This window comes from Python bivittatus, unplaced genomic scaffold (genome assembly GCF_059951505.1).
Source record: "Python bivittatus isolate LINGU-HERP-01145 unplaced genomic scaffold, Pbiv_v1 ctg000980_np1212, whole genome shotgun sequence".
In the NCBI taxonomy this organism is placed as follows: Eukaryota; Metazoa; Chordata; class Lepidosauria; order Squamata; family Pythonidae; genus Python; species Python bivittatus.
The window spans coordinates 32930989-33003077 of NW_028277125.1; the positions used below are offsets into that span (position 1 = coordinate 32930989).

Here is a 72089-nt window from a genome sequence, read left to right on the forward strand (position 1 = left end):
CACCCAAGATGGGAAGGAGGGAGGTGGCTGGCTACAGACAAAGAGTTGAAGTCTTTGGCAAAGGTTCATCTCCCAGCAGAGGAAACGCAGACAATGACCAGCTGAGCAGATCCAAGGAAAAGAGGTGAACAGCTCTGAGCACACTGATTCATAAATCCAGCACATTCCTTCCCTTACACTCTCTTGATAATCTGGAGAAGTAGGAGGAGATGGAGTGAAGGAGGAGAAGGTTGAGCATTTAGAAGAAGAGTTAGAGGGGAATAGCCTCTGGGAGAGAAACTTAAGAAGAAACCTAACACTGGGTGGAAGCCAGGATCTTGTTGTAAATACCTACTGTAAATAGTTTTGCTGAATATAGTAAAGAAGAAGCATAAAAGCCTCCACTGTCTTGGTTTCTCTCTGTTAATTGCCATCCTTGTAACCTAAATACACATCCAGTTCTAAAAGAACCCAATCACACCATTGTGGGATGTTTGGTCATATGTGGGGTTATCCTTGAAAAATTTGGAAACTGCATTTGGTGTAGAATGGGACAGCCGGGCTACTAATGGGTGCAAGATACAGAGTTCATATGATGCCTATGCTGTCAATTGCCTATTAGGCATAGTTTTGGTGTTAATCTTGATTAGCTGAGTGACTGCCTCTCCTACCTGAACCTGCCAGATTACTTAAATCAACAGGAGGGGCCCTATTAAATATACCTCTGCTGCTAGAAGCTCAGCTCTCTGATTTACAGGATAGGGCGTCCCCCCCACTTTGTGGGGTTCAAAGGCTATGGAATGTTCTCCTATTAGCCCCCCCCCCCCCAGTATTTATGAAAATGGCAAAAATGCTTCTTTTACTGTGGTTCTATCAATTGATTTTAATTGTACTGATTTTAATTGTATTGATTTTAATTGTATTGATTTTGTTCTCATGTTTTATGATTTCTTTTCTTTTCATTATAAATTGCCTTGGGCACGGAATACATTTAACAATATAAAAAAATAAATATATAATGCTCTTTAATCATTGTATTTCAATTCTGGTAGTTGATATTAACTTTTAAATACAACAGGTGATCTGAAACTATTTGCACTTTTATCTGATTTTGCATTGTGCCTTCATCTCTCCCAATTATGCACAACTAGGGCAAGTTACAAGCATTTGTAACTATATAAAACTGGTAAGGGAAAAGGAAAAGTCTTTCTCAAGTTGAACTTGATCATCTCAGTTATCTTGGCAATAATACAGAGCTTGTCATTGCCTTCTTTTATGGAGGGTTTTTTTTTTTTTTTTTTTGACATCTCAGTCTAGCCTTCAGCCTTAGGAGGTTGACGTACTAACCAGGTCCAACACTGTTCAGTTTTTTCAATATCAGCCAAGGCTGGCTAGATTCTGATATGTGCTATGGCATAAAAAACTGGTTTCCCTAAATATTTCATTTGCTTTATATTTGAATTAACTGTTTCGATATCCACAGAGACGCCAGCCCTTCAAGGTAAGCCAGGTGAAGAAACAGCTAAAAATCCAGTAAAAACACATAAAAATCCAGATGTCTTCTGCATGTCTGACAAAAGTGGTGTCTGAAAATACCTCATTAATCCCTAAATGTTTGTATGTGAACTGATCTTACATCAAGGTTTCCATTCTACATAGGATGTGCAGTATAAATACTGAGCTAATATATAACTTGCCACCTTTAAAATAGTCACAATATGAAAAAATTAGAAATATCGGATCCTGATTTGTGACTCATAAGGTTATTAAGCACACAAAGAGAGATTTAAAACATGATACCATAAAACATTCCTTGCAAAATGTTATCATACATATTTGATTTATAATATTATTAAAAAGTAGAGAAACAGCTGTAATATGCTATTACCCTGTAAATAAAAGGTTTCATCCACTGACTTCACCAAAAGGAATAAGAAATTATGCCAATTTCTTCTCAGGTTCACCTTTTTCCAGTAAGAGTTCAGAAAGTTGCATCTCACTAAGATACTTTACCATAAATAATAAGCTGAAATAATGTATACTTGAAATAATTCTACATTTTTTTCTCTGTTTACTGCTTTAATTTATATCCTCCTTCCACTGTTTCCTTTATGTCTGTTATTGCACTGTATGCCATTTTAGATAGGGATCTACCAAGCCTATTATTTGTAGAGTCTTGTGCACATAGTTATACCTTCCCTTGCACAACTCTTCCTACATTCTTCTCCCCTATCCCTGCCAACAAAAGTTGTGTGTACACATTGGCCTGCACAAGTGGCTTGGCCTTGCTTCAGTGAATGCTTCACATCAGAGGTGATGCAATTCTCCCCATTGAGGCACTTTGCACTGCAGTTCCAGTAGCTGAAAAGGCTTCTGAACAACAGTTTCCTGAAAGTCTCAGAGGTACGTGCATCTGCCTGGAAGTATCAGAAGAGGAAGGAACAGGAGTTCCAAAAAGACTTTTACACACGTAGCTCCCTAAAAGGATTAGAAGAGGCTTCTGCTTTTGCAGAGAAATTCAATAGCATGATCTTGATATAAATCAACATATATTTTTACATTTATTTAATTCAAGAGATGTTGATACACACACACACACAATTTAATAAAGAATTTGATTTGGTTTGTTTTCATTTGCCCAGCATGAGCAGCCATTAAATAACTTGCATTTGGAAAAGAGAGGTTGAACCTTAGCAAGTTATGTGTTGGACAGTAATCTTTCCCATTGCTCAAGTGGTTTGCTTCCAACTACCTAAAGCAGTTGCAAGAAGTGACTGTATATAGAAGTGGGATTAACTCTCCATGTGAAGATTAATGACCATCTGACTTATAGCAAAGTGCAAATGTACCTGGAAGTAATTCTCTACTTGTCAGGAAATGTGACAGCTCAAATTAGGAACCACTGGATTTATGTATGGCAGTTTAGTATCTCAAAGTGAACTCTCTACAGAAATCTGAAATAGCATTTTTTACTTCTATGAATTATAAAAGAGGCACAATAAAACAGTATTTCATTTCTCACTGAGACTCCTGCATCAAAAGAATGTGGACTTGGCCAAAGAACCTCAAAAATACATTTTTTTCTCTCTCAAAAAGTGAAATTTTAATCCAGCCCCATCATATCATTCTAAGACCAAGTTTATTGTAGTCATAGATTGGAATTGCCATATATCAGGAAAGCACATAGACATACTAAAATAGTTTCAGGACTATATTAAAATGGCTGGTAGATCAAATTATCATTCAGAAAACACATCAACATGTGATCTTCCATATTTTTTGGGGGAAAACCTATCTTACACCTTAGAAATCAGGGAGTTAAAGTACATCTTCCTGAGTATAGCTGATAAATGATAAGACCACGAATTATTAGAAATCAGCCTCTTACCCCATGAAAACATTTATTTAATACTTTTAAAGGTTTCCACTGAAATGCTAGATCACACACACACAAATGTGTGTGTGTGTACACAATAACAGTGTGTGTACATTAAAATATTTTGAGGGTTGACACTATAGCATTACTATGTACAAATAATTGTACTTAATTTTTTTGTTTCCTATGAGCTTCCCTATAAATTGGTGTTGATAAACTATAATTTTCATATTTGTTAATTGTGTACTATAAGCTACAGAGAGAGTAAAAACTAAATAATTTACTAGTCAAAACGATTTAATTATAATTGGTGGGTTGAAGTCCACCAGCAAAACAGAAAATGTATATATGCTCTGATTATTTGGTTGTTTTCATTCATGGATTAACGCTACTGTAACATCTCCAGAATGTAACACTTCCAGGTTTTCTGTCAGCACTGAAACTTGCAGGGAAAAGCAGTAGTTGCCCCAATTTTTTTTTTAAATTCCACTGAGGTACATTTGAAATAAATAGCAAGAAGAAATAGATTTACATCCATTTTTTTCAAAGGCATACATTCACATAATTTAATTTGAATATATTAAGATTTATAAAGCAAATGCAATCATGTTTATTTCCCTGCACCACACGAGTTTTTTATTATCCCATTTCCTAGAAATGACTGGATGTTAACAACTTGCAGAAGACAAAAAATCATTTGTGTGTCAGGATACTCTTCAGTACCTATTTTCTGAAATGTAGTTCTTGATTGAAACATTTTGTTGATTCTTATAATGTAATTGAAACATGGTACGCTATTTCCAACAACAGAAGCTGCTCACATAACATATCTCACCTTAAATTCATATACAGATTCGGCAACTCTAGACCCTGTAAGAAGCAAATCCATATGAGGACCTGCATGTTAAAAGATGCTTTCATTATCATAGCTACTGATGAAAGGTCTTGTGAAGAATGCAAGAATCACTGTGAGAAGGTAAGTGATAACTCATCCTGGGAGTGGAAAGAGCATGAGAAAGAAACTCAAAATAAACCCTCCTTGATTCTGTTTGGTATAAGAGGGGGAGAAGGAAACTCTGACAGGCTTTCAAGATTCCACCCTGTAACAAAAATTAGAGATCCAGTAGTCCTTGTGGTGTCTGTTCCCTGATCTGGCCTACCTCAAAGAGTTGACAGGTATTTTCCAGCATAAAAAGCCTCACCTTGAGTCTCATTTAAATCACATTGAAAAACTAGCAAAGGCCTATTGCATCCTTGTGAGTTGATTAAAAAAATATGTTGATAGATACCTAATGGAGCACTAGAGTTTTGCTAGTGGCTATGTTTTATTTAATTAGTTCTAATCATCTTTATTCTTAACTGATCTGTATATTATACAGGTACAAAAATATCCCTATCCATAAGGTCAGATAGTAATGATCTATACCTACATAACCTAAACATTCTAATCACTAATAATAAAATCAAGTTGACTTATGCCAGGTTCCTGAAATTTATCTATAAGCTGATACATTCAAATGAAAAAAAAAAAATGTTCTATTTTGCTTCCCCCCCCCCCCCCGTTTTCTCAGTTCTTTATGGAAAGTGCAGAAATCCAACCCTTCTAGATTAGTAACATCATCACAAATGTCATCACGTGTTCAGAGAAATATGATTGATTCTTCCCAAATGCAATCTCTTCTCAAAAGCAAGATGACCATTATAACACTAAAGAGATTTGACGCTCTTAAATACATTCACATTTTTAAACTGTTGATGATGTTGTATTTTAATAATCACTTTTTTAATCTTTTATAATGATTGTTATTTTATTTAATTGTATGCCGCCCAGAGTTGCCTTGTGTGAGATGGGGAGCTATATAAATGTGATATAGTATGTATGTATGTATATATATAATATATGTATGTATATCAGCATAGAGAAAGGACATCTTCTGCCATTCCTCAGGGACTTGTGAGTTTGGACCTGAGTGTTTTCCTTTATGTTGTTGTAGATCATGCTTATATAGAAATATTGTAAAAGCTGAAGCTGTAAGGGCTGATGCTGGTGGAGGAGGCACAGGTGGAGAAGACTCTAATCACAGAAAGTCAACCTCAGTATTCAGGGAGGAATCAGCCACCTCAGGCTGACTCTACCAGCATTCATCTGGAGCAGGTGAAGAATGAATCAGCTGATGGAGATCCAATCCAAAATGGCCCCACAGCTCAAGAACTCCAAACAGCTGATCAGAGATGGTCTGCTGAGCTCCTTGAGAAACAAAAGCATCAACACCATAATTCAGACACATCTATGGCAAGCCAATATTGGAGCAACCATCAGTGGCCAGTTTCTTCATTGGAAACAACTGCACCAAACCTCAGCTTCATGTTCTCACATTCCTGAATCTTGTTTGAACTTTGGCTCTTTGATGCTGGACCAGCTAATTAAGCTCTATGATGCCTGACTCTGTGGACTATCCTGGATTACACTTTCTTGTGCTCTAACTTAGCGTTGGACTCAGTTGTAAACACTGAGTGTGCATACATTTGCACTTGCCAATTCACTACCTATAACCACTGATTAATAAGTTCTAACAAATCAGTTCAGCATATGTGCTCGGCCTGAAACAGGACAGCAGAAACCCATGGTTCCCAGGCTAGAAAGTGCTGCTGTGCAAACATGTTGCATATACCTTCCAACCCATAAAGCCAATAGGCAATTATCTAGTCATTCAGAAGGGCCTAGAGTTTATACTGTACAGCATTAATACTGTAGATGATGTCTCTGCCTTCATTGTACTTCAGTGGGTAATCAGTTTAGTCTTCAATCTTGTCTGCAAGAAAGATTAGCCATACTCTGTATGAAAGTGTTTCACCAAATCTAGCTGAGAGCTGATGTCTGGAGACCTGTGATTTACAATCAGGCAGAGTGTGAAGCTTGACAAGTACAGCTGAGAATTATTGTGAGTGAAGTTGTTATAAGACCAAAGAGTGCAACCCACAACCCTCAGAAGCCTTGACTGTAGCCCTCTAGGTGCCAAGAGTTGCACCTAGAGGGCAATAAAGAGAACTTTATTCAATACATGGGGAATATTTCATTAATTGATATTTCATTAAACTGTATTTAATTCAACCTTAATTGAATTTAAATGAAATGAAACCCAATATAGTTTGTTATTTAATCAAATGTTGAGGCCAGCTAACTCCTTGATGATTCTGGGTAACTTACAAATAAAAATAATACACAGAAGAAAGAACAGAACTGACCAGAAGAACAGAACACCAAGTATAAACCAACCATAATGTGTCCCAGATGCACCCATTTTTGTAGAGTGATTCCTGATACACCAGTCAAACAGCAAGTGTGGCCCTTAGCTCAAAAAATACTGTGCATCTAATAGATGAATAAGGTCAGTTCCACATGACTGCTGCTTTCATCTGTCAGGCTTCCTGATCTGAAATCAGAAGATATTTCCCAGGCACTTGACAAAGCAAGATTAAATTAAAGATTAAATAAGAATCTGTATCAATGGAGGCAAAAAGCACTGAAGATGTTACCTAGCCAGGTAATGAAACATTTGCAAGAAAAGAACCAAGCTCAGAGAACCCCAAGGACTCCAAAGAATCTGTATTGCATACTACTATAAACAAACCACTATAAACAGTTGTTTGCCCTTTGACAACATGAGTGTGAAGTCCCCATCTTATCCACTGCAAGCATTTGTTTTTCCCACCTTTCCTATAGCTTAACAGATTTTTTGACTTGTATTTTTCAACCTTGGAGCTGGCTAACTGTTGATTATTGATGTAAGTGACATCTCTTGACCCTGAGAAACTCTGGATTTCAATGTAGTTCCTACATAATCCTCCTCACCATAATAATTTATGCTGTGCTGTTGCATGGCTCCCAATACCTGCCACACCTTCTCCCTTCCAGGCTTATAGCCTATAGCCAGCCAATGAGAAGAGGGGAACAAATGTTACTGGGTTCCCCCCCCCCTTTTTAGATTTTCCACAAAATACCTTGATCAGTTGCAGCAAAGAATATCCAGTGTCCCCAAGCTATCAGCTTTTCTCTCTAGCTACGAGAGAATTGATCTCTTGATCTTCTAGGATATCAAGAGAGAACAATATTCCCATAACCTGAACTATTTAAAAAGGCATTACTCTGAAACACTCTATCTCCCATCTTTCTCCTACAGGGTGTTTTTACCTGGCAATAAGTGATACTGGATGGAAAGGGAAAAAATGGCAGGGGATCAAACAACTGCTCTCTTGATACTGTTCTGCAAAAAAACTGTAAATATGGCCATGCTTCTCAACCTCATTGCTGAGATGTGGTAAAGCTCAGTTATAGGGCAGTACAATTTATGTCAACATACTTTTCTGATGACTTAAGGATGGGAGAAAAGGACATTAAAATGGAAGGCTGGATGAGGCCTACAATGGCTCAGTTTAGCTTTATTAAACTATTTGTGTTTCTTTAGAACTTTTTGGAAGGACCATCTAGGACACAGGAAAATGAAAGAAAAATGTCAGCTATATGTTAATGGTTGGATTATGGAGATCCCTATTATCTGAGATGCTGGCTTGCAGGATGTTTTTAAAGTTGGAATAAGAAAAGTATGTATGATCAGTGTGCTTCCTCTAATTTAGAGGAAATACACTTCATAAGAAACAGAGTATCACATGATATTTATATTATACTGCACAGAATTTTACTTTGTTCAGCATTTAAAGCATTCAAAACCCATTTAGAGATGTTTGAGGCACGTCCAATTTATACAATTAAATGTTTAAAATCCTGTAATTGGTTGCTGCTTGTGCTCATAAGGAGAAACAGAACTAACTTAGTATCTAAATCAGAGCTGAATGCTCTATTTAGAGCGTACAAAGGGTGATTTTTATTTGAAATTATTAAGTATTGCCTTTTTAAAAGGATTAAGAAAAACTACATGTGACACTCTGTTACAGTTACAATTCCTCATTTAAAAAAAAAAAAATACAGAAAAGCGTCTCAGAGAGATTCAAACTGGACTAGAAGAAAATGGGACGGAATACCTAAATCTGATATCTTCCAACCTTTTCTCCCATTTTCAGTGTCTGAATATTTCCCAATGACTTTCACAAGTGTAAAAATCAACTTCTTCCATGTTTTGATCCCTTATGTTTCTTCCCCAACCGGGAACCCTTCAGACATGCAGTTGGATTGGGAATTATAGAATATTTCAGATTTGGCCATCCTGTTGCTCCAAGCTGCAAATATCTCCAGTAGCCCATCTTTCCTTCCTCTCTCTGAACACTTTGGAGCCCACTCTGACCACAGAACAATTTTGTTCTATTTTGAAATGGGAGGCCCATGACATTTTTGTGTACATTCTAAAATAGGTTTAACATAGTTTAGACAAGGAAAGCCTTTCAAATTCCCATCCCCACAACCCAAGAACACCCAGAAAAGCTGGGCCCCAACCACTTTGCATCTTTGCTACATCCAACATAGTCCTTGTCTCGCTTCCAAACATATGCCCACAAAAGTCTGCCTATCTCTTCTATCATCCAATACATCTGGATAGCATCAGGTTGGAGAAAACTGTCAAAACACAACAGTGAATTTTATTATATTTGGATTTCCTTTGTTGATGCCCATTTGGGTATTGAGGAGTTGAGCGACTATAGAAATGTGAATGCTAAATGAATGAATGAATGAATGAATGTGCTGTTGCTTCATTTGTATAAGTCCCATTGCTTCTTACATTTAAAGCAAAGACAGGTTCCTGACTATTTGCTCTGTGATGTTCTTACAGCTTAAAACTTGAGAGGATTTTACTCCACCTGCCCTGGTGTAACTAATTCTTTATTAATTTTAGAAGCCATAGATGCTTAACCTTACTTTATAATAAAAATGGCCTTTTAAAAGAGGACATGGGTCAGAGGTACAGCACAGATTTCCCATGAAGAAAGGTGCAATTCATACAAGTCTAACTGAAAAGAGACAGAGAGAAAAATGAGATAATAGGTAGCAAAAGATTCTTCTCTGGGACTCTCGTGTAATCTAATTATTAGTTTCCCAAATGTTTGTGGGTTTCAGTACATAAGGCATGGGGTTATATATCGCACCTTATTTCCTAACCTGTGTGTGCAAGCCAAAATTGTAGTCTAGAATCGTAGAGTTTGAAGGGGCCAATTCCTTTCTCAGTGCAGAAATCCAAAATAAGCCTGATAGATAGCTATCCAGCATCTTCTTGAATGTGTCCACCATTCTTCAGGCACTTGGTTCCCCTCAAACTGGTTTCAGCCAGCTGCTTCCTCTGCCCAGATGAACATCCCAGAAGACAACCATGGCAAACTCTTTCCACATCATGCAAAATGTTTGCATACGTGTGTCCATTTTGGATACTTGGAGATGCTGAGCTCAGCTAAAAGGCAGATTTTACTAATAAGGAATTAGACTTTTTTTTTCCTGCCCAGAAGAGTATTAAGCAGAAAATAAGAGAGCTGCATAATAGTCACTAAAAGTCTCTAAAAGTTCCTGACCTCCTCTATCCCCGGACAGTGAGGCAGCAGAGTGATTGTACAGCAAATCTTTATTTGGAAGCATTCTCCCACACATTTCATTGATGTGCTCCTTGTCTCATCCCAGTTTCTTTAAAAAAGATCTGATTACAACTGAGGCAGTGGAATTCTTCTGCAGGGCTTTAAAAAGTCTTGAATGATATTTGATTCCTAATTCACAACAACAAAAGAGCTAGTCTGTCTTTCTCTTCTGGGCTATTTGTTTTCTTTCTGGGCTTTTGTTTGGTTCTGATTGGCTTGCAAATAGGATTTAGGTCTCTCTGTCTGTTAATGGTTGATATCAATAGGCTTCTAGGAACTCTCTTCCACTTTTGAGATTTACCCTGGGCTACAAATTTCAAAAGCCATCTGTTTTCCTTAAACTTGTCTACTTTCTAGCTACTTCTGACTAACATGATTTGAAGCTGGCTTGTTGTATAGTTGGCCTTGACACTTGGTAGACAGCTTTTGACAACATGTCAAGCAGGTGTGGTGGGTTGCTCACTAGGAAAATTATTCTGTTGTGCAATGGTAGCTGAGCAATCTGCTGTAGGCAGCTGGGTTCTATCTGTTGTCCTTTGTCTTCCTGTCCAATAATATGAGCTGGACTCCCACTGCTGCAGATGTTAACCCTGCGCCTCTCTAAAAAGGAGAAATGTGCTTAAAATTGAAACTGCAGGCATGTTGCAACTCCTAGTCTAGAGCAGCAGTTCTCAACCAGGGCCATATGGCCTTCTAGGGGCCCTAAGATATTTCAAGGGAGCCACAGGTGAAAACAAGTAATGGAGGGGCATGGCATGTGCCAAGATGGCCACAGAAAAGCAAAGTGCATTCCACTGCAAATGATATCTTACTGGTGCAAGAAAACACACTAGTTGCAGTCCCTTGTTCATATCCAATAATGGGACCTGGACAGGGGGCCACAGGAGGAAAACAAGGTCCCAGGGAAGCAGGTCACTGGGCAAGGGGGCAGGTGCCACAGGTGGACACTATGGCGCATGGGGGGTGGGCAAGTATTACAGCTGGGTGTGTGGGCAGATGGGTGCTGCAGGCAGGTGCTACAGAATGCAGGCAGATGGGTGGGCAAAGAAGTTGTGGGAACAGGCTTGCGACCTCCTGCTGGCTTCCCCATTAACTTTGCTTGTGGGAAGCTGGCAGGGAAGGTTGCAAATGTCCATCACACGACCGCAGGATACTGCAATGGCCACAACTTCATGGACCGGTTTTAAGTCCCGCTCGTTCAGCGCTGTCATAACTTTGGTCACTGAACAAGCAGTCGAAACCCAAGGATTATCTGTAGTTGGTGCATTGCATGATGATTATGTTTTTATCCCAGGTACTCAGCTGATGGCTACATTGTTTTTGTTCAGTCTCAAGGTATTCATCTACTATCCATGACTGTCCTTTGCCCTTCGTTACAAATGGCTCTGGTGACTAGTGACTGTGGGACACAAATGGCGCTGTGTTCTGTGTATCGGATTTGAGGTAGTGTATACTTGGATGCCTTCCCAAGTGTTGAAGAATTGTTCCATGTGAGGTCAGTTATTTAGTACTGAATCAGAGTTTGCTTTATTGCAACCAATCACAAAATAAGAGGCTAACAAGGAGTTATTTGTGTGCTGTGTCATTTAGTGTCACAGTAGCCTCCCAAGGGTCCCAGAACGGGTAATATCTCACTGAAAGGAGTGTGTGTTCCCCACACAATGTTGTGAGATACAGCCATTGAACTGCATCTCCAGCAATCCCAAAAGACCATTACTGAGAAGCACAGCAAGTGGTCTGCGCTGGTCACACACACCTCAGTGGATGTCTAAGGGAGGCTGAGTGACAGTTAGTGAATTATAATGGAGAATCTTCATTCACAGGTGGCCAGGGATGATTTTGCTAAGTACAGTCCCAGGCTCAATTGGTCAGGAAAGGTGCACTCTTCCGAGACTTCATAACATGGAATACAGAGATGATGCTCAGGCCCCAAATGTTCGAGGTCTTGCAATTCCGCAGCTTCCACTTAGTGAAATTCACACTGGAACAGCCTGAGCAGCAATCAGCCGGCTGCCTACCTCCCGCCAGAGCCATCTCTGATTTAAAGGAAGGGGCGGGACTGGCAAGAGGACTGTCTTACAACGCCCTCTCTTGCAGGGAAGACATAGTGCTGTGCTGCCTCCCACTTTTTGGAAGTTGAAGCTGCCAGAGAAAATATGCCTCAAGTGCCAAGCCAGGGAGGTGTTACTACATGTGTGTCCAGCATTTGTGAAATAATATCTAAGGGGAAAATACATGTATTTGGGGGAGTGTTACCGTGCTTGGTCTGCAATGCGCACAATGGTAGATCATCCATTACTACGTCTCCCATAACTGGTGTTAGGCAACAATCCACAAATGGCAATCCGGGCACTTGGAGGCCACCCAGCTGGAAGAGAGTTGCACCGCTGCTCAAGGTCGGTAGCAGAAACGTCCTGATAAAGCAGTGTTGTCCAAACTTGGCCACTTTAAGATGAGGGGAGTTGAAGTCCCCTCATCTTAAAGTGGCCAAGTTTGGACAACACTGTGATAAAGCATGCAAACAGAGCAGCAGTGCGTAGCAGCCCCTTCTTAAGTAAAGCATCCGAGAAGTCGGTCTCCGCTTCTGGTGACCGCCTGGGCACATCGACTTATGTTGGTAACCGCAGAGATGTGCTTTGCCACTGCCGTCTTTCAGGGTTTTCTTCCCTGGTGGTAGTTCTGAAGTTCCCCATGATCGCCCATCCGAAGAATAACCAGGTTCGGCTGTATTTAGTAGTCGACTGGAATTGGGCGGCCAATAAATTTAAATAAATAAAAACAAATGAAACAAAATATTTAGCTTTTGCTGAGACCAACTGCAGCAAGCTCCTCCTTTGAAGCCTCTGCCACTCCGCGTAAAGCTTAATCCCACTCAACGCGAGCGGGCCCTTCCCCTCCCCGAACCGGCCTCTGCCGCTCTCCTCAGTGACAATTAGTTCCTTGCCCAATAGATGGCGCTCACAGGGACTCGCCCGCCGCTATTGCACCATTAAGCAATCACAGAGGAAGGAAGTGCCCGACACCATCTCCCGTCCTCCCGACCGCTGGGGAGAAGAATGAGAAAGAATGAGCTGGAAAGATACCGCCATCCATTTATTTGCTGGAGGGTAGGCAGAATTGAGACAGGTTTGGGCCCTCGCGTGGGGCGTCAGAGGGGAAACGTGCGGGCACCTAAGCGGTCTGGCCGGGCTATGATGCTGGAGAGAAAGGTGGGAGGCTTCGCCTGGTTCGCGCAGCCGGCCTGGGTTAAAGGGGGCGATATGGAAAACTCCTGCTGAAGCTGTAGGCCGGCCGGCCTGGGTGGGAGAGATTTCTCCGGGTCTTGCAGAAAGAGCTTGGGTGGAAGCAGGCCTCCTGCTGCAGTCCCATAGAAATGGCTCCCAAGATTAAGAAGCATCTGCTGCTGCCCGGGGTGGTTGGTGTGGGGCCCGGGCGTGGAGGTGGCCCAGATGAGCACAGGAGGTCTAAGCCCGTTGACTCAGGTGTAAAATGAAGCTGGAGTGGGGAAAGGGGGTCGGTTGCGGGTTGGACGGTAGGATTTAAGGCCTGAAAATACGGTGTAAGGCAGTGTTGTCCAAACTTGGCCACTTTGGCTGGCTGGGGAATTCTGGGAGTTGAAGTCCACTCATCTTAAAGTGGCCAAGTTTGGACAACACTGGTGTAAGGAATCATCTTTTTGCTCTGACAAAAGGAATGGAATGGCTCTGTGCAAGCTTTTGGGGAGCAGGGGAGAGGAGTGCTTTTTCCTTCTGTCCCTGGACTTTCACTGCTTTCCTTTAATTGGAAGGCAGGGATCTCTTTTTTGAACTTGCATGTGGGTCGATACTGATTCTGGTTTTTTATTAAGAAATGTTTTATATGTATATTGCAACTATGTTCTTTAAACCGTAATTAAAAATAGGGCTTCTTATATAATGGTATTCAGGTGAGTAATTTTTCAGTTGGGCTAAAGGAATTGTGTGTGATTTCAGATGGAAAATGCAAAATCCAAGTTTCATGCAGAAAAGGTTTGATACTATACCCTGGACATTCTAGGGAAATTCCATCTATGTCATATGCCTGCTTATTCAGGAACAAATCCAAATTGAATATGCATAGCACGGCACAACAATTTTGGGTGATGTTGGCCCATGAATTGTTGAACAAACCAGTATGTATATGTTCCCTTGAGTTCCTGATTGAAAGGCAGCATATAAGTCAAACAAGTAGTTGTGTGGGTGTACATGGATTGATTCAGACAACAACATTGTCTGAGTCAATCCATGTTGTCGCTTAACGAGATGCAGGAATCATTCCTTAAGACTGCAGACAGATTTAATAGTAGCAGGTGGGAGAAGGTAGATTCTTATGAAATCTGATTCTTAATCAAGACAAACTTACAATAAGAAATCATGTGCTTAGACAAGCTTTACATCAAAACAGCATAGTGTCACTTTTTCTCTTTTATTAACTGACTACCTATGCATGTTCCACACTTTTGTACTTCTCTTGTGATATTGCATGCAAGTATGTAAGGGGCATATTTGGTTACTCCTCCTCTGGATGCCTATATAGTGCTGCATTCATCTGGGTTCAGTTAATCCAGATGTTGCCAGACTATAGTTTACCAGTTATACTGTGCTTCTGAGAATAGCCTTTTGTTCACTTACATTAGAGGATCATGGGTTGCTAAGGCTTAAAGCAGTAAACAACCAAAATCTTAATATATGTGTGAAAGGATCAAAATCAAGATAATTTAAGCACTGAATTTTGCAACTTTATGTTTTCAAGACTGTTAAGATCAAATTATCTAAAGTGATCTGATATGAATTTAGGTGCTCTTATGTTTTAATTACACATGTCCAGGTACTGTGATAAGAGTTTGAGATATTTTTACTCATTCAGTGTGAAAAATAATGATCCCAACCTTTTAGGAATAGCAGATAAACAATCTATGCATAAATAAGTCCATGAGTCACGTGTTTGTGAGATGGGCAGTTATATAAATGTGCGAAATAAGTAAATAAAAATATGTTTAAGGGTTACAGATCTTTACAAGTATGTTGCTACAAATATAATACAAACATGCCTCAGCAGTCTTTTATAATAAATTTGGAGTTGGAAAAAAATGTAATCTTGTTGCAGAATAACTGAACCTGTATTTGTTACTTTTAAAACCAAGTTGATATTTTTTTTTCTCTATATTAGAGAAATACACTTCAAATAACCAAGAAAAGGAGAGTGAAGTCACAAAAGTGTGAATGTGAGAGGTAGTTGTTGCTATAGGGAAGAGAAAGCTTTTCAAGTGTTTTCAGTTGCAGCCTTATCTCGGTGTGTTAGGAATGCAAAGGTCTGTTGATTCATGGAGGGTATTGATTCATAGATAGTGTTTTAACACCATCCCATTTGTATCCTATAATGAGATAGTATTTTTCTTAAAAAAAAAAAAGCTAACAAATGCAGTCCATTTAAATTATTTCCAAAGTAGCACAAACTTTGAAAGGGAAGGAATTAATATCAATGCAGTTCAGTAAATGGTCAAGACATAACTGGGAAAGATGCAGAAAATAGCAAACAGTATCATCAAATCTGACATGTAGTTTTTATAAGGCAAGGCTAAACTTTTTAGGCGTTACAGTACTGTGTTAGATTTCAACTTCTATAATGTCCAACAGTATTGATTGGGTAGTTGTCATCCAGCACACCTGAAAGTGCTGAGTTGGAGAAGGCTGCTTATGCAGAAGTAGGATCCCACTGAGTTTAGTCTGTTAGCTCCCAACAGCTCACAAAAATTGGCTGTTAGCAGAATAGGCCCTCGGGTCAGATCCATTAAGTCTCTTGTGTTTCTTAGTGCTTATGCAACTAGTTCTAAAGAATGTTTAATCCTCTTGATAGTTTGGACATGGGATGGGGATGACAGAATTCTCCCAAAGGCAATGGCCATGCAGTTGTTGTTGTTTTTTTAATAGACTTATACAAGCTGAAGTTCAAAAGGGATGGAGGGAGGAGTGTGGAAAGGAGGTATTTGTAAAGCCAATTATCATCTATCTCTTCTTGTATTCTCCCAAAGTTGTGGAATTGATTGGAGTAGAACAAGGACTAGAATAATTGCAAACATATAGAGGAGAGATATTGATTCCCTTTTATGCACTGACCTCTTCAAAGGACTGAGGAAACACAGGTCTAAGTCCCCATTCAGCCACACCATTGGGTGTTATTTGAGCCAGTCACTACCTGTGTTTGAACAATCTACAGTGTTCAACTGTAACTTACCAACCATTTTTGCCTAACGAACCCAGAAAATTAGGTTAACTAAATAAACCTTGGTTCTGTTCACTATGGGAAAGCATGTTGTGCAAAACTCAGCTTCTGCCTACCATACTCCACAGCTGTTTGTTTTTTTTTTGAGGAAATAAAATTGAGGAGAGACCGTTATACGAGTCTCACTCTCCGGAGGAGAGTCCAATAGCTTGCATGTCCTTTTTCCTTCTGAAAGGAGCAGGCGGAGGTAGCCGCGTCTGTGAGTCCCCACCCACGAGAGGCAAAGGTTGAGGAAAGAAAGTCCCTTGATACTCCTCCGCTCTCTGCAGCAGGTGCACCTCTAATGCATGTTTACTCGGAAGTGAAGCCCAGCGTCTTCAGAGGCGTTGTTCCCAAGGAAGGAAGGAAGGAGAAGCGCGAAAGAATTCCCTTTCCAGGCCGGCTGGATGGGGCAGCGTCTCCCATGGTAATCCTGCCCCCGCCACCCTGGCGTAATTGACTTTTTTTTTTTTATGCTCGTGCCTCGCTTCGGGACGTGGTCACGTGGACCAAGCCTGCACTACTTCAGCCGGTGACGTCACGGTCGCTCGTGAGCCAATGGCCGCGTCTGTTTATATGGGGCTTCGTTTTCCCTTGGAAGCCAAAGGCCGGGAGGCTGCGCTTTTGCTCGGTGGCTGCGCTGCTGCCTCTCCCGCAGGGACTGGGGTTTCTGTAGATCCGTCTCTGGGGAAGCGAAGTTAGGGCTTCTTGCATTGGGCTCATCGCGGTTCAGATTACCAAGAAAGAGAACGGAGTGGGAGAAGCCTCCCATTCGGTCTTCGTTACATCTTAAACTGGGATAAGAATGAGAGGATGAAACAGAGAGATATTTGTGTGCATCTCTTCGCTGGAGGGTAAGTGGAATACGATTGATGGCCCTGCTTCTTTGTGATACCTTCCCTTCCTTTCTGCCTTAAAATTTATTGACTATTTGTGCTCCATATACAAAACTCCTGTGTAATATGTGGCTCTGGAAATTTATTTGGTGGAACGTGCAGCGGGGCATATGCTTAAGATGGGTAGAAATTTTTCTCAAGAAAATAGAAGGGAAGTCGTGGGAATGATTTGAATTGGGACTAAAAGAGAATTTTTCTGACTACCTGAACCATTTTTAAGTGATTGTGCACTGATACACATTAGGTAATATATGTTTCTACTAATATTTCACTGGGAGATTTTTAATTAAATGGTATGATACATCCATTACATTCATGTTTTGTGCTGCAAGTTAAAACTTCAAGATCATAACCTTTGCACAGATTGAATTGGCTGGTTTTCTTCCTATCATACTCTTTACTTTTCCTTATCTGTATCAATTATTGTTGAGGGCCAGGAGTATTTTATTCTAACTTGCAAACAGATGTATACCTAGGAAGTCCTTTGAATCTGTAAAATTCCTTACTTTTGATAACGTGTTAATTGAAATATATAGATGATCAGATACTAATCCTCTGCAGTCTGGCAGGTGAATTTTCTTTCTGTAGTATCTTCAAGCTAATTGGGAGATAAGTGTATGAATATGTAAAAGTAAGCCAATTGGTTTTGAAGTTTTGGGGTAGTACTGAGCATTACAAAGAAGATCTCAAATAATGACATTGTTGCATGTCTAGCAAGAAGTAGGTCCCACTGAATGTAGTGGGGCTTGCTTCTATGGAAGTGCTACAGATCCAGTGATGATCTCCTCCTCATGAAATTATTGCTCCCTGAGACAAGGAGAGATTTTCCCATCCTTCTGAAGCTTTCTGTATGAGGTCTGTGTTGCATGACATACTTATTCATATTTACTCAACCCGATTTTCTGAATCCTGGTTTATTTAATTAACTCAATTTTCCAGGTTTGAAGAACAAACTAATCTATAAACTTACCTCATGCCTGGGTTAACATAACACAACTAATGTGGCTGGCTAGTTTACTATTCACTATATTGTTGAAAACACAGTCAAAATCTGCTCTGAAATGTTGAGTTGTCCAGAATATATTTTAGTTGGTCATGGGAAACTCCAAGGGAGAAGAAGTGGTTTCCTCATACAAATGGGCTTCCATTTGTGCGGAATTGAATTCTATGCCAAATCCATAAATATAAGTTTTCTCTGAAAGAATTTTGTGAAGCCTTATATTGTAATGAAATTGCCAGATTTATATAGGACTTGCAGACAAAAAAATAAAATAAAATTCCAGATAACTGGGGAGAGTTAGGTTTCTCTGCTGCCATTTAGTAAATCATATGGATTTTTGAAGCCCTGTTTGGTAGTATTACCAGCAAAGTGTTAGAGCATAAATTGCCTCAAGAGATTATTTTACTGCAACAGATTAATGTAGCTGTGTCTTTTGAAATTAAATCCTTAAGTAACTATTGAGGTAAAGAACAGAGTTTGGAAGCAAACAGTGCAAAAAATAATGCTTCATCTGAATCAGAAAAGGGGTATAAATAGGATAATTGAGTATAAATAATTGTTCTCTGACATAGTTGTTGCTGGCTTGGGAACCTTTCTAGACTGTGGTTTAGAATACATGTAGTTTTTCTGTTGAGAGGATGATATTGCTGCAAAGCCTTGAAGCAGAACATTTCTGTGAGCCTCCCTCCCCCAAAATTGGTCATTTGAAATGGGCTGCTTGTTTCTAAATTATCAAAATCCAAATATTTTATACAGCCTTCTGAATTTCAAGCTTTATTTCAACTTGTTCTTACTCAAATGTGAAATCACAACCCTACATCTTAAAGTTTATTCCTTCTGTTCCTCTCACCCAGGTGTACCAATTAGTTTTTCATTTCTGAGTGGTCCCTGATTTTTGTATTTGCATATTTTGGGGATGGCCTACACAGGCAGTCAACAATTATTTTAGGAATGTGATTGTTCGTTCTGGGTATCTGACTTGGGGGCCACGGAGGGGCAAGTGATGAAGCATGCATTGCAACATGACAATGCAGACTTGTCCCTTATGTACTTGTGCAGAGTATCATGATACAAATATAAAACCGAGCTTGTGTCATGATTTCACGACACTCATTTTGACGTCATTGTGAGGACTCCCCTGGTTTCACTGTTTTCCCCAGGATCCCTGTCCCTTTTAATTCAGTAGAGTTTTCCTTGCAGACAAAGACATACATTGGATAACCATGTATCCAAACTCAGTCATATGATTTCTGAAGCTAGTAATTTTCCTTTTTCTTCTGGGAAGTTTCCTATAGTAGGATATTTTTTGTCTGCTTCCAAGTCTCACAAACTTGGTCAAAGTTCATATTGTGCAGAAGGTATGTTGGAGTAGTAGCTGAGGGCTTCTGCCTAATCCCTCAGTCAGCAAAACTGGAAAGTATGTGTGTGATCACATGCAGAGCAGGGTGAAAGTAGTTTGAGGTTATCAATCCCAAGTATTTTTATTACCTGGCAGCCAGCGAAAGCTCTTTGGCTTTCTTCTGCTCTGTCTTTTTTGTTTTGGTTATAGAATATAGAAGGTAAAATATTCCACTTTTAGTGCTTTACAAAACTATGTATGTGTTAAAGTAGCTTGCTCAAAAGAGAGGAAGGAGCTAAAAGCAGTAGAATATGTGGCAATGGCAAAATTAACAGTATATATTCACAACAGAAGTTTAACCAAATAAAGCAAGAATAGTTCCCATATACATTTACAGTTTGGCTTCTAAGGGGGCCAAAATGTTTATAAATATTGTAAATTAGCAGAAACTGAAAAGGGGGACGTTAGAAAACTTCCTCTCTTACCTCTCTTTTTTCTCTTTTTTCTCTTTTTTCTCTTTCATTCTTTTTTATTTTTATTTTTAGTTGTCAAATTTGCTTTATCTTATTATTTGTGCATGTAAAAAAAAAAAGTAACATTACAGTGGAGACCTTAATACTAAGTAATCAGCTTAAGATAGAAACCCTTATTGTACAACAAATAGTTTGATGAAATTTGGAGCGGTTTTTTAATGTTATATTCAGTTCTGGATGCAAAGCTAAATAATCTCGTGCCTATTAACATTGACATGTTAAATCATAATTAATACTGATATACTGCCTTCTTTTTTCTATCTTTAATGGTCCACGTTATTTAGCCATTAGAGTGCTAAGAATCTTTAGTTAATACTGTACTGTACAAATGCCATTGTGTCAAAGTAATATAATGTATTATGTATGTTATATTATTTCAGTACAATGGCATTTGTACAGTACAATACTGACTAAAGATTCTTAGCATTCTAATGTTTAAAAGCCTATTAAAAATAAATTAAACCAGTAAAGTGAAAAGCATTTTTCCAGCATTTTTCATTTATGGCAAACTTGTCAAAGGCAAATCCTTCTATAATTCAACTTATTATCTAAAACCAATGTACTTGGAAAACAGACAAATTTGATTTCAAATACAACCTACAACTATAGATTAAAAAATAAAAGTATGCATTATACCAGAACATTATGTTTGTTTTGAAAGTTTGCGCTACTGAACCTTTTGGCTGAATGGGAATTTGAAAATGGGTGTCTCCAGTCCTAATTGTAACCTTGGTGAATTTTGCTATGCTCTCTGTGCCAGGATTGCAAGCTTGGATTTGAAATATGTACACTTATTAAAGTTATTTCAGAAAATAAGAATAGTAATATTCATATTTTTGTTTATTTACAATTTATAATCTTGTTTTTCTGCTTTAAAAATATTCAGAGTATCTAACAAAATCATAAAAAATAGAGCTTAAAGTATAAATATAAATGCAGTTGTCCTCCATTTTCCTGGACTTAACTTTTATATACATGATACTAGTACCAATGCTTACCAGTCTGTTGAGAAAAAGAAAGGAAAAAATTGTTTCAAATGTAGAAGTACATCAGAAGCAAGGCCTGAGTAATTCCTTTTTAAGAAAAGGTGTATATCACTCAATATTTTTCATTCAGATCTTTATTTGCCAGTTTTGGAAACTGATTGTGAAATTAGGCTTCTTTAAATTTACTGGTAGTAAATCTTGCTATCAATCTTTAAAGGTTCTGATACACAAAATCTACATATAATTGTAGATGTCTGAGTAGTTGTAGAATATTGATAAAAGATAATTTATTATTTATTCCCCCCTCCCGGTAATATTTGCTCAATTAGAAGTAGTGATACTTTGCTGGTGGAAATAATTGTTTGCAAATGCAGCAAAAAAGCACAAATCCTTTGTGTAATGAACGATTATATATATTTAGGATATCGTTGTTGTTTAACAAGTCATTTTTTTTTTGTTAAAAAAAAGTCACACTTGTAATAAACACATGAAGTTATATATTGAAATCACCAGTTTCCATTGATGACAGAATGAAGTTAAATGAATTCCTGTTTCTTTTTCTGTGTTTCTAATAATAGCTTAGTAAATAAAGATTTTTTTTAAAAAAAACATGAAGTCTCACATTTAAAAACCCACATTTGTCAATTTTTGTACCTGGCAGCTTGACTAAAATAACATTCCTTGTTTTCCTCAAGAACTCTATTGATATACTATCCAGACACTTTGGTTTTGTTTTGTTTTTTTGTGCAAACCTAAACTGAACTTTATTTAGAGTTTATTTAGAAGGAACATATGAACCTTGAATGGCCAATTCAGTTCTATATTGGACTTTACAGTTGTATGTATAATGGACATTTTGTTTGAATACACAGGTAGTCCCTGGGTTAAGAATGCCCGGTTTACAGACAATCCATAGTTAAGAACAGAGCCTGTTGTAGCAAAGTTTGAGTTAAATACACAGTTATTCAAGTTAAATACACAATGGTTTGAGTTAATTACATAATACTACTTACACAGTATTATAAAACAGTACTGTTCCGGCTTACGTACAAATTTGACTTAAGGACAGACCTTGGGAATGGAACTGATTCTTAAACTGGGGACTACCTGTATACAAACATATATTCAGAGAAAATCTAATTCCTTACTCTGATACCAAATAAAAGGGCATTCTGTTATGCTGATCTACCTTCTCAGAGGTTTATATTATCACAGTATAGGAAGCTATATTAGATCAGTCTTTTATCCATCTGGATCAGTATTGACTATTCTGGCAGTGCTCATGATAGTTGGAAATGTACTGAGAGATATTTTACTTCTGCTTAAAAACTTTAGGAAAACACTGAAGGAGCAATAGAGGGATTCTTCTAAGTCACTGAAATTATGATTGTTGTTTTTATTCCCCTGCTTACTGTGCTTGGCTTTTTCATACTAGAGTTATGATCAAAACCCAGTTCTTCTAGAATGATGTTAACAAATCCCAGTGTTGCCTTTCTACTTAATCTACTTTTTTTGCAGAAGAAAAACTCATAGAAAATATAGTACCAGAATAATTGAAGCTGGTAATATTTTATAACTGACAAGGGGTCTACAATTTTCTGAGGTTGACAAATGTCATGGTTCTACTAGGAACATTTTGCCAGACTAGAAGCCAGAGGATTCCCTTAGCTCTTCTTTAAGGGAAGAAGAATAGGGAAATCATAGGCTTTGGCTAAAGTAAGCCAGATTTCTTGCAAAAAGAATCACAGAGGTAGTCATGATTGCTGCTTAGTGGAGATAATTGAAGTGCCCCATGTATCAGTAGTGGAATTGGACTGATAAAGGAATTCTGATTTAGAGAATTCTTGATGTATTGATCATGTGGTTGCCAACAATTTCCATCCTCCTTTCTAGAGTTGAATCTGGGGAAATGATGGAAATTGCTGTCCAATAGCTAAAATGATCCCTGTTTACTTTTAGAAATTCAAAGTAAAAAGAGGGTATAGTGATGTGCCAGAGGGGAGGCAGAACACTAGTTCTGGCAAATGACAATAGTTAATAGTAGATAGTATATCTGTAATTATTCTTTCAGCAGGTGTTTCAATACCAGAGGTCTGAGTTACTTTAAGCTTTTTGAAAAATTGAGCAACATGAAATCTGAGGTGCAGAATTGAAAGATTCAATTCAATTCTAATGTTTCTTCCTATTCTAGAAAGTATTCAAGAAGCTAAAATGCAAGTACATATATGCCATTTTAAAACAACGTTGCTGAAATATTGGATGATCTAGTCTATTTTTTTTTAATTTGTAACTGGATAAAATATGTTTAGGAGTATCATACTCTTCTTTCCCCATCTAATGTGCTCCCATATTAGGGAGCAGCCTGCCTCCAGAAATCTGAATAGCGTCCCCACGAAGACAAAACTGTTTTAGAGATTTTGATGAATGAGAAGTTGGTATGGAATACCAGGTTGTGTTAAGGATGATGGAGCTGTTTGTATGGTTTTATGTAGTTCTGTAAATCTGAGTTTTGGAAGTTGGTGGTATAGAAATGATGTAAATAAGTAATATTTTTTTATAACTATAGCATCTAAACCTATCATTTCCCGTAGCTGAGGCTGGGGCAACATGATAAGTTTCAACTTCAGCTAGATCTCCTAATGAATATTACTAGTTTTTTTAGCCACTTTGTGAAAATTATAAGACCATCAAGAAGGATAGGTATAAATATTGATTTTTTTTTTTTTATGAAAGGAGTGAATTTCTCAATGACCTCATCTCATTTTTCTTCTTTGCAGATGTGGAGGCACTGTAGCTGCAATCCTGACATGTCCACTAGAAGTTTTGAAAACACGATTGCAGTCTTCATCTATTACGCTCTATATTTCTGAAGTTCAGTTGAATACTGTGAATGGAGCAGGAGTTAATCGAGTTTCCCCACGGGCTTTCCATTGTTTTAAGTGAGCACCTATTTCTTCCCACTTCCACATATATGGCTTTCTCTTAAATAAAGAGTACCCCTTTGCTCTGTGGTAGAGAGCAAGGTTAGGTGACCCTGTTTTTTAGGTGTTTTGGACTTCTCCCATCAGTTCAAGCCATTTAGGAAAATGGCTAAAGTTTATGGACATGGAATCTAACTTTGAATAGCATCAGAATACATATTCCTATTCCAGAAATTCATTTTATGTATCTTAAAAGAACAAATTCTAAAAGGTGAAATTAAAATGAAATATGTTCTCAGAATGCAGTTCAGCTATCCAGATTATCCTTTTTTTATCTTGATACTTATTCCTTTAGTTTGCAAAGTAAAGTTTCACATGTTTTTGGTATTGCGGTTAATATTGACTTGCTGAAATCTTGTAGAGAATGAATTATTCCGTCATAAGAACAAATTACTTCTGTTTTATTTATTTACATGGCATACATCAAAGCCAGGAGCTAAAGACCTTGAGAAACAAGCTAGTATTATCCTTTATTTAGGACATGTCATCCAACTGAAAACTAGAATGTGTGTTGCCAGCCAAAAACCATCCATCTTGATCTTGTTGAATGAATACTAAAAGGAAAGTTCCCTGATTACTATGTTATGATATCTTTATGGATCAATCAGAACTTGCCACCTTAGCTTCCATGATGTTGCTATTTTGAATATTAACAGTGGCATGTGGTAGATATCCTGGCTTTTGTGGATGTCAGCAATTAGTTTAAGAACTAGAAACAATCTATGATACTTCTAAAAAGCTTCTGTTTGTCCTTCCTTAATTACATGTTTGATTTTGTTGCTGAAACATGTATAATTATTTTGTCTTGTCATAAACTCATTAGGTTCTATAAACATTTTTAGCTGCAGCCAACATGTCCCTTCTAAATCTACAACGTGGATTTGCAATAGTTCTGTGGAGGTGTTCAGAAATCAGTATCTCTGATCTTGGAGTCCTGATCTTTCCACACTGAGCAGGGAAATTTAAAAGGGATTTATTATAGTTGGTGGAGTGTGAGTAAATATAGTTGAGGGTTTCTTCTGTTTGTATTCAAGTACACATAATACAAAGGCTCCTTCAGATATTTTCCTACAATTTTAAAAGGCCAAAGACTTAATGAGTGTGAATTTTGGGAAGTGGGATTGGGTTTGTATGTGTATCTATGTTCCCAGTCAGTCATTACCTCAACAGACTGAGACTTTTAATAAAACCAATATTGATTTACCATTTGATTCTATGAAGAGAACAGTCTATAAATCATTTCCAACCTTTTGTAACTAGCAAAGATAATAAACTTCAGCTAAGCTAGGAATTAAATGTTGTATTATGTAACGTTTTGAAGTTTCCCAGAATTCCTCAAACTGCAGTTTAAAAAACCTTTCCAAAATTTACTGATGAATTCTAATATTTAATTGGACAGAAATACATGAGAAGGATATATGCATCAACTATAGTTAAATTAAGATCAGAAAATTAATATTCTTGTTGGTCTTGCTTGTCTTGTGTACTAATATACCTGATGGCTAAGATTGCACAATCATACCTTAACCCTCTGAATAATTAAAGGTATGTTATCATTCAGGAATGCAGTTGCACAACATATTTCAGAGGTCTGAATTTTGATCAAGTGGATTAAAAACATTGTGGAAAACAAGCCTGCTCATAAGCAATTCTAATAAGAGGAAACCCTTCAAATTTTGACTATACAGTTAGAGAAGAAATTGGGAGCACCTTTTTCTTCCAATATTGTCACCAATAATTAATAGTGACATTTTAAACTACTATAATGTGTTGCATAATACAGTTGGGCTGTCCAGTTTAAATAGTTCCAAATGAGAGTTTTTTTGTTTTTTTACACTGTTTGCAGTTTGCTCAATCTTCATGTCATCAACCTGTATTTCTATTTGTACAAGAAATACTCTAAAGACATTCTGACAATACTGAACACTATTGATATGTACATTGCAGTGTGTAGCATGTTGATTAGATAATGTTAATTCTGGGACTTGTTAGCTCTGAAAATAGCCCTGAACTAGCTCTGAAAATATCCAAGTAACACAGCATTTTAACAGTTGAAACTAAATGGCACTTCAATGTTACATGGGACTGTCTGTATCACCAGTAATAAGGCTGGACAAATATTAAAAGATGTTATTTACAAAGCCCACTGGTACAAGCAGAGTGCCTATCCTTGAAGCATTTAGTCAACTGTGTCTTCTGCACAGCTAAGTGAAGCTAGTTCAGGGGATTTCCTAGCTTGCCTTCTCAGGTGTGAACATGAACAATTTCATGGGCAAAGCTCAGAAGAAGTGTTCTCTTACATACATGCGTGCATGCAAAGACCCTGGGAAAGCCTCCCAGGCTGCTGATAGTGCCAGTTGTCCTATAGAAACTTTTTTTCTGATGCAGGCTACAAATCTTGTTGTGATAAGCATAGAATATTTTTTCTGTGGCATTTTCTGAAAACCTGGACCACTGATTGTTCACATGTGTGCCTGTCTGTCTATGGTTAATAGATAGAACAGCATGTCAGAACAGAGACAAAATTCAAACTGGAGAATACATGTTCTAGTTACTACTGTGGTATTCCAGATTCAGACTTGCAGATGTTTCATCTGACTGGGTCTTGGACAAACTTAGAACACGGAGTCCCTGCTCTAAGGCTCAGCCAGCTGACCTTGAAGGAAAATGTATTGAAATAGTGATTCTCTTCAGTAGTCCTTTCTGATATGACTTAACTGATATTCTCAGGCCTTTCATCTCGCTGGAATTGGCACGTAGCTACTAATTCTTAATTTCTGGCAGATGCTTAGTTCTTTGCTTTTAGGACCTGGCCATAGGGTTGTTCTTGACTTGTAGTCACAGTTTCTGTTGAGGACTCAAGAGAGTTAGTGTATTTTAGATTAACTATGGCTCCCTGAAATCTTTCCCTTGATATTCTCTTCAGTAAATATTCTGTTCTTCTAGAGAGAGACACCCCCCCCCAATTTCTGTATGCCATAAAAACAATGTTACAGAAAGATGAGGGTAACAAATACAGTTGCCAAAGCTTCTACTTGGAGCACTGCCACACTGAAGTGGTATTTAATTATGCTCCATACAGGAACCACATTTGTATAACAGGTGTTCTGCAGACTGTTGGCTGCTCACTGGAATCTCTCCATATAACCTTAAATATACTTTATTATATCATATATGTGCTTCTTTCACAGGATGATCTTACAAAACGAAGGTCCTCGGTCACTTTTCAGAGGACTAGGTCCTAACTTGGTAGGCGTGGCTCCATCTAGGTAAACTGAAAAAAAAATATTTGGATTATTTTATCTGATAATAGAAACTTTTAATGCTTTTCATTCTTTTGAAGTTACTGGGCATTTTGTTCTTTTTTGGGAAGCTACTTCTGTATTCTTACTAGCATGAGTCAGTGACAATTATAACTGCATAGACTTCGTTCTGTTTTATATGGAACATTCAAGATAAGTATGCTAATACTCTCTTTTTAATCTATATAGTCATCTATATTTATATGAATCCTGACAAAAATGCCAACTATATTAAGGAAACTTGCATTCATACCCTCAGGTAAAACACGGTATAATTGGAAGCCGTATTATAAACAAATCTCCTAATACCTGCTACTATATTATTTTTTTCCAGTTTTAGAATTGAAATTTTCCATAAACAAATGTTATTCATCCTTGCAAAGATATTACTGAGATACATACATAAATCTCTACATATACAGATAATTTTAATTCTACAATGCTTAATAAAATAATAGGCACATCCATTTTATTTAGGACAGTTTGACTGAAACTAATATTGTATCATGTAATCAGAATGATACCAGGTCTCTGTAATTCACATTATACAAAGTAAGTTCACAGTTGTAGAGTAGTAGTCAATATAGAACTTTGTGTAGATAGTAGGTTTGTTATCCTTCTGTAGAAGTTAATGAATATGTGGGATGAACTATGAAAAAGAAACAGTTTGCAATGGCAGAGGTGGAAACATGCCAAGGAACAACTATTCTGTAGATGAGTCATATGGCTGTATGCCCAGTTTTAGATGCACAGTAAGGCATGCTAAAATGGATTATCCTCTGAGTTAATTTCAGTCATTGTTTGTAGGAAATAAAAGACTTCAGTCATCCAGGCAGGTCCAATTTGCAACCTATCCATTTGTCCTTTGAGAAGCCTTTAGACACCAAGAGTTGACATCTGCACTGGAGACAAATAATATTATTTTAGTCTCATTATGGATATAGCCATGCTTAAGGTTCTCGTAATCCTATGAAGGACTGCTTACTTTTGTACTATCGTAAACTGCCGTCACATTAATAGAAATTATGCACACTTGACAGATTTAAATTCACCACATCCTGTGTGTGTGTGTGTATGCACGTGTGTGTGTTTAATGTAGATTTTAATAGAGGATTAATATTGCAATTTTGGTTATTGTCTGTAAGTAAGGCAGATTCCATCAACTTAAATTTCTTAATAAGTTTTATATATAATTTATATAATCCATTATATATTGCATTGGAAAACAAGTAGGAAAAATAAAGTACAAGCCATTATATGAGCTAGAGTGCACATATCCCCCCCACACACAAACAAAATTTGAATATAATATAGAAATCAGAAGGTTGGAGAGAAGTGGATATTAGTCTGAAAAGTGCATTATCTAGTTTTTATGTTTCTCTCATCTACCAGTAAAAATGTGATTGTGGACTTTCCCCCAATTTTTGTACTATGCTTGTCCATTTGCTTATGTATTTTTGGGCTTATGAATGAATTGTGATCCTTTTTTTTAGTCATCAGCCTTGGACAAATACTTTTGTGTTTCATTTAAACAATTGCTAAGTAGCTTTTACAGCACTTCCCTATTTGACTAGGATATAATGAGGCCTGTTTTATAACATATATAGCATACACTGCTGATTTCAAATTCCCTGTTGCTAACTACCTCACGTAAAACAACCACTTATCACATCTTTGTGAAAGGCCACATGTTTGCAAAGCTAATGGCATTAACTTAATGTTCTGTTGTGGGAACTCATTTATTCAGATCATAACCCCTGTTGATTGCATTTCTCAAACTACCAGTAAAAAGATGTTGCGGCAGAATGATCATTTGGTTTATTCTTAATTATTAAATTTGTTTTAAATGTCTATAAATTAAAAGAATAGCATTAAGTAGATTCAGTGTTGTTATAGTAATATACCACATTACTGGACATACTGGAATATTAATCCATAGTTTTAATATTTCAGTAGTATAACCAAATACTTCCTCTTTTAAATATTGAAAGCTTAGAGCAGCATTTCTCAAACTTAAATAAATATTCAGGAAATGCAAGGACCATCCAGTTAAATGCCTCTTATGTTTTTGTCTTCATGGAAATTCATATTCTCAGGCCAGTAAGATAATAATTATGGTTGCATACACATATGCTTTCTCATACCATTGATTTTTAAAGGCCTTTTAACTAAATTTTGCATCAGAACATTTAATCCCAAAACTACATATTTTATGTATCACATGAATTATTTTAGGTATCACATGCCATATAATAATAAACCTTAGCCCAATTTGTTAAATAAGAATGCTATTCAATAGAAAACTCTGAACACTAAGAGTCTAGGAATATCTACCCAATGACATCCCATGTTTTGTTGCTTAAATCTCTTATTTACTTTTTCTTTTTGGATTGCTTTATTAGACATAGCTCCACTCAGCTGAACATATGTGAACCTCCAAAATGATAACTGCAGCGGACACCTCTCAGTTTCTTGAATTTGAGTACTCATTATGCTATTTATGTTATCACTTGCCTGCTTTAATGAACCAGTTTTCTGCCACTGACCTACTCTCACAAAACAGCTGACTGTCGGAGCACTTGGGGAGGTAGGAGTGTAGGCGGGAAGCAGGCTTTTACGAGCTGTGAGTGCCTTGTGTGAAGCAGTGAGGCTGAGATAGTGAGTGGGTTCTCGCCAGTTGATCATCACCTGGGCTGAGATGGCGAGCAGGGAAACAGACTTGAAGGAGTGAGTGGACTCTGGCCTGTGAACACAGGAAAGCTGCACTTCCACACACTACATCTGAGAAACACTAGTTCAGAAGATTGTTCCTTACTGCAGTGTAATATTAGTATTTGTCCAACACAGAGCTATGTTGTGGTTAACTATTTACTTTGTTTCGCTTTTAGAGCACTATATTTTGCAACTTACTCCAAGTGCAAAGAAATTATGAATAACATATTTGAGCCAGATTCTACTCAAGTACATATGACCTCAGCTGGAGTGGCAGGTAAGGATTCTTGAATTCTTACTTTAATCTCCTGAAAAGCTATTAATGGAATGGCTGCAGTAATAAATGAAACCTAAAAAAGTAATGGAAATAGACAATTCAGAATACAATGACGATAGAGTCGTCTGCGTGACTAAAATATTGTACATGAAAACCTGTTGATTGGGTATGATTGCTTGGTACAAGTATTTAAGGAAGCCTGCATTAGAAAGCATTTTGTTTTCTTCCTAACTCCCAAGTTAGCAAATCATGTACACCTAATTTCTAGGACTGTTTAGTGATTTGGAGTTAAGGGAAAAGGTGATTTGGAGCATGCAGGAGCATAACATTTCTGTTAACTCCTTAAAGAAGCTGCATCTTTTCCTGGGCTTATACAGCAGCAGCCACACAATCCCAGGGAAATATATATTTGCTTTAAAGAGGTGCCAACAGATACCATCTGCTCACTTAAGTATGCTCCCAACCACCATTTCCCCTTTGAATCTTGATTGGTGCATAGTCCTATCAAGCTAAGCAATGTTTAGGTGGAATTAAAGAAGCCTCTTTTTCCTCTTTGTCGACAGACTTTATTTTGCAAACTTTCTCCTTTGATAAGCCACCTGCTGTATCTTCTTTGTAATACACCAGCTTGACTCTGATAAAGCTTGTTACCTTCAATAAGAAGGGAGCAAGCAAACAAGCAAATTGTCGTCTTTTGGGGGATATGAGAATGAGATTCTTAGGGAAAGGAGGAGATAAAAAATTTAATCCAACATGATTATATAGTCTTATAGAATTCATGGAGTCACAAGTTCTACGACAGTTTATCTGGTGGTAAGCCCCATATGATCTCTGTGATAAGAAAATGTAAGGTTGTGCTATTTTAGAATAAATGTTTCTATTGGTGGCTTACACTCTCTCTTCCATATCAGAATCCTGACATGTTTGGGAGACATTTATCAAACAAAGGAGGCAGAATCATGCCTGATATTATGATGCTTCTTGATAGCACTAAGTTTTTTTGTTTGGTTTTTTGTTTAATTGTGAATCATACCTATACAGTATATATATCATTAGGCCACTTTAAAACTAGCCCTATCATTTTTATATCAGTCCTAGGAAGCTAAAATGCCCAAATAATTTAATCAGCCTAGTTAATCTTCTGTTTTATTGTTTTGGAGAATGAAGTTTAAATGTTAAATGGCTTTATGTTATATGGTCTTTTGAAGGAGTCCATTGGGAATGGAATGGAGGAGGGAAGGAGCAACAGTGCAACTGGGGATTCATTTTAAACTGTAAATTGATTTAGAGACTGTTACCTGTCTTCTTTTTTTCTCAGAAGTTAAAAAGAAATATAATTTCTCTTGACAAAGAACAGAGCAGAAGATGAAAATGGATTAGCAGTCTTTTTTAACTGAAAATGACCTGTGTATTGCACATTAATCGTTGTTCGGAATTAGCTTAAATATTACTTATTTGGTTTTCGTAATGCTTGTGTGTAAATATGCATATTTGCCCAGAAGTTGTAGAAAATTGATTTGTTGGCAAATTTCATATCTACATGCAAACCCAGTTTGCCCATCCAGCAGAATTTATGATCTTACGATTTGAATTATTTATATGAAAATTCTGTTTTAAATCGATCTTTTTAGTTATTTAGTTTTTCATAGCTGTCACTTTGAGACAAGTATGCTTTGCTTTACTTTTAATGTAAAAACCTACTATTTCTGTGGTTCTCTTCTTATTACATGAAATTATCTTGTTCATATGCTTCAAAAAATTGACGGGCAATAATGTTCAGCTTTGCAGTTATATACCTAAACTACATGGTTGGTGAAAAAGAATGTCCTGTGCATATTGGCTTTGAAGGTAGCTACTTTTCCCCTTGAACTAGCATAGATTTAGGATGTTAGAAATCCCATAGATTGCATTTCAAAAGTTCTTAAATACATATAAAACTACTGACATATAATTTTTGGCTGTGTTGTCGTATAACTAATATAAAATAGCTTATGAGAAAAATGCTAACCTTGTCATTTTTGTATTTGCTTCTTAAAATGCTTACTGATTGCATTAAATTAAACTATTAACAATTCTGCCTGCAGGATACATCTTAGCTTAGAGCTACTAGTACAGTTAAGAATACCTGGAAGTCTTGAAGAAATACTTTATGAGACCTTCTGCATACAAATATTATTTTGAAATATTTTATAGATTACAAATTCTTTCCTAACTTTCCTGTTAGTTACATGTATACTTTTTCAGTAATCATAAAACTATCTATTCTGTGCTCATTTTTATTAATACCTTTTTTTAAAAAGAAATCTTGTTTAAATTTTTAAGCCATACAGATAGTATTTTGTACAAAAGCTAAATATATTTAGCAAAGCCTTAAATATTAAGTTACATGTTTTGTGGCTAGTATCTCTTAATTTCTTGGTATCCAATAAGAAATATTTTGTTAGATATCTTTATGGGTATCAGTCATTCTTGGTGGGCAAAATAGACCAGTGTACATTGACCATTCAGATCAGGCAAGAATGGTGTTACAAATCCAGAAGAGCCTTGAATATCTATTCCAGATCCCACTACAGAAACTAGATGAATCTTAGAATACTTCAGGAAGTACTGTAATATTGCTAAATATGACTCTAGTTGTTATTGTGCTGTTCTAGTGTAAGCAGCACAACTGCAACACTTCCAGATATAGAAATATGCTAAATATGGATGACATCCTGTCACCATGGTACAGCTGTATGCACAAATCCTCTGTACCCTATTTTCTGTGGATGGGAATCAGGAGCAGCATTATCACCTGGATACCTATTCCACTAAAAAGTTTTTCCATTCCTGAATCAATAAAGTATCTTTGCTGATTTTTTGGATGTGATATTGCAGCTGTTGTATGATATAGTTCTGTGTACATGTAGAAAAAATACTGGCTTAGGTTTTTTCTAGGTTGTGTTGGTTATACATACAGTATGTATACTTGAAAACTATTGTTTTTTGAGAGGACATTCCTCTTATATCAATTCCAACATGAAACAGGAAAAGATTATATTTTGTGAAGAACTCTCTAGTTTTGGCAAGTCATTGGCTTGTCCCACTAGTCATTCACTTGATGTATTTTGTATAGCAGCAACAGAATTTATAGTTTTGAATTTAAAACATTCTATCATGATAAATCTGCCTCCTGATATATTTGTTAGACATCTGTTTTGAAAAGGAGATAAATAGCTTAGTTGGACTGTGTGATTTTTCTCACCTTTTTTCTCTTTGTTTATGCTTCTAATAGTGCTCAAAACAGTAGCAAAGTTCAAGGATGACTTCATATTCTAAATTACATTTATCTCAGTATGATATTTCCAATGACAAGGTTAGCATTTTTTATTATTTTTTTAAACAAAGCCAAACCAATACTTTGTGTTTCTTTAAAGTGCATAGGTAAGTATTTTATGAGATATAAAATGGTTAAATTGCTGCAGATGGCAGAAATTTCAGTACTCAATGCATTTTACAAAACCCTTTTTTTTAATATTTGTGGCCTGTACTCTTTTTTTTTTTTTTTACTGTTCTGAACTTTTAAAAAATAGATCTCACCTTTTACTAAGTCACAAACCCTTCCAATGGGATTCAGTTTTGTCACGTGTATCTGATTAGGTCACTGCTTGTTGTTATGATACAGAAAAGCCTGTGTCTATTTTAGGCATTTACTGTACATTTCTCCCGTGAAAGAGTGAGATCGTGTCATCTCATGTTCCCCATCCGCAGGTCACTTCCTGCAGAAATATGGACTAACTTAAACCTCGTGAGTACTGAACTGAGCATCTCTTGCAGCCTGTAGCGTAAGAACCAGAGTTTGGGTTTGTAACCACTCTTAAACAAACAGCATAAGGGGAATCTATTTCTGAATTCCAGTTGTATACATTGTTCACTCAGCTGTTTCTTCCATTCAGTTTGGGGAGAGGTGGAAAACCTTTTAATCGCTTCTATAAAATTAACCTAATTTGTTTAGTAAGCTCTCTTTTTAATAATATGCAGGATTTCTATTTTTATGTATAAATTTTGAAGGAATTATTCACAACTGCAGTTAATACTGCAGTTAACTGAATTCACTGACAACAGACTTCTTTCCTTTCCCCTCCCCCCCTTTAAAAGTATAATTTGGCATTACTTGTGTTCATATAATTTATCAGTTCAGTTTGTCTCACAAACAAAGGCAGTGCAAATTATTCCTGGGGTCTTGAGATGTTTTGATTGAAACTTGAGGGTCTTTTTTTCCTCTAAAAATCTTCTAATGTGTACTTAGTTTCCATTAGTCAGAGTTTCCAGTCAGTAGCTTTCAGAATTAAATAAGTTCACAGTACAGTCCTATGCATATCTGCTCAGAAGTAAGTTTTAGCTGGGAGTCTTTCTCCTAGGTAAGGTATATAGGATTTTAATCTCAAACCATAAATTAAAACTGTAATTCTACATGTATTTGTTATTTTTAAATTATTTAAAATATTTTTCTGCACACAGGGAAAAGCATTTTGTTCAGGCCTCTCATAGAATGCCTGAAGAAAAGGAATTTTTTTTAGGTATTGAAACAGAATCAATGATTTCATTTTTACAAATATACAAAAAGAAAGGAAAAAGGAAAAAAAATAGTACATCTTATATGTCCATATTGTAGTTAAAAGCCAAAATTATAAAAGTAGAAAGAATAATTTACTAAGGACTAGAAGGAACTTAGCATTAAGTAGGCATAGCTTCATGTAATTAATATATATTTTATTGTGACATAAAAATTAAGCTTAAAATACATTATGCAATTTTAAAAAGTGTTGTATTTCCCAAAAATAGAAATAATTACAGTAATATTAGAATCTAATGTTTAAGCATAATAGCAAGAAAACAAATTTGTTTGTTTTATAGAAAAGTCCAGGTCGATTTAGAGCCCCAGTGGAAATATAAAGTGCAGGAATGTTTCAACCTTTATTTAGGAAAGACTCATGAAAATGGCGCAATAATAAATGTGGCATTGGGAGAATGAATATAATGTTACTGGTTTATTTGAAGCATTTTAAGATAGCTTTATAAAAATGGCAAGTAATTAAAGAGTTTATATGCAAAAAACCCCATGAAATTAAAAAATTTAAAAATGTGGATGGATTTTTAAATATGGACTAAATCTTAAAATTGTTGAAATCGTTTTATTTTATACTCTTTCAGGCTGTAATTCTATAAATATTTAATTCTAACACCTACTGAATGGGACTTCCTTCTGAATAGACATATATAGGATTGTGCTGTTGTTTAATTTTCATGATGTGAGCAACTGCAGAAATTATCTAGAAAATCTTATACAAACTGTTCATATAACATTAACAAATCAAGTTTCTACATTCTCTGGTTTGGAATGTGCATAAAAAAATCCTTGAACAAGATGACCTGTATACTGACTCTAAAATCCTTGTTTCCCTTTTCTTCAGGAAGAAAGTAGGTTTTGTGATAGCAAGAGTAGTTATTTGCATTACAATAGAATAAAAACAACTGGGTGGTCAGAATCTAGTAAAATGTATAGCTCCCTTCTGTGTTACCTTATAAATGTTGCATTTTATATTAATCTTGTAACTGAACAGCTATTAAAAACTGCCCTTCCAGCCTTCTGCTTTCCGTGTTTTGTGATTCTGCAGTGGGTGAGATAAACTTTTATCTAGTAGACTCAGAACAATATCATCTTATTGAAATTTGAATAGTTGCTATCTTGCCTGCTTAATAGGTCACAGTATACATATATTCACATTACCTTAACTAATAACTTGTTTTTCTGTGTACAAGAATTTCTGTGGCCCACTTTGAATGTTAAGTAGTACTCTCTGGCATAAATCCTATGACATCCAACTTCTATTTTAATCAAGTATTGAAGTATTTATATAGAGGAAGGTGTCTGTTATTTAGCTAGCATATTTTTATGCTCTGCTTTGAATTTCCAATGTATAAATTAAATTCACAGAGAATAATTTATTGATGTATTTTAATGTTATTTGCAATTTGTTTTTATGAATTACATTTAGATTTAGTTGGCCTTGTTTCAATCTGAATGTTGGATAGGTGCCAAATGAAATTTCTATGAATAGAATGGCACAAACTGAGTTTTATATCATTAATATTTATCATTAATAATTTTGAATAATAAATGCATTTTTGAAATCATACAAAATATTATTGGCCTTATGGACTTGTAGTAATGACAAATTGTTGGTAGACATTTATTTCTGAATTTTAACAGTTAGCATAGTACAAGTCAGTTTACATCATCTTGCTATATATTTTGTAGTTTAACCTATAGTATTGTTTCCATGATGTTAGAAAAGTTAATTAATTTTTTTAACTGTTTGTTTAGGTTTTACTGCAATCACAGTAACTAATCCAATTTGGTTAATAAAGACACGATTACAGCTTGATGCAAGGTAAAAAAAACAAGGATCTCTTGAAAATATGTATTAGCATGTATAAAGTTTATCAAAAGTTACATTATCAAAAGTTAATGTAAGGAACCAGCAAAGCTCCACCATTAATTAGCCTCATACTTCTATTTTTAAATGAACCTATTGACTTATAATCTCTATAATTTCTCTGAGGTCTTAACATTTTAACATTTTGTTTAAAAATTGCTGGCAGTTGATGCATTTGGCCTTTTTACTTCAGTGTTTGAAAACACACACACACACAAACATATATTGCATTTGTCTGAAAACGTTTGTTTGCAATATCTGCTTTTGTGAATGCATTTTCACTGTAAAGCTATATTACTGCTATTCTTTCTAATGTTTGTAGGCAGATTGTCTTATTTCAGAGAGATTCTAGAATGTACACTGTACAATATTTATACCTTAAGCTGTAGAATGCAACTGGATATCATTTACTACATGGACTGGAAACATTCTCTTGATGAGTTATGATATATTTTAATCCTCTTAACCCATCATACATGGACAGAAACATAATTTCTTTGGACCTTGAAATGCTGTTGTAGGTGATTCTGAGTTTTGTTTTGTTTTTTATTTCATGATTTTGTGCAACATGAATTAACAAGAAACATAAGGCAAACTGTTGATTGGCAATGATTTGGAGCACAGAATTTATCAATAATACATGTTTTAGTGGCTTCTTAACAGTCTAAATGGCATTAAAATTACATTGAGAGCAGAAGTCTCAAGTGTGCAATTCAAAGAAGGTTCAGAAATAGCAGTTTTTCTGATATTCAGGTAGTCCATGTTTAACAACTATTCATTCAATGACTGTTCAAAGTTTCAATGGTGCTGAATGAAGAGACTTATGACCTCTACCCGAAGTTAAGGCGATGTGCGCCCTTGGCAATTGGTTTGCCCTTACGACTGGTTGCCAGGTGCCCTGTGATCATGTGATCACCATTTGCAATCTTCTCTGCCGGCTTTCTGAGAAAGTCAGTGGGGAAGCTGGCGAGGAAGGTCACAAGCTGCTGCCGCCTGCCAAAAGGACTCCCTCTCATATCTGGGGGCTGTCTGGAAAAGCTTCATGCTGAGATCCAAGCAAGCTTTTCAGCCCCAAAATGGAGAGGTTTCTGAAGCCTCTCTACCCTAGGGCTGAAAATCCAAGTGGTTCTGAGACCTTGTGCACCCAACCCGCACCACACCCCCACGCACCTTCCCCGACCCTCCCATGCACCCCTTTGCTCCCTCCCCCACCCAGCAGTGTCTAGGGCTTGCAACTTCCTGCCGGCTCCCCCACTGCCTTGCCTACAACCAGGGCATTTGCTTAACGATGAAACTGGGACTGCTGGGATTTCAGTTACTAAGTGAGGTGGTCATGATGTTTTGCTTAATGGCCGCATCACTTAGCAACAAACATTCCAGTCCCAATTGTCATTAGGCAAGGACTACCTGTATGTTCTAGTCTCACCTTAGGCATAAAGCAGCTGGGCAACTTTGGGCCAGCCCCTCTCCCTCAGTCCCAAGAAGAAGGCAGCAAGGGAAAACCAGTTCCAAAAATCTTGCTAAGAAAAGTTCAGGGACTAGTCCATGCAATCGCTAGGAATCAAGACTGACTCGAAGGCAACACACAAAAAACTGAGTTTCAAGGAGGACTTTTAAATGAAAGAATTTTCTTCCAAAGTGCATCAATTATAAGGCTTCGCTTGTGACACTGATGATTTCATGAATAGAAATCACAGTTAAAGAGGTCTTTTTATATATTAATCTGAGCATCCAGGCAAATAGAACTAAGATTGATTGATGTCATATCTGTCTCCATTAAAAAATATGAAAAGCTATGCATAATAGCCACAATTATTAAAACATGTTTTTTGTGTGTAGAAAATTTCAAGTTCAGTTCTAAGAACCTTCAGTTCCAGTTAGCAGGCTTTGAAGTGAAGGGACATTTAGGAACTTGGAAATCTATTTGTGGTTGAAATAAAGAGTCCTGATATAAGGGAATGAATGGCCAATTCAGGAGCCCTAATTATATAGTTAAAAACTCTGGAAAAAAATACCTACAGTATTTAAATGCATGGATCTCAGGAAGAAATAGAACAGGGATGTATTTCCCTTACCTCATTTTCTGACTGCACGGTGAAACACTAATGTGTTTGTTATTTTTCTTCTTATTCAGCCAGTAATGTTTTTGTCATCCATGACAAAACATGAGGCAGAATAATCCTCCTCCTGTAGGAATGTAATTTTGGCTTTTTATGTGTAACTTTACTAAGTAAACCATAGTTCTATAACCTTGAGAGATACTGGGGCATACAGTTCTAGTTGAAATTTAATCAATGTTGATAGAGTTCGGTTATTTGTATGTAGATGAAAGGTTGTATCTTTTCTGTGATTATTATTGTGTATAAGTGGATACCTGAAACAGTATGTAAATATGAGGCTTTGCTCAATGGAGTATGTCATGCTGGCTCTTTGTAGAATATTACAAACAGTTTAGGTTTCAAGCTGTCTTTTCTTTTTGCTTTGTTTTCCATTTTAGGAATCGTGGAGAAAGGCGGATGAGTGCTTTTGAATGTGTACGCAAAGTGTATCGGTCAGATGGAATTAAAGGGTTTTACCGAGGGATGTCTGCCTCCTATGCAGGCATATCAGAGACTGTTATTCATTTTGTTATTTATGAGAATATTAAACAAAAAATCTTGGAATGTAATTCTGCTTCTGGTATGGATAAGGACAATGAGCCGGTCAAAAAAGCATCTGATTTTGTTCGTATGATGGCTGCTGCAGCCACTTCCAAAACCTGTGCCACATCTATAGCTTATCCACACGGTAAGGAATCTTTGCTTAGGAAGATAGTCAGCAAAATAAGATAGTGTTTGTCCATTTATTGCAACAAATCGTAGATTATGTTGGAGTTATTTGGGTTAAATAGTGATCATGTTCATCTTCTTTAAGAACATGTAGTTTTCAGGAAACAAATGAAAATGCTAACATTAATAGTAATATTTGCAACTGAGATTTCTAAAAGCATTACAAACCAAAAACAATAAAATACAATTAATAAATCATCCAGGAGAGATACTATAACTCATAAAGGTCATTATTCCAGTGTAGTGCAGGCATTTAAAAATGGCTGGGAGAAGAATATTTTTGCCTGGTACTCAAGAAGACATCAATATGAGTAACAGGTTTTCTTCCTTGGCAAGACCATTTCAAAGGAAGGTGGCAAAACTGAGAAGGATCTCTGCCTTATAGCCATCCATCTAACTTCACTTTGTGGAGACATTTGGAAATGCACCTCAAAGGGTGATCAGATACCTGGGCAGAATGGCTAAAGGCATTACTTGACATGTACTTGACATATTCTAGCTGCAAGTCATTCAGGGCTTTTAACATCAGTACTAGGATTTTGAATTGGGCCCAGAAACTGATGAAGCATTTATGCTGATCCTTTAGAAAAGTTCTATAATCGGATGAAGAAAAGTATTGTTGTCAACCAATCTATGAAATGTGATAGATGGAATTAATTATTCTGGACCTGGTGGACTAAATTTATAGTCTGTTGATAGTTATCTCATTTGCTTTGCTCCTTGAGAGATAGTAGTATTGACTAATTTAAAACATACTGATGTCAGTGAAGCTAAATATTTAATGTGGATTGAATCAAATAAAATAGAGAACTTGTTTCCCTGGTTTTCACATAGTAATTGTTTATGAATATTGCTTAGAAATTGAGATTTTTGTATAAAATACGTTGTTTTATAAGAGACTTTTTCCTCCCTTTTTTTAATGCAGAGGTTGTACGAACAAGGCTACGAGAAGAAGGAACAAAGTACCGATCCTTTTTCCAGACGCTGTCATTGCTTATGCAAGAAGAAGGCTATAGTTCTTTCTACCGTGGCCTAGCCACACATTTGATAAGACAGATACCGAACACAGCTATAATGATGTCTACATATGAAGTGGTAGTCTACTTGCTCAATAGACAGCAATACTGCTATCTGACTTTAGGGAAGTGAAAGACCAAAAGCTTGCAGTGGACCACGAACTCTCTGAGTGACAGACAGCAGCTATATATATATTATATACACACACGCGTATATCAACTATATGCAGTTATGGATGAAGTGGAAGACTGATGATGGGCAATCATTCACACACGTGCTGGCTTATCATATGGTATCTCTTGCAAGTTGTGCTTAAAGGACTGCCTTTAACATGTCATACTTCAGTTGCAATTTCCTCTTACCATGTCACCTTTTTTTACTTCTATGCAGTGAGCATCAAGGACTTGGTGTGAGCAAGGAGGGTTGTAACATGGGTTCTAGCTGCAAAGTGTATATCTCTTTTTGACTCAAATCCATTACTGGTATTAGAGTCATGTTCTCTTCCTACAGCAGTTTGAAGGCTGTGTCAGTCTAAAGCAGATTCATGCTCGTATCTGAAACTCCATTTTGCAATTTGAAATAAAATGAAAGGTGAAGATTCACATTAAGCTTCCCATTTTACTACCTCAGTGGGTCTCATGGGGAAATTTAGATTTCTCACTTAAAAAAAAAATGGCCTTCATTTGTAGAAATGGGGGCAGGGCAGGCTGAACAAAATTTCTTGGTATTCTGATAATTTTAACACCTAACCCTGGGGTTCACTATACTGTTGGTGCATATTTTAATTACCTTAAGTGTTTTTTGGTGTACAAACAGAAGAATGTTAAGATCTGCATAAGATTTATTTCTGTTCTCCTGAGCTGTATACAGCTTTGGCTCATAAATCCCAGTGGGACTTAAAGTATTTCTAGATCATGTTATTTTGAACCAAGAATCAACCAATATAGGGCAGGGTGGCAAGGATCTTAGTAACTCAGTGTTATGCCAGACTTCAGCAAACTTAATTCTCATAAGAATACCTTCATTGAGCTGAAATCTGCATTAACTAAATACCAAACTTTACTAGATCTCAAGAACATGTCAAAATCAGATGCTAATAGAATTAACTAGAGAAATAATTGAATACTCTGTGTTTAAGCATTCACTTATACTTCATTCTTTGCTTCATCTCTGATGCACTATGCAGAAATTGTAAAATTAATGTTCCTTTTTTTCTCAGAAAGAATAGTCTTTAAAATTTATTTCAACATTTATACAATATAGTCTGCTATAATTTAAGAATTGGTCTTCACTAACTCATAGTAGCTGTATTGTCTTTAAAAGAAATTATTTACAGTATTACAAATAGCCTATTTTAGTGTTCTGTAATAAATACAAAAATCCTACATTTATTTTTTTTAACTACAGCACATCTGTTCTAAGCAAATTTCTGCCTGTGGATTATTGATTTCTAACCTATTTTTTTATTTTTATTTTTGCACATGTAGCTAGTGATACCAGGAGATAAACTTGTGAATTCATTTGCAGTTATTTAGTTCAAAGGCAATATTCTAAAAATGTGTATCTTTAGTGCACATTTGATTTTTTATTGGAGAAAATTAAGTAATTGTAATGGTGCAATCCTACTCTTGCCTGTTCAGAAGTTACATAGAATTTAGACAGATTTATTCCCGGGTCAGCAAGAATAGGATTATAGCCTAAAGTTTATTTATGGCAAGTGGCTTAAATCAAGGTTAGTTCCCTTTATTACTGTATGTATTTTGTTCCTATATAATGCAAAGAACTGAAGCATATGAGGACATCGGGAACGACTTAAAATTTAGTTCTATAAGTTGTTCAAAAATAGTCTTATTGCAGGCTAGGTTTGCTGAAGTACTTTAAAATAATGCAGGGATATTGAGGATATAACCAGATAGAAAAATGGTTCCTCCCTGGCTATTCTGTGGCAGATATGTTTCCTGTAGGCTTGCAATATTTAGTTTCATGGTGTATTCAAATGACCCTCTTGTTACAAACCATTCTGCTGGAACTTTTTAGCAGGGAGCAATTTTCCTTAATGAGGTTGATCTTGTTATATTATTTTAATAAACTTGACAGATACAATCATTAGTTGAGGATGACTGAAGAAAAAAAAATTGTTAAAGGAATGGATTCCTCAGCAACCTTTCATTTAAACAAATTTGTTATAAATATTACTGACAAAGATGCTATTGATCGTAAACAATAGGCTACAAATGCTAACTGTCTTAAAGGATAAAATCATGTATTATTACTTTGTTATGAAGAAACATTATTTCTAGGAAAAAAACTGACTTTATATTTTTCTATGTCTACACTCAGGTAGATTCAGACAACCAAGTCTCCCCCTGCACTGTGCAATTACTGTAAAGTCCACATTCCAACAAAAATTGTCCAAAGATAGTCAGAGAAGTTCTGGGCGAGTGAAAGGGTAAAATCATTATTACTACTAATTCTACACCTGGCAAAGCCTTTAAAAATAGACACTTTAAAATCATACGCTGTTCTAGCACACCAGCTTTATGAATCCACGCTTTGGTGGTGGTGGTTAGTTCCAAAGTAGCTCCAACTCGTTATGTGATCATACAGCATCCTAAACTTAATGGAAATGCCCCAATGTCACTAAAAGGTTCACTTTCAGTGGCTTCAGATAATGACTTTGCCAGATGAATAAAGTTCCTTTTAGCTAACACATCTACTTGAACATAATTTGAAATGATGTTCTATAAATTTTTTTGGTAAATCTTTTATAATCTGCAGTCAGAAAAATGCATATGATTATGATAGATATATTATGAAAACGGGGATATGATGTGAACGGTTCATCCTAAGCATTTCTACTGTCACCGCCGTTTCACATATGTTACAATGTAAAGCTGTGGGGTATCCAGGTTCAAAGGAGAAAAGGTGATTCAGTGTGTGTGGGGGGGGGGGTTTGTCAGCAGTTTTCTGGAATCCCAGAAAAATAGACATTTGATTTAAAGAGGTGCTGCCTTTTCCCTTTTACATCCAGATTCTTTGCACAGTCTGTCTGTGAGCGCAGTACTTGCTAAACAAGTATCTATAGAATACTTGTTTACCTTAGTCCAGTGTTTCTCAATCTCTGCAGCTTTAAGATGAGCGGACTTCAGCTCCCAGCTGGCTGGGAAATTCTGGGAGTTGATGTCCATACATCTTAAAGTTGCTGAGGTTGAGAAATGCTGCCTTAGTCCAAGATTAACATTGATGGCTTTTAGCATAGTTGCTTTAAGGAGCTATCCCAACTTCAGCCAGAATTCAGATTAGGGACCTCGGGAGAGACTAGAAGAAGACCCAGAAGTCTCCTGGAACACTTGAAGAAAACTCCATAGATGTCATTGTTCCACCAAAGGAATGCTGATACCCAGTGCCAACTCTCAAGTTGAAATACAACACACAATATTAAGAAAAGGTCCCTTCCAAACTCCTTTGCACGGAAATAAATTAGTTGATTACTCCACAGCAGGTACATCTTTTAATAATTTGAAAAAAAGACTATATTTTCCCACCTACTAGTCTTTTATGGCTTTTTGGTCTTTGCATCTGTCTTTTAGTTTATAAGATACTTTATGTAGTAATTATTTACCCATTTTGTTCTATCTATATAAAAATTGGTTAAATAATTATGTAATTTAATATGAAGGTAATTTAATCAATTGTTTGGTTATATTCCTGTGTATCTTTCTGAAGGAAATTATGAACTTAAAGATAACTTCTTGAAAAATGAAGATTTCTCCCTGTGCACAATATACCTTGGAACTTAGTTTTATTCTTCTGAAGAATGGTAAGGCAGACACACATACAGTAAAATCAAAAATCAGAAGGTGTCTGGTAGCACCTTTGGCTAACAAATTTTATTAAAAGGCATAAGGTTTTGGGAGCTACAAATGAGCTGGTGCTACTAGACGCCTTCTGATTTTTGGATGCCATAGACCAGTATTTCTCAACCTTGGCAGCTCTCAGATGGGTGGACTCCACTTCCCAAAATTCTGGAAGTTGGAGTCCACCCATCAGAAAGCTGTCAAGATTGAGAAACACTACCATAGACTAACACGACTCTTACTAAAATAAACTTAACCAGAAGGTGGCATTATAGTACATGCCAGTGTAAGAAGTGTGTGTCTATGTCACAGAAACAAGCCATAGTGGATTCTTTTTTTTTTTTAAATAAAACTTTTATTTTCTAGATTTTCATTCCTGTGTGTAAAACAGCATTAAAAGGAATACCTTACAGGTTTCTTAAGTTATTTTTCAAATTATAAGCATAGTTTTCTTCAGGATACATACATTTTTATGTAAACTTTGAAACTTTAAATGATAAAACAGCTAATGTGACTCTTTCGTTAGGCTGGTTATCAATCCAAAATTTTATGTCAAAGGATTATTATTCCCCCATACAATAACATGAATTTAAATGATTGCATTTGAGGTATTTGGAGACCTGCTTTCTGCATACCCAATAGGGTTTCCAATGCTTTTCTTTCCCCTCAAAAAGCAGATCATGCACTATTAAAAGTTAATTTAGCATATGAAATTTAGTGCTATGCCTGTCCGAATCCCACCTAACAGTATAATTTTAGATCTGATGTTTTCTTTAAATATTAGATATCATGACCTCTCATTTTTAACTCTCTCCTAAAATCTGTATTATATAACTGCAGCTTATAAACTGGAAATGATTTTGTTTTCACCAGGTTTTATAAGTTCTACAATCGAGCAGAATACTGATGATGTGTACCTATAGAAGTTTGCTACTTTAGAATGCAGATATTTATATTTTGGTAAATACCTGAAGTTCTGTACCAATTTCAGGTTTGCTTTTATTTTATGCTCAGAAGGCTTGCATACCCTCTATATGTGAAAGTAGTTTGTTCTATGAGTTCTTGTTCACCAACTCATTCTACCACTCTTACAAACTTGATTTAATTCTTGTGTACTATATTGTTGTCAAATATGTGCTTTAAATACATTTTGTATCTATACCACAATGACAACTTTTTATTTGGACTGCTCAAAACTTCAAAATAAAATAGAGTTTATTCAAACCAGTTAGGCTTCATTGGCTTCTTTAAAACAGAAAGAAAAGGGTGTTTCAAGTGAAAAAAAAAAGGATAGTGTGACTGCTCAGAGTGAGAAAAAAAAAGCATTGGCTTTGGAATAAAGTTCACAATAGACAAGTGAAGACCGTCAAATGTAATATGTTCTTTTGGCAGTATATTTTGCCATGATATTTTTCTGCAGGCCTTGTTTTTCCTGAATAAATGTCTCTTGAAGTTTTTGCCTTGTTCTCAAAATCCCATTGTGCAAAAAAAGGGTGGGGAGACCTCGGCGTAATAGGATGTGTGGTTGTTCAGAGATTGTCTCATTTATTGTAAAGAACTCCATTGTGAAGATACTAGAGTTTATTCTGTGTATTACTTAAGAGAGTAAGATTAAGATTGAGCTGCAAGAGAAATTAAGTGACATTACATAGTTGCAGCAAGCTTAGGGAACAATTTCTTTGAGTACAAGACAAATAGCAATTCCATGACCTGCCTTCTGAATTATCAAGATACCACTATAGGATTAGGATTAAACATCCTTTGTTTCTTTCCTTCTAGGCCAGTATTTCTCAACCTTAGGAGCATTAAAATGTGTGGACATCCACTCCCAGAATTCCCCAGCCAGCATGTTGAAGTCCACACATCTTAAAGGTGCTGTGGTTGATCTAGGCCATGACTGATATCAAGCAGTGTTTTAGAATTTAAAGATTTTAGCTATAAGTGGAAAGATAACACCTGGATTCCAGGCTTAGCCATTAGAAAAAGAATGGTTAGGCATAACATAACACATCTGAGCAACACAGGCAACAGTTTTCCCAAAACAATAACCAAAACTACCAGAAAAGGCACACCTGTTGGGCTACCATCTTTCCCAGCTCCTTGTCAACCATTATTTTCCTGAGACTTCACTGCTATTCTGTATAGGATGTACAGCAGGCTTTCCAAGATCAAGGGAAGGTCTGAAATTCAGTGGTAGAACTTCTCCTTTTTGCACAGAAGATCCCAGGATGAATGCCTTGCTTCTACAAAGAAAACTGGGAAATATTCCAGTCTGAAATCCCAGAGAGCTCTGCCAGCCAGGGTAAACAATGCTGAGCTTGGGAGGCCAATGGTCTGACCTAGCACAAGGCAGCCTGCCATGTTCCTTGTTAGAACATGGGATCCTTTTCCTGACAAATCAAGTGAGATGAGAAATTTCTGAAAAACAGCGTTGCAAGAGTACTAAAACTATGTTTCTGTCACAGCATATGATAAACAAGAACATATGCAAGAAAAACGAACAAGGGTCTTACAGTGATGCTACATTATGGTTTTGCATCTCCTTCCCCTGCAGTTGCCCATACATGCAAATTATTTTCTAATCAGGCACACACTTCCATTTCTAGGTCTAGTTGAGGTATTATTAGCGTGGGTACCTTTGGAGGCATTTCATTTCCATCTCTCAGCTGCTGTACATGATAATCTGTGGTGTTCTAGACATAGAACTGAATTATTTTACATTATTTTCCTATACCACCTTATATTACATAATCAGAGGGAACAACTCTGTTCTGTTTCCATAAAATATATGAACTTGACCACTGGAACATTATTTTTCCATTCTCATGTCAAAATTAAATATTTTTATAGAAGTCCAATATTTTGTTGCTGCCAAAAATGGCACTTAAGTTTGAATTCATTCCACAAAGAAAGTCATGATTTTAGACCACCCCTGCACTATAACTAGATGGCTGTCATCTTTTGGCTGTGCGGTAATCATAATAGATCATTTATGTTGTGGGTAATTTAAGCCATATTCTCCAACCTTCAAACATATCTAGTGTCTGTCTGACTGGAAATTCCCTTAAGCAACTTATGAGTCATTCAATCCCTGAAAAGACTTGGAAGTATTTCTACCAGGAAATAAATCCCTTACAATATTTTATTATTATACATATTTTATGGACATGGAAAAGAACGACCGGGGGAATGATGAATTTGTGGTTTAAGCCAATACCTGTGAAAACAGCTGCATAAAATTGTCATTAAAATTTACTTCCCTGGGAAAAAAGCCTACACAACTGCCCATCCAGACAATGAAAGTTAAAAATAAGAATTATTGTATTGTACTTGAATATCCATCAACGTAAATCCCTTCAGAAAGCTATGGAAATGCAAGCAATGTTTAGTTAAAAATAATATAGCTTACACAATGAACAAGAAAAAATCAGGTTCCAAAATGGAGTGCAAGACTCATGGATCTTTATTCCTTATAAAAAAAATTATATGATGAGTTGTAAAAAACAAGACACTGGCAAATAGTAACATTACAGTATCTACTGAAGTTACAAATAACTTCTTTTCTATGAAAAGTGAACCATATTGCTGTTCTAAGATTCTCAGTAAGATGCAAACAGGTTTTAGGAAGGCTGAGTGTAGGAAAGTACTTGTCACCTGAAGTACAGAAAAGATGCATTAAAAACTCTCTTCTAAGTATGTCCAACAGCTGAATTCTGTATTTTCTCCAGACTTTCAAGTGAATTGGGGATCTTTTGTATACAACATACTTATTAGCTACTATTGTACCATCTATATCTTGGCTACATTGTGGCTTTTCCTAACAACTTTTCTGAATTTTGGTTCATTTCCTTTTTAAATTTAAAATAGCTCCTCTCATTTTCTGCTCTCAGAAGCTCCATTCCACTAATTCAAGCGTAAGATGATTCTGTGAATTCCTTCCTTCCTTCCGGTGCGGTTGTGGATGTCAGCCTGTTATGGCCAGGCCCAAGAATGAATTGCATTGTGCAACTTCTACAGCAGCCATGATGCAGTAACAGGGATCATAGTCTACTGTATATAATTTGTTTGGAGTTTTGCTGAATTTCATAACATAATCAATGTCAGTCTTTGGCATCTTGGTTGAGAACTAAGATCTTATTGCAGAAACTGTAGGATTATTAATATAATTGGATTATTCAGAAGACTGGTTGGAAATACGTCACTATGAACTGTGCTAAAAACTGTGGTACACATCATAGCCCTGGTTACTTTCCAAATATAACCAACAGAATCGAGGAGATGGTTTATGTGATCCTTTTCATGCTTATGTGGAGTAAAACAGGTTTGGCATTCATAATGAATATTTTATTGATATTATTTAATTATATTGGCTGGTTTATATGTATCATTTACTAATGTTAGTGTCTAGCAGCTGAATTGTTACTTTAATTAAATTGTTGATATATTTTTTCAGGAACTGTGTAACTGTGGTTTAACTGACATGATTGCTTTGAATACCCAATTAGATTACCTTATAATTTTGCAAGCATGCTACATGGCCTGAAATCAATGCAAGTCCCCAAGGGCAGCGTATCAAACTCTATACTGGCAAACTTTGCTGTCTGATGTCGATTGAACAGAAATCTGCCAGTTCTTAACCTGATTTGTTTACACAGTTTATAAAATAAGTGCAGCAATAGATGCTTTAATGTTAAAACCTCATTAAAAGCTGCATAGAAGTTCAAGTAAACAAAACAAGACAATACTTGGTGATCTGTATAATTATCCTGGCCTTCTAGTCTGTCTATTCATGTTAGAACATACACGATAAATTCCTCAAATGTTCTGGGAAGCCCAAAACTGTGAGGGCAATAGTTTTCTCTGTAGTTGCTCTCTACACAGAGCAATACACAGTGCTATCTCCTGATTAACTTGTAAATTATCAGAGACCCCTTTTCCAGTGTTAATGGTCCCCAACCCTGGCATGCATTCATTCATTCATTCATTCATTCATTCATTCATTCATTCATTCATTCATTCATTCATTCATTCATCATATTTATATAGCCACCCATCTCACAAAACATGACTGGGTGGTGTACAATAAAAAAACAAACCATAAAATAAACAATATTAAACACCATTATTCAATTAAAAATATCCATCATTATTTACTATTAATAGATTAGCAGAGAGGATTTGATATCATAGGCAACGCAACCACCTCACTAACTCACCATTACTCTTGAGATCCTCAAGCCTATTGACACATATTTTGAGGAAATTCTGGAGGGATGTAACTATATCAAGGATGGGGCCAGTCTCACCTCGGGTGGAATGATGTTCCACAGGGCAGGTGCTGCAGCAGAAAAGGCTTGTCTCCTGGGTCCTGCCAGATGTAATTCTTTTGCAGACGGGACCAGCAACTGCTGGACCTAATGGGTTGGGCAGATGTAACTGGGGAGAAGCGGTCCGTCAAATAACCTGTACCCATGCCATGAAGGGCTTTAAAGATCAAAACCAGCACCTTGAATTGGACCCAGAAGCAAACTGGCAACCAATGCAATTCGTGGAGCAGAGGCTGTAACATGTGCCATTCTAGGGGCACACGTAATTGCCTGCACTGCTGCATTTTGTACCAGCTGAAGCTTCCAGATACTCTTCAAGGGAGCCCCATGTAGAGTGTGTTACAGTAGTCCATCCAGCGGGGTGACCAGGGCATGATATAACTATGAGACTGTGAAGAGAGCCTCCTGATTCAGGAATGGGCACACCTGTAAAGGCCCTCCTAGTCATGATTCCACCTGCTCTCTGAGCAGGAGTCATGAGTCCAGGAGGACTCCCAGGTTGCACCATTAAACCTCTCATACTGGCTTATCACCCTGGGCTAGCTCAAGATAGTTTATTGCCTGAGCTAGAGAAACAAATATGTGACAGATTGTGGGGAGGCTAGGATGGGAATGGAAGAGAGAATAGAGGTGAACAATCAAAATATAAAGGATAGGTCAGTTGACTTGTTAACAGATAAATGGCAGTTTAGCCCAGATGAAAAGAAGCATCTCAAAACATTGACAGAGTCTCTGCCTTAACAAACTCACTATAAATGAGTTTCAGAAATTCCTCTTATAGTTTTCAAGATTCTATATTTACCCCAGGCAAGCATTAAAGATACCTTATTGAAATCTGTGTAGTTCTTCCTTCCTTGATCTTGGTCAGCTGTATGGGGCTTGACAAAATGGTGCTACCTCCAAATCAAGTTGATTAGTAGTCAAATCCTGTTACTTTGGTACCTAAAGTACCTGTTTTCTTTCACTCTTGAAGAAAACAGAAAATTAAACAATACTGCAATTTTTTCCATGAAATGCTACCTGTTCAGCGGCCACCTCCTTCTACCTAATAGTAGGACCAGATTAGTCATATCCCCTCAAAATACTGGTCATTTTTCTTAACTAGCAAATTGTAGTAAAGGAAGTTTAGGAAGCATTGGAGAGGACTGACCCTTTCGTATCTCTTTCACTGTTGTCCTGATGATGTTGACAACAGTGTGTCAAGCTCTAAAGCTGAGAAAATATGCGAAGCAGGTGAGCATCCTAGTCTCAGTCAGATAAAACCCTGAAGTCTTGCAATAGCAAACCCCTTATCTGAGAAGGGCATCAAAAAACGTCCATAATTTATATTCAAGCATTTCAAGATTTAATTCATTTCCCTTTTCTATACATGATTCTGATTCCCTCTGTCCTTGGCATGCATCCTCACTAGGTACTTTTTTTTTTTAAGAGTCAATCACAGCAGATTTAATTCAGTTACACAATCTAGTCTATCCTATACTCAGTAATTGGAAATCATAGTGTGGTATAAACAGAACAGTATAGGTAGTCTTCATTTAGCAACCACATTTGGGACCAGCTACTCAAAAAGATATCAAAAAAGGAAACAGACCACCTATACAACATCTTCCAACAAAATGGATATCCACGCAACTTTATCAAAAAGTGCCTGACCACTCAACCTACTACAACACAACCAACACAAGCTATGAAAAGGATCACACTGCCATACATCAGAATCGTCTCAGAAACTACCAACAGTCAATTACAACCACATGGCATCTCTGTGGCACACATACCAACTAAAGCCCTCTAAAACATCTTAAGCAAACCAAAAGACCCAGTAGCCCAAGAAGAAAAAATAGGAGTCATCTACAACATACAGTGTAAGGATTGTAATGACCACTATGTAGGACAGACAGGCAGAAGGCTAGCAGAGCGCATCCATGAACACCAAGTAGCAGTCAGAAGACACAAAGAAAACTTCTTAATCTCACAACACGTGGACAGACTCAACCATAGTTTCAGCTGGGAAACTGTCAGCATCTTAGACCAAGCTAAACCCAAAAATGTGACGGAATTCCTGGAAGCTTGGTATTCAGACAAGGTAGCCATCAACAGGCACATAGAGATAAACAACATCTACACACTATTCAAAAGAGACAATAAAAAGGAAAACAAAAGACCAGAACATCTCCTCACCAGCAATCATCACCCAGATAAGCAGAGACTAACACCAAGATTATCACCAGACATACAGTCAAGCAGTAACCAATACTCTAATCAAGGGACCACCAGAAGGAAAAAATAAAACAAAACAAAACAAAACCCCCAGCCCTACCAACACTGGCAGGTCATGCCACAGTATATAAACAGAGAGCAAACCCCATCCCATTCTAGCACTGAAGATGTTACCTAGCTGGGTAACGAAATGTTTGCAAGAAAACAGCCAAGCTCAGAGAACTCCAAGGACTCCACAGAGCAATAAACAATTTAACTCACTACAGACTGTCAGGCATAATATCACAGTGCATTCAGACTTCTAGAGGTAGTGAGTGATTACACAGACTGCATTAGAGTTTTGCTTTTATTTGGATGTTCTCAAATCCTGCCAGTTTCTTTTGCAGCTAGACTTCTAAGGATTGACTACCAGTTACAGGGCTTAAACTGTCCTTGTGTGTTGCATTATAACACCCCATCACATGCTAGGCATTTCTGTTAGTGCAGACTAGTAAAATCAGTTGTACGCTAACAAGGAAGCTAGCATGGAAAGTACCAGCAACAACATGGGGTAAAGCCTCAAATTTCAGGAGGCAAGCCCCCGCAGCTTGTCACGTGCTCAATCAAAGCACATGATCCCTTGCGCTTCATGTATTACCATATATAGTCATGGGCTTGTATTAGGTAGTGTGACGTATATATGCTTAACCCAGCCCTCTGATGTACTAACCCAGCCCTCTGATGTACTCAATAAAAGAGGTTTCCAGACTCCGGTCTGGGCGCTCTCACCCCCCTCGAAGGAGAATCAGTTTGGTGTCTTCTTTCCCCTCACTCGTGGGAGGCCCGCAGTAACTGCGTGAATGTTACAACTGGTGACCCCGACGTGATCCCCAATAACTGGGTAATCGTCCGTCGCCCTCCGCCTGAGACCTCCGATACTCACGCCCGGGAAAAGGGCTCGATGCGTCTCAGCCGCCTGCCGGCTCTCTCGTAGGTATCGGGGGCAGGTTGTCCAAGTCCCAGGTTGCGTACCTCCACAAACTTGGAAACCTTCTCAAGGCCCCTTCTCCCTCCGCCTGAGACCTCCGGTGCTTACGCCCGAGAACGGGCTCAACGCATCCCGGCCGCCTGCCGGCCCCCTCGTAAGTATGGGGGGTGGGTTCTCCAAGTCACAGATTGTGCACCTCCACGAACTTGGAAACCTTCTCAAGGCCTCTAACATTATTCTTTCTAATCGAGGCACCCCATTGCCTCCAATTAAGAAAAAAAGGCTAGCTGGACTGCTAAAATATGTCTGGCTCAAATGTCCGGTCTATCCTGAGACCGGGTCAACAAAAGCCACATTGTGGAGAAAGATTTTGAAGTATTTAAATGAGCCACCAAAAGCTCCACAGCAAATTATTGTCTCCTGCCGTATTCTTTTAGAAGCTCTGGAAGTTTACGATGAGGAGCCGAGGATGGCTGCTGCTGAAATCACAGCGCCTTCTCTTTACGAGGGCCATTCACCATCGGCCCCCCCTCTCCCTCTAACATCAAAAGGAAAGGGATGAGGAATTTAGGGCCATTTGCCATCGGCCCCCCCTCTCCCTCTAACAACAAAGGGAAGGGATGAGGGACTTTTCCCTCCTCCGGTAGTTTCAACTGCCGGACCCCTAGTACGCGCCATGATAGAGGCTCGTGCTAGAGGGGAATTAGATTTGGAGGATATGCAATCTTGTGCTGCCTTCCCTGTCTCATATATTCCCGATCCCAACAACCCCAATAACCCTCCTACCCAAGTGTTTGCTCCTTTGTCTTATAAAGTTGTAAAGGATATTAAAACTGCTGTAACTACTTATGGCTTACAATCTCGCTATTCTATGGGCTTATTTCTAACACTTGCAAATTCTTCTGACATGATGATTTCTGATTGGCAAATGCTGTGTAATATGATTTTAACTCCTGCTCAGTATGTTGTGTGGTGGTCAGAATATCAAAAACAAATTGCCCTTATTGTGCAGGATGGTTTCTCTGCAAATGTAACCAATGATCACTTGCTGGGACAAGGAATTTTTACAACTGCTGCCGCTCAAATCAACTCTCCAAGGGCTTCATTTCCCTTGGTTTCACAAGCAGCTGTATCTGCATTGTGGAAAGTTGATGATTCCTCAGCCACCCCCACACAATCCTTTTCAAAAATCATGCAGGGATCTATTGAAAATTATTCTGAATTTCTTAGCCGTTTCCAATTAGCCATTGAGCGTCAGATTGATAATGAGGACGCTCGTAATGAATTGTTATTAAAACTAGCCTATGAAAATGCAAATGCTGATTGTCTGGGTCTCTGTGTATTACAAAGAACCTCTCGTGCCTCAGTGCTCGGTTGGAAGTGATTTGTGTGTTTCCCCAATTATTTCCACGCTGTTGACCAGGGCTGTGTGTCTGTCTGCTCCAGCCGCACCTATCTGGAAATCCAGGTAGAAAGCAAAGGGGGCTGACAAGATCCACGTGCCTCAACAGGCTGTGAGTGTGTGTGTGAGTGACCATAGGCTGAACCTGGGAGCAGCGTCTGTAACATACCCATTAGACTTGGCCACTTTGGAAACAGATCTGCGAGAAGCAAGGAAAGCTGTTGGAAATGTTGGAGAGGAAAGTAAAGTAAAGACTGTGGGGGAGGTGCGAATAATAAGAGATAGGTGGAAAAGAAGTGGGGGAGACAGCAGGAATAGGAATTTGTGGAGTAATCAGGGGCAGAGAGTAGGGTATGGAGAGGAGCGTGTGCAAGTGTGGCGAAAGCTGAAAGAAAACATGGAGAGATGGGATGGGGCTCCTACTAGAAGCTTGTAGGAGCGGGTGAAGCAGTTATAGAGAAGTCAGGGAGGAAAGCATGGATCAGAAGAGGAAGATGTAGGGAAAGTTAAGGAGAAAGAGCAGTTTTTTTTCTGCTCCAGCAGGAACTGAAGCTGGAAGGGGAGGATATGTGAATTGGAATCCCGAATGGCTTAAAAAACCTAGCAGAACTAAGAACAGATATAGCTAAAGTCTTAGAACAAACTGATGCTGTTTCCAAAGAATCCACAATTACATTAAACCAGGGGATCAAGTTATGGTGAAAAAAGGAAAACCAGGAGGAGCCCTGGGACCACGATGGAAGGGACCACATACAGTCCTTGATGTAATTTCACCCCATCTAGTGTACCTGGACACAAACAGATGGTGGCACCGTTCCCAAGTTAAGCCTGTGTAACTTGTGTAAATAGGCTAGGTTATTTTTCTTTTCTATTCCCTTTTTTTTTTTGTTTGTTTTTGTTCCCCCCTTTCTTTGTTTTCCTTTGCTTTTTGTTTGTTTGTTTGTTTTTGTCCCCCCACCCTTTTGATTTTATCCACAGGATCCAAGCATGAAGATCTACAGTACATCCAAATTCTCCTGCTGGGACAATGCCTAGAAGCTCTGCAGCACAGTTCTAACAACAATTTTTTTGTAGAACTGGCACAAACAGCTATGAACAGCTCAGCTTTTGCGTAGGGTGACTTTTGGCAGTGGGAGGAATCACATCTACCTGTTTCTTTGGAATACCCTCCAGCCTAGAGACATTAAGAGATGTTACTGTTTTAAAGAATTTCACTAATGACTTGTGGGAGGGAATGTTTTTTCACTTTGGATCTTCTCCAGAACCTGAACCATGGACAAACTAGAGGAGAATGACCCTGAATCTTTCAGGTGTAACCAATGAAGAAGTGACTGATATTAGTCCTCCAAAACCGTGTAGCTATTGACTAAGAGCAGGACAAGGCTGCAAATCCTTTCAATGTTTTTGTTGTTTTAACCTTGTAGGGCATTATTTTGATACACAATTTTATACTCTATATATACACAATTTTATATATTTTATATATGCTTCACATAATGTATAACCATACCTGTAACAGTGCACTCTATTTTATTTCTAAAGGGTTAACTTGCTTTTGCTTTGTAAAGAGCACTGGTTTCTTCCTCCCCCTTATCTCTTTGCTGAATGCCTGATTGTCTTCGAATAAGCAATTAGCCGAGTACAAGCTCAATGTTGTATCAAGCTTTTTGCAACAGTTGTGAGGCCCTGCATTCCAGAGAGAGATAAGAAAAATCTTGTATGCCATTCCCTTGGTAACCAGAAGAAAAAGTTACATTTAAGTTCACCTTCCTAAGAACCACCTTTCACTTGTTCAGACCGTCCCAAAAATCCCTTGTATGAGGGGATGTATTATCTGATTATAGATTTAAATGTCTATAAAGCCTCTGATGTTTGTGTTGTGAGGTGTGATTCGATCAACATTTTTTGTTAATGTGTTGATTGGGGTCACCCAGCTGTGTCTTGATCAAACTACATTTGCTATTCATCAGAAGTCTTACATTGAGACAAAACTAGCCAAGCTTAAAAATTCTAGCCTCTCACATTTCCCAAGATCCAGAGGGATGGAGCTGGTCATGGCTCACATCTTGGTTACGACTTTGGATCTTGGGGAAGGAAAATTGTTCAGACCTTGTTGTTTGTATTATTTGTTTTTATATTAATTTCTTCAATCTTTCAATGTGTTAAAATTGTTTTCTGGAAATATTGTATTTCCATGTCAACTGGACAGCAAACCTATTGGCAAGAATACCTAAAAAAACCTGTAATGCTCTGAGTGGGTGATGAGTGAACCCCATTTTGTGGCATCTCCTGTTTAACTCGATGCCAAGGGGAGGAATAGGTCAGACTTGGTGGCTTCCGTCCCTCTAGCTAGTGCCTGGCAGCCTGGTTGGGAAGGACGTGGGTAAGTGTGTGTGTGTGGCCTTGAAGGAAGAGTGCTGCTTCTATGCTGACCATTCTGGAATTGTTCAAGAATCCATGACCAAACTGAGAGAGGGCCTGAATGCTCGCAGGCGAGAGCGCGAAGACCAACAAGGATGGTTTGAGGGATGGTTTAATCTCTCCCCGTGGCTCACAACCTTGGTTAGCACTCTCGCTGGACTATAGCGAGTACAGTTATAGCATGTACAGTTGGTCCTTGTGTCCTTAATAGGCTTATAAGGTTTTTTCAGGACAGACTGGGTACCATAGAAGCACAGGTCAACATGGTCTGCACTCATAAATACCTGCCTCTCCCAACCACGGAACCAGTGGCACCTGAACAGCTTTTTTGCAAACCTCAACTCACCTTTATCAGTGATGAGGAGGAAGCTGCTCTTTAAAATAATAAAAACAGAGGAGATGTTGCATTATAACACCCCATCACATGCTAGGCATTTCTGTTAGTGCAGACTAGTAAAATCAGTTGTACGCTAACAAGGAAGCTAGCATGGAAAGTACCAGCAACAACATGGGGTAAAGCCTCAAATTTCAGGAGGCAAGCCCCCGCAGCTTGTCACGTGCTCAATCAAAGCACATGATCCCTTGCGCTTCATGTATTACCATATATAGTCATGGGCTTGTATTAGGTAGTGTGACGTATATATGCTTAACCCAGCCCTCTGATGTACTAACCCAGCCCTCTGATGTACTCAATAAAAGAGGTTTCCAGACTCCGGTCTGGGCGCTCTCACCCCCCTCGAAGGAGAATCAGTTTGGTGTCTTCTTTCCCCTCACTCGTGGGAGGCCCGCTGTAACTGCGTGAATGTTACACTTGTGGGTTTTTTGTTTTGTTTGTTTGTTTTCATTTAATTATCAGAAAGAGGAAAGCGTTTTCCTTTTGGCCTTGTTTTAATATTCCCAGTTAGGGGAGGGAAAAAAGGTGGTCACAGCAAATACCAATTAAACATAGTAATTGCGACATAACCCTTGACTATTCTGACTGGGTGGAGTAGGCCAATGGCAAACAAGAACCTTACATTTGTGTGGCCAGAGCTTTGAAAATTATACAAATTTAGGAAAATTCAAAAATTGGATCTATGCTGTGGGTTCCTAAAGTGCTATTTGCTGGTGCCAATGTGTTTGTGGAATCTCTTCAACTTCATGATCAACTTGTTTTTTAAAGTAGATATTACAATTTAAAAAATTAACATGTGAAGCTACCAAACAAATCATAAGCCCCATCTATCTTCTTTATAGCTAGGTGAGCTTCCAGGCCTTGCATATTCCCAGAAGCATTCTTACATCTTATCCACACAGCTTCCTTAAGTAGATTGTCTCCTTGCTAAGGATGGCTGAAATGAAGCCAGCTTCAGAAATTATAGCCTGGATTTCAAACCATTCTTTGGTGTATTGTCTAGATAGTGGCTACCACAGCCCAATCCGGCCCATCTGGATTGCCCTGCTTCTTTACTTCTACTCTTGCTGGGTAGCCAAGCACCAATTGTGTCCAGTTCTGGGGGCGGGTTTTTGAACACAGGCAGTTTCCATTTATTGACCTTTTTCATGAGCCCTTCCTTGTTTTAAACAAAGATTTACCTAACTTACACAAAAAAAATTTTTTTTCCATTCCTGCTGTCACTTCAGCTAGAAAGGGAAATTAGCCGAGGTCTTATCAATTTCATTTTGGAGTGATTACAAAAAACAGTTTTACTATTCAATTGTTTCACTGATCCATTGGTAGACCGATTAAAAAAAAAACTCTACAGGTGGTCCTCATTTAATGACCACTCATTCAGTGACCATTCAAATTTATGATGGGTCTGTACTTATGACCAGTCCTTGAAGTTCTGGCTGTTGCAGCGCCCCCAGAGGCATATGATTGCAATACAGGTGCTCAGCAGCCAGCCCAGATTTCCGACCATTGCAGCATCCTGCAGTCACATGATCATGATTTGCAACCTTCCCTGTTGGCTTCCTACAAACAAAGTCAATGGGAAAGCTGGCAGGAAGTTGGAAGTTGTGATCACATGAGATCTTCACTTAATGACAGTAATTGGGGACTTCTGGAACTGCCATTGCTAAATGGCAGGTCACACTTTATGACTGCATCACTTAGCGATGGAAATTCCCATCCCAAGTACCATTGTTAAGCAAGGACTACCTGTATTAAAAATAGGTTTATTGTTTCACCAGTGTGTGTGATGGGACAAAGTTCAGCATTTCAGCACTCCTCTCTGATAAAAAATCACTTATCTGGGTTTTACAAAGGAAGACCCTTTTAGAAGGGCAAAATCTGCTCAGCAGCCCAGGATGAAATGGCCCTGGAAGACAGGGACCAGAGGAGAAGTGGCATTCCCTCTACAGACACACTAGCTGATTGGAGCAGATGCAGCTGCCTGCAATGAAATGAAACACAGTAGACAGGCCGTTCAGCCCTGCTTGCACAAACAGAGGCTGAAAAACGTTACTTTTTATGCAGAGCAAGAAAAGATGAATGGAGGTTGCCTGGTCAGCAGACTAGCCACAAACTGGCAGTGTGTGTTTTCAGAAATGATAGGTGCATTGTCCTTGTACTTGAGCAAACAGTACGTGCAGATGAGCCTTTAGAAATTGAAAATGCATTTTGCTTGGAAATGTTTCTACATGCTCAGAAAGAATATAGAAGGAAGCTGAGGTATTATAGAACATTTAGGAAGCTAGAGGGGACGGGCAGAGAGTAATATTACCAGTCTGTAGTGTTTTATGAATGGCCATGGTTGCTACTGGTAGTAAATCTGTGAAACTGACTATAGAAAAAAAAGGGTAAGACCATTGTTTAACCATTGTTTGTTGAATAAACCATAATTGACTAAATTTTCATAATTTGCAAACATTACCTGCTGGGTTCATACAACCCACTAATTAAAAAAAAAAAACTATTTTGGCTTAGGGCTATATAAACATGATTATAACATATTGCTCTTAATTTTAGACACCATTCTAGCACTGTTCGTGAATGTAGATATATTTCTGTAGTTCTCTTCCTTCCTACAGTACAGAGTTTCCTTAGGCTGACTGTTGGTTCTGAAAATCTAACATGCATACTGTATACCAAAGCTTGCTCATTGGATGTGTAAACTTAATGGAAAGAAAATAAGATTGTGCTTAGCAGTGTCATTTAAATTAGGGTGACATACTTTTAGTGAGTAATTTATTTTCTATATGTCCTTCAGAGAACTAAAACTTTACCTTGTCTCCCACTCATAAATAAATATATATGTCAGTATAAGACAATTCCAAAGCAATATATTAGCATGCTAGAAATTCCCACCAGTCTTAATTCAAGAAGCGAAGCAGAAATAATTTCTGTACTACTTTGTACTTTACTTGCAGCCTATCTTTTACTGTAAATGTTATCATACCCCCTTATTCTTAGAAGGGATAAAGCAAATTTGAAGCCCCAGTGACCAACCATCTGGGATGCAGGGCTGAAGGGTTCAGTAGGAGGTCCAAGACCCCGTCCTGTACAGTGTGCATCTCCCCTGGCTAGTGGTCCGTCCATCCATCCATCCATCCATCCATCCATCCATCCATCCATCCCAGTATCAGGAGGAGGAGTTTAAAAAAGCAATTGTTGACAATAAAGCAGCTAATGGTCCAGAACAGTTGTCTTGCATGTTTCCTTTTTCTGTACCTGAAACTACTTAAGAATATATACCACTGGAACAAATCATCTAGGCATCATGGCTGTCATTTTATAAAATAAAAGGAATCAGTTTACGAATAATCTTCCTTTGTTATCAAAGTTTAATGAATTTCTTCTGGGATTTGGAGAATCCTGTGAAACCAAGTGGTTCATTTACATTTTAACTCAATACTATTTGCCTTTATTTCCGTAGCTATGTTTTATTCAGCTTATTTTTGTATTCTTGCTATCACTGGAATTTCTAATGAGCACAGGATTTTAAACATTCTTGAATATACCACTAATTTCAATCCAATTTTCTAAAGGAAGTCATCAAAAAATTCTTAGTCTAGACATAAGGGGAAAATATTAGTCACATACTAGGTAAACAGGAATGACTATGGTTTACTACCAATGGCTCTCTGTCTGTAATAATTCAGTGAATATAAAACTAAATGCTCTCTCACAGTTCGCTAACAGGTCCCAGCTAGCCGAACGTGGTGTTCAAATATGTTCACAAAAGGCATAACTATGATACTTTTCATGCTAGTGAACCATGCGTGACTCACTGCTAGTGTGCCATGAGCTTTTTCCACTAGCAAAATTATTGCCTAAAGACCCACTAAGCCCTGTTGGACTTACTTCCAATTAAAGATATATCAGTAATGCAGTTATGTCTGTTACATAATACACAGATGCATAGTAAGGAGACAAAGAGCTGGAATTCATGGTATAGCATTCCTTATTTATTTGGGCCATGATAGAGTTGTGAAGATTGTAATATCGGTATGCTAATTATGCACAACAATGATCAATTGAATGGTACTGGAATACATTTGTAGCGCAGCTTGGAGTTATGCCCACTTTCTTTACTCAGGCTACCACTTCTTTTAGCACATGGCATTCTGCGCATAGCAATATTTATTTTAAGTGTTTCTATATTCCTTTCACAGACAAAAGCAAAAGAGTAAAAATTGCAATCATATATATTTCTTTGAAAGTACGTTCAGCAGGAAACACTATTTCTAAATTAAATAGTAATGCAATCTACCTAAGCTGAGCAGTAGGTGTAAATGAAGAACTGCATGGTAACAAAACCCATGCAAGGCCAGAAAAGCATAATCTGAAATGAAAGGAAGTAAGAAAGGGATCTTTCCTAATTCCAAAAAGTTAGCAGGAAGGAGTCTGTGTAAATTCTTTCAAAAAAGATTTCACAAGACTGAAAATTTTTACAGGTAGTCCTTGACTTACAACCCCAAATGGGACCAGAACTTCCATCACTAAGCAATATAGTTGTTAAGTGAGTCACCCCCAATTTTATGACCTTTTTCATGGTCATTAAATGAATCACATGGTTATTAAGTGAATCCAGCTTCCCCCATTGACTTGCTTGTCAGAAGCCCCCTGGAAAGGTTGCAAATGGTGTTCACGTGACTCCAGGATGCTGCAACTATTGTAAATACATGCCAGTTGCCAAGTCCCCAAATTTTGATCATGTGACCGCAGGAATGCTGTGATGGTTGTAAGTGTGAGGACTGGTTATAAGTCACTTCTTTCAGTGCTGTTGTAACTGAACAGTCATTAAACAAATGGTCATAATTAGGACTACCTGTACTAATCCTTAAACTATTCAGTTGCTTAAAACACTTCAACAATGTTGAAGAACAATTTTAACTCCCAATATTAAAAATAACATCTACCACAACATGTTAGAGAACAATTGTTCAAATTACCTGAATGTGGCTTTTTTTTTCTGAAGCCTGATCAGAATTTTGAAACCAAGATTAAAATGTTGCCCCCAGATCTTCCTGTAATAACCCTAAACCATGACATCATTTGGGCATTGAGATAGAAAGAACGAAGGGGAAAAAAGCATTAATATACTAATATGCTATCTCAGTCATGAAGAGATTTGACTCAAATGAGGGACGTTTTTGAAAGGGAAATGGGAGTGGGAGAAGAAATTACTTGTAGAAGCTGATTCACAAATGATTCCCTAGTTCTCTATAATTATTGCTATTACAGTGGTATATATACTGTAGTATATATTATAAGTATATAATATATATACTTACATTAGAGCTACCCAGCCAGATACTGAAGTCCTGCAAAGTTTTACAAAATTTACAAAATAATGTTTTCTACATTACTAATGCTGTATAATTTACCCTGTGAAGGATGTCCCATTCTCCTTCTCCTCCATTTTCTTTCTGTTACAAATCTTGTAATCATTGCAGCTTCTGTGGCGGCCCATATCCTGATCTGAAAATAACTCCTGGCAAGTGTTCTTTCATTATGTCTTCCCTTGGGATTTCATAGACAGCTGAGAAGACATGGAGTCTGTAGACTACTGGGGAGAGAGAGTGGCCAGTAAAACAAAGCAAAACAAAACAAAATCAGTCAAATATCCCATGTCCTTTGAAAAAAAAACATTTAAATTTGTTGTCTTGTTAATAGCCTGGCATTTTTCTTTGCAATGCTTTGTTAGAGAATCTTAGAATCTGTCCTCTTTAATCTCAGTGCTTCTGGACCTTGCTTTCAGTTTATGTATCAGGAGTGTATCTATCAGGGTTTGGACCCAAATCCCTGGCAACTGTGCCACAGTCACTGTGATATAGTGGTTAAAGTGTTGGACTAGGAATAGGAAGACTCAACTTCTAATCTACCCCTTGCCGTGGAAGCTCCCTGGGTGATTTGGGACCAATCTCTCGTTTTCATCCCAGCCTGTTGTTCGGAAAAATAGGAGAAGGGAGAACTATTATTGCTGCCTTTCACTCCTGTGCAAAAGGTGCGATGCACATCTAATAAAACTAACAAACAAGATCCTGGAAGATAAATGTTGGAAATGTTGTGCAAAGAACTTTTGTGCCATGGGGACAGTGGGGAATAAAGAATTTGATCACCATGTCTGGAGCTGCAGTTGTCACCCGAGTCACTTGCTCGCTCTGTGTCTGTGGCCTGCAGTTATCTCTGATCTTCACCTCAACTGTCCCTGTTAAGCTGTGTCAGGGAAGGCAGGCAAAGAGGACCCTAGAGTGAGACACTGGGTCAACTCTGGCTGGTCTTGGATGGCTTTAGCAGGGCAGTGATGGTTTAGACATGGGACATACGGAGGAGAAACCTTAGATGTGTTGCTTAGATTACATTCTATCAATATTAAAATCATCTTATTTAGTTTACTAATAGGTCTTTTTTGCACTTCTTAATAACCTCTTAAATAATAAAAGCTGATTGAAACTATAATAAGCACAATAAAAAGAGAACCTATAAAAGTATAATGAAATCAAAGTTGTTGAATTTTCGTACCCTTTGGAGCATACTCTTTCTCTAGATTTATGCTTGCAATTATATTTACAGAAATGATAACATTGTACTGATTATAGTCATTGCAAACAACCACCACCAAAAAACAAAAACAAAACCCAAAACCAAAATGCTAGTTAACAGCAAAGCACATATTTGAAAGTAAGAAGGTAAAGAAAGCTTCTCAATTATAGTAATCTTATCATAAGCATTATATGATTTATTTTACTTTAAATAAAATAAAACACTCACTTTTGCACTCACTTTTATATATTTCCGCTTCTATCATCTCTCTTTTTATCTCTATTTGTTCTAAGCCAAAACAAAGAAACAAATGTTACAGCAAGTCCTTGTTGGGAACTGCTCTGTTCTGTTTCCAGAACTGGCTGGATCTGACAAGTTCTAAAATATTACATTCTGGTAATACCTCTCAGCAAGACTTCTTCCTTTTTCCTATGAGTCAAAATTTGATGGAATGTATTCCATATTTATGGACGATACTTTCCCAGGCAAGTGTATTCTACGTACTTTGCTTTGCATTCATCGCATTTTTTTGTGTAAATACTCAGTGGCAGAGATGCCTGAAAGTATACTCCTTTACAGATAATTTCCCACAAAGGTTATGGTACATTTGTAAAATTAAAATGGATAGCAACAAGATATGACTTGCAGCCTAAATTTAGGTTCTATTTACAGTAAAGACACAAGCTGTAAGTTTTAAGCAAGAAAAAGTTCACTTAAAATGGGCAAATATTTGCCATGGCATAACTCCTTTCCTCCCATATGGGTATCTCATCAGCTTGCGGTAAAAGACATTTATTTCTTGCACCCAATTATTTTGGGAGAGCTTCACAGGATCAAGGTTCATACTTACCGCTATCTGAGTGATGCTGGCTATCTGTTCCTGATGTTACCTTAAGAAAGCCTTGTCTTTTGACCCATAGCTGGTTATTCTTTCAATGGCACTGCTAGGATCAGTCCAAAACCATATACCCATTTGTGTTTACCCCTTTTCTTTTTATTTGCAGGTTCAGCAGATTCTTTCTATTGTTCAGCAAACAGCTGCTTCCAAAGCCTTTTTTCTTTTTTTTGAGTTCCCACCTTCAAATCCAGTGTCAGCTTGGCTAAATATGTATAGTTGATTGGGATTAAAAGCTGTCAGACTTAATGGAACTTCTGCCAGTATGCATGAATAGGTTTTTCCATGCTATTTCCATTAACCTTGCAGGCCAGTAGAAAATCATTTGCCCAGCCTTTGAGAAGTCAGCCCCTACTGAGTGGGCAGAGCAAAGTATCCTCTTTTTAAGGACTCCTAGACTGGGTTCACAAACACAAAAATGGGTTTGAGAAATTTGTCATTCAGTATATTGTGGAAAGCCAGCTATTCTCTTAGCATGTTGTATACGTGGCAGAGTTAGTTTTTTATTCAGCAATAAATAATAGATCCAGTTAGTAATTCCTGAATAAATGCTAACTTGGACAAGCATAACGAACTTGGTAAAAAAGGAAGCAGTGGGACAGAAATGTTCTAGCCCCCTCTCTGTTTCTTTGTATACTTTGTAGTGGAACAGTGCTTCCTAGTGGCCTTAGTCAGTCATGGGGCATTTCACCATAACCTATTACATATTGCAACTGTATGACCCAAGGTACTGTAGCATATTCATCCATAATACAGTACGTTTGTTTAGGTATAGCATGTTATATGAACACAGCAATTGTATTTCTTTAATCTGGTTTAAGAATTTCACATGTTATGTGCATGCAGGCCAAGAGTTTCTGATCTCCTGTGAGCTGGTCTAATCAAACCCATTCATAGTGCCACAAGAAGCACATAAAAAACAAGTGGACCTTCAATCACACTGTTGCGGCCACCATCTTGACTTTTGTTACCACAACCTGTGGACACCTCTGGTTGCACATATGTACACAGTAAAGCCTGACAGAACTGTAGCTTCTCAAACAGTTCAGTGTGGTAGATACTGGGGGGAGAAGGAAACCTTTCATTAGGTCAAACTAGACCAGCAGAGCAAAATAATAATAATAATAATAATAATAATAATAATAATAATAATAATGATGATGATGATGATGATGATGATGATGATGTTATGCAGCTTCCACAAATTTGCAACTAGTGAACCCCACAGTGGTTGAACTGACAGGTACCAATGTTCAAGGGAGAAATGGAGCAACAGAGAGGCATTGCAGTTTGAATCAGTTTGAATTACAGATAGTCCTCATTTAGAGAACACAATTGGGACCAGCAATTCAGCTGTTAAGCGACGCGGTTGCTAAGTGAAACTGCGACATGCTTACAATCTTACTTCAGCTTTCCTTTGCTTTATAGATGAAGGTCGTAAATGCAAGGATTGGTCACAAAGTTACTTTTTCATCACCGTCATAACTGCAAACAATTGCTGTCCAAGGCAGTCGCTAAACAAGGACTACCTGTAATGCTTTTCCCTGCATCTGACACACCATCTTTATAGCCAGTCTTCTCTCTCTTTGTACAGGAACTAAGTATGAAAACCATTACCCTAACCACTAGAATAGCTAAGGGCAAGGAAATGACCTGTATCCTTTGGGATACCAAGACAGCATTTAATTTCCATAAACTATCATGTTTTAACCATCACATAATCCAAATTCCTTGTCTGATTTGTGAAAATATTTGTCTTGGTAAACTGTGGTTTGGCATATTCCAGAGTTTGGATTTCTGGAAGCACACAGAATTTTGCGCTGTACACAGTAGAGAGCAGGCAATTTGTGTATGGAGACTGTGAAACTGTGAATCACTTAAGATGAAATTCTCTTGTCTACATTTTTAAATTGTGACAATAGATATTCTGTGTCATATTGAAGATTCATTATGCCAGGTGGCAGAAATTGTACAATTCAGGCAGTCTAGACAGCAGTCGTCTATACATTCAGAAAAGACAAATGCTATATAGCTATGGCAGTGTGAAGAGTTGTTTTCTAATAAAGTGACCTGGTCTAAATTATCTGGCAGCTGGGCACACCTCGAATTCTTTATAAATTAGCAACTATATTGACTGAACCTAGTGAATCCTAGTGATTAAGGGGAAATGTATGAATATTTCAAATATAAAGGAAACATGCATGCTTACTTACATTCCATGTGGCCAAGTAAAGTTCATGATAGTTAAATATTGATATATGCTACAATCACATACTTATCTGTGAGTAAGCAGCTTTACTTGAGGACCAGATTCACATAATGCAATGAATAAAATATAGTTGGCTAGTTTGTGGCTCATGAAAATCATGCTCTCATTTCTCTTCATGTCATATTTTTGCCTTAAAATTAAATTGAATTCTTTTCATTCAAGAAACCAGTCAGGAGGGACAGTAATTTAAATGTCATAGGCAGACCCAAGGGTTTCCCAATCCCTTTCAGTCTGTCTAGTTGACAAATCCTTCCACCAAAGATTTCTTTCTTTATCCAAGGTCTAGGAAAAAACAGAAAGCATTTTTCTGTTTAATTTCCAGAAGTACTGAACTAAACAAGCATCATGACAATTCTGAAACACAAGGGGTAGCTGTGCAACCATGCAGTCTTATATATGAGGACATTTTCAATGAGAAATTCCAATTTTCAACGAATGAAATAAAATCTCTAGCTGTGAAAAGGAGTGTATTCAACAAAAACTGAATACAGAAAAGGCAAGAATTGTACATGCAGAATTCCATATAAAATCAATACTCTCAGCATAGCTTAACAAGTTACTTAGTACCTTCTTGAATAAGATCTTTAGTTTTAGGATTTTTCAAAATTAATTACTGAGAGGATAAGTGAAGCAGATCAACCTTTGATATACTAAACAAAACCTTTATCTCTTGAGCATGATCTCCACATTTCTATAGAATGCAGATGCTAAATGAAAGCCAGACTCTTTGGGAGACTGATTATTGCTTTGCCCAATCAAGCAAAAAATTAGAAAATTAGCTGGCAGCTAGACACACCTACCTAATGATCCTGTCATTAAATGATAAAGCTACTGAAATGGAAGCTCTAAACTTCACATACTCTTAAAAAAAAGAAAGACACCCCCCCCACACACAAAAAAGAAGGCCTGATCACTAAAAGACAAAGAATCTGAGCTTGAACATCAACATCAAATGTTGAAATAGTAATATACTCCTTTGCGGAAGATGGAAAATGAAGATGGATATTTGAAGATGGAAGTATGTATGTCATATCTGTAATTGCAAGGAAAAGGAAAAGGATGGTTTTTGGCATGCTGGCCTGCCACAAGGCTGTGATTGCTTTGGGAAAATCTTTTTCTGCCAACTTCCAGGGAAGAAATGGTAGACTGAAGATGGCTCCGTAAGAAGTGGAGCTGATGACCGTGGCAGAATAGAAAGTTAGTGAGGAGACAAGCTGTTTGATAATTTCTCTCCAGACAAAGAGAGGACTTGAGATTGCCCACAAGTGCTCCAGACAGCTGCTCCATGAGAAAAGACCACAAGACAGTGCTGTCTGGCAGGTTCAGAGTTCTGGGAGACAAGGGAATAGCCATCTTGTTCAAACCACAGTCGGCACCTTTGAAAGGACACATGCTTCCTTTTCTAACCAATTTCACCTTCTATTTTTCTTTTTTTATTTTTTCTTTTAGTATTAGTTGTTATTGTTGCAATTGTAATTTTTAATAAAATTACTATATAAAAAGGAAAATCTTTAATTTCTCAGATGAATGGATGTTTCCCTGCCATTATTCTTCTATCACTCTTGCGCAATAGCCTGTTCAGAGTGTCTCCACCACAGGATAAAGCCCCTGTATTGCAATTTAATGCTTTCTGAGCATCTTGAATAATTGCTTCTTGAATTTATACCTTTTAAAAATAATTTTTAAAAATCTGTTTCAGGTCTTTGTATAACAGAGGTCTGTTTCAGGTCTTTTGATAATAATAGTTGGGAAAAAGTAGACTTTTGGCTCTGTTTCAGGCTAAACTAGATATGATATTAAATGTGTAATTGTTTTTAATGGATATATTAAAAAAAAATAAGCAGTAGTCATCTGTAAGATCAGGTAATAAGGTGGGACCATGGGAAGGAGAAATGTAACCCTTTTCTATTGTGCTTTGTTCCTGATGAAAATTGTCCCTTTGTAGCTATTATCTTGCTGGACTGGGGTGGGGGTGGGAGGCTGCCTCATGGTCCATTGGGATATATTGTCAACTATTGTTAAGCCCTCAATCCAAAGGCCAATATCAGCATCAGAATTTAATTCCAAATAAAGTATCCATCACATTTCAGTCAAGTAGTTGCTGTGTTCACAGATTGCATTACATTCTAATTGGTTAGCTTAGTTTTGGTTGCCATTTGTATGAACCCAACCATTGTGATCTGTGAACCATGGTTCATGAGTCAACATGTTGCATAGGAACACAGTCAATTGTGGTTTATTCAGTAAGCAAAGTATAGTATAACATAATATTTGAACCTAATATAAAATTGAGAAGAAAGGTGAATAAAAAGGCATGAAGGAGGTATATAATTTTTTAGTAATGGTAGTGCTCTTCATATTTATCCTTACATCTTAAACTACCAGAAATGTTGGTTTTGTTCAATTTTCTCTAAAATGTCATGATATGATTTCTTATTTAAGTTGTCTTGATAATGCTTTTGAGAATTAAAATAAAAAGGATAACCTTGTGCAAGTAAAAAAAAAAAAGGTACTGTTTATCAAAATTATCACAGGGAAACTACAGGATTTATACTGCATTCAGGGTAAGGAAGATAAGCTTTGAATGAAATCAATTACCATTCTCATGAGATTTGAACAACCTAGTAAAAGAAAACAACTGTTTAAAGACTTGTGTAGATTTAAAAATATTTAATCTGGTAACATGAAAGAAAATATAGTCCACCTTCAGATATGGGATAAGTTTATTGTTTGTAGATTTCTTTAATAATTTGAAACTCTTGAGTTTGAAAATGATTACTGAGCAGTGGGAAACACTAGACTGCAGAACCTGCTCTGTGGTTCTTCTAGGCTGAATCTCATAGAAGAATTTAAGGAAAAACAGCTTCCTGAAATATAACCGAGATGCATCTTTTTAAATTTTAAAACTTTTTGGTGATGTTGTATTTTAATAATCACTTTTTAAATCTTTTATAAGGATTGTTTTTATCTATTTGTTATTTTATTTAATTGTTGTACACTGCCCAGAGTCACTTTGTGTGAGATGGGCAGCTATATAAATGTGTATTTTTTAAAAAAATCTAATATTATGACATTTATTCTCATGGCTGATTATGAGAATCAACTTGATTTCCATTATAGCAGCTGAGGCCATGGCAGGTAAGAATGGTAGACAATTCTGTAGATGTAGTGCTTTATCCAGTAGCTCAGAAGCTGATGCCTTTATATAATAGTTAGATATCTTTTCAGTCTGCAATTATTACACAACCAAAGTAGATTTTTTGATAGTAGTAATGTTTGTGACTGAATTCTAATTTTGCATTAAGCTATGGTTTGTTGTATATAAATGTGGTAAACCACAATACTTGGGTTCACATAACATGCTAATCCAGATTCTTATCATGGCTGGGTACAATGAGAAAACCTAGTGCAATCTATTGTAGGAAGATTGTAGTTGAACCAAAATGGTTTGGTTTACAAGTAGCATTAAGTGGTAAGCCATAATGGATGGGGAGTTCATTCAGCACACTAAGTGCTATATATGAGCCAGATGGTTTGGAAGAAAACTGATGGTATTAGAAACACAGACATGGCAAATAGTTTCCTGAAGCTGTGCAGCATAGATTGAAATCAAGAAGATAAAGGATCAGGTAACAGCTGGTGATACAAGAGAGCATGTTTCTGTCTCCTTAATAATCCCAATGATTAAACTTACTTTTGAATATTTCTGGTAGTCAGCAAACTGTGGATTTAACAATAATTCTTCTTCTGGATTAATCTGATAATTATATTTTGTCTTTGAGGTATAGTTCTGTCTCAATAGACCACATAGTCATTATGGAAAAATGTAAATGAAATAAGAGCTTCCTTTGCTGCTGAGTCTGTGTATTGAGATCCTCAGAAATGATAAACCATGAAGCTTTAAATGGCTGATGAAACATTACAATTCATACTTTCTTTTCCTGGATTACTCACTAATTTACTAGTCTAGTAGAAGACTGAAATGAATTATCTTGAAATTGGTAGAATTTGATGTGCATGAGAGCAAGGGAGTGCCACACAGTTCTCAGGTATGGGGTGCACAGCTGATCATGCCTCTACCAATTAGCATATTGCTTGCCCTGCCAAAATGTATAGGCATGATCAGCTGTTCAGACCTATTCCTGAGGTCTGAACGCTCATGACCTTCAGTTATCCACATATTTCCAAGAGCAAGAACCCACCAGTGTACTTGCTCAGACAATTCATATGCAAAGGGTGCTAATGAGAACCAAGGAATCAATCCAACTTAAGCACAATATCAGACTTTTCTACCACCAGTACTATAAGGTATGTAGGCTTTTCTAGAACCATGTATAGGACCAAGATAAGTTTTTTTGGTTTTTGTTTGAACTTGCTACTAGTCAGTCCCAGTATTATGGAGGTCTACTTATAAAGAAAGTCATAATCACTGGAGTTATACTTTGTACTAAGCCAAAACCAAATATATCATAAGCTTAATGTAATGTGTGATTCTTGCCAGTGTGGTTTGTAAGAAATGGAGTAGGGTTTAATTTGCTGGGTTACCCCCACCTATTCTTTCCTTTTCAACAACCCATAGTTGAAAAATTATGACTTAATGCAAGATATTAACTTAGTGAGTATTACATAGGTGTGCCTAAGATTGCTGCCTGTGGTATATTACACAGTTGGAAAGACCTGTCTGTACTGCTTACAACAGTGTAGTGCTTTAGTTAAATTTGCACAAGACTGTCACTGAAACATTGCCATTGATGTTTTTTATTAAGTGTATTTGCTAACAGAAATGTCTCAGCAAATATCAGGTGATGGAAGTACAGAACAGCAGAGTAGGGGACACCATCTTTTATCTGAAGCATTTATTTACTGTATTTGTTTGTTTGTTTATGCATATATGCATGCTTGCCTTTGAGTCAGTGTTGAACAAAGCAGAGAGGAAAATGGTAAAAAGAGTTTGTACATCTGTCAGCAACACGGTTAACAGCTGGAATGTAAGCAAAACAGTACTTACCTGGAATATAATGTAAATAACCTGTAATGATAAACATAGACCTTTGTAAGAAGTCATGATGACATCAAAATGATGACATGTGAATCATGATGTCATCACATTACAGATGCAATTGTCGACTTGTGCCATGACATTTGACACAGTATGTGAGCATCATTATTTATGTGATGCACTTATTGTATTTCCCCTCCTTTGC

General features: G+C 37.3%; 1 protein-coding gene across 3 annotated transcripts; it reads left to right on the forward strand.

Annotated features, from left to right (window-relative positions):
- The first annotated feature begins 12895 nt into the window (after nt 1-12895).
- Nucleotides 12896-41944, forward strand: SLC25A36 (solute carrier family 25 member 36). Of its 3 annotated transcripts, none has more exons than XM_007432405.4 (7): nt 12896-13035; nt 23739-23900; nt 27134-27211; nt 30133-30233; nt 36601-36667; nt 39210-39499; nt 40466-41944. In XM_007432405.4, the coding sequence occupies exons 1-7, from the start codon at nt 12995-12997 to the stop codon at nt 40687-40689; spliced, it is 963 nt and encodes a 320-aa protein (XP_007432467.1). In that variant the 5' UTR covers nt 12896-12994; the 3' UTR covers nt 40690-41944. The 3 variants fall into 3 exon arrangements, with proteins under 3 accessions (XP_007432467.1, XP_087987855.1, XP_015744278.1); XM_015888792.3 differs by lacking the exon at nt 12896-13035 and adding an exon at nt 16522-17061; XM_088131729.1 differs by lacking the exon at nt 27134-27211.
- The last annotated feature ends 30145 nt before the right edge of the window (nt 41945-72089 follow it).

Excerpts from the sequence above, each read along its gene's own strand:
- SLC25A36 (XM_007432405.4), top strand. The coding sequence starts at position 12,995 with ATGAGCTGGAAAGATACCGCCATCCATTTATTTGCTGGAGG. Across the intron at positions 13,036-23,738 it reads ATCCATTTATTTGCTGGAGG|ATGTGGAGGCACTGTAGCTG; the intron begins GTAGGCAGAATT and ends TCTTCTTTGCAG. Across the intron at positions 30,234-36,600 it reads GACCTCAGCTGGAGTGGCAG|GTTTTACTGCAATCACAGTA; the intron begins GTAAGGATTCTT and ends CTGTTTGTTTAG.